This window comes from Cyprinodon variegatus, unplaced genomic scaffold (genome assembly GCF_000732505.1).
Source record: "Cyprinodon variegatus isolate N-32 unplaced genomic scaffold, C_variegatus-1.0 Scaffold778, whole genome shotgun sequence".
NCBI lineage: Eukaryota > Metazoa > Chordata > Actinopteri > Cyprinodontiformes > Cyprinodontidae > Cyprinodon > Cyprinodon variegatus.
In genome coordinates, this window is record NW_015151231.1 from 201,905 (window position 1) to 266,344 (window position 64,440).

The 64,440-nt window shown below is 37.6% G+C and overlaps 3 protein-coding genes across 8 annotated transcripts in view; all 3 read left to right on the forward strand.

Moving 5' to 3' along the window:
• The window catches only part of sdk2 (sidekick cell adhesion molecule 2), a 123,198-nt gene extending 114,364 nt beyond the window's left edge, over positions 1 to 8,834 (forward strand). For all 4 annotated transcript variants that reach the window (XM_015396146.1, XM_015396144.1, XM_015396143.1 and 1 more), the window contains exons 44-45: positions 6,095 to 6,224; positions 7,405 to 8,834. In XM_015396146.1, coding sequence (XP_015251632.1) covers positions 6,095 to 6,224; positions 7,405 to 7,821 — 547 coding nt within the window. In that variant the 3' untranslated portion in view covers positions 7,822 to 8,834. The remainder of the gene's footprint in view (positions 1 to 6,094; positions 6,225 to 7,404) is intronic.
• An 8,312-nt stretch (positions 8,835 to 17,146) lies between these two features.
• LOC107098451 (cdc42 effector protein 4-like) lies at positions 17,147 to 36,707 on the forward strand. Of its 2 annotated transcripts, XM_015396159.1 has the most exons (3): positions 17,147 to 17,400; positions 28,147 to 28,219; positions 33,973 to 36,707. In XM_015396159.1, the coding sequence occupies exon 3, from the start codon at positions 34,056 to 34,058 to the stop codon at positions 35,076 to 35,078; it is 1,023 nt and encodes a 340-aa protein (XP_015251645.1). In that variant the 5' UTR covers positions 17,147 to 17,400; positions 28,147 to 28,219; positions 33,973 to 34,055; the 3' UTR covers positions 35,079 to 36,707. The 2 variants fall into 2 exon arrangements, with proteins under 2 accessions (XP_015251645.1, XP_015251644.1); XM_015396158.1 differs by lacking the exon at positions 28,147 to 28,219 and having other exon boundaries at positions 17,148 to 17,400.
• A 24,170-nt stretch (positions 36,708 to 60,877) lies between these two features.
• Positions 60,878 to 63,368, forward strand: LOC107098442 (peripheral myelin protein 22-like). 2 transcript variants are annotated; one of them, XM_015396141.1, is made up of 5 exons: positions 60,878 to 61,106; positions 61,775 to 61,865; positions 62,020 to 62,113; positions 62,205 to 62,345; positions 62,477 to 63,127. In XM_015396141.1, exons 2-5 carry the CDS (start codon positions 61,788 to 61,790, stop codon positions 62,626 to 62,628), a joined length of 465 nt encoding a protein of 154 aa, XP_015251627.1. In that variant the 5' UTR covers positions 60,878 to 61,106; positions 61,775 to 61,787; the 3' UTR covers positions 62,629 to 63,127. The 2 variants fall into 2 exon arrangements, with proteins under 2 accessions (XP_015251627.1, XP_015251628.1); XM_015396142.1 differs by lacking the exon at positions 60,878 to 61,106 and having other exon boundaries at positions 62,477 to 63,368.
• The last annotated feature ends 1,072 nt before the right edge of the window (positions 63,369 to 64,440 follow it).

Sequence of the window (64,440 nt, forward strand, 5' to 3'; positions counted from 1 at the left end):
ATACAAGTTTAACAGGAAGGTTACTCTACTTTAAGTTAATTTAAGTGCAACTAGAGGGAGAGGGGGTATGAAAAATTAATTTTACTTCTTAATACCCCTTTTCACAAAATGTACATGAATCAATGTCAGTTTTGTTTCTGTTTATGTTCAGGTGAATTTAGTTTGTTTAGAAACTGCAGTGTGTTTTGGGTTGATGTTAACCAGTCTCTTTTTCTGTGTATTTGGTTGAGTTATTTATTGTTGTCAAAATTGTCTGAAATGGATTCCTTTTCATATTCATGTCAACTGATGGCTCTGCATAAGGAAAGCTAAACGAGTGTGATATGTGTCATAATTTTGTGTTCAACTGATCACTTTGCACCTTTTTTATTCCCATTTCTAAAATGTTTTTTTTTTCTTTTAGAGTTTGTATTATTCCCTTGCCTGTTGTCAGTCCTGACATTTTAAGCCACCAAACCAAGCCTCCTTCCTCCTAACTCATTTATATTCACTGTTTTGGGAAGCGGCAAACTATACATGAGAACAGCACAATACTAGCCGATTAGCATTCAAGAGTGTCTGCCTCTGCTCTTTGTCTGCTCATCTCTGCTTGAGACAAAGAGTGCTTTTGGGTCAGAGCTGCTTCTTTTTCTTTGGCCTTTAGCCTTTGTCGCTCTGCTGTGGGATTTATTCTAACATAAACTACTGTCAGCAGGACTTTGGTGCTCTGGTTGTTTGGTGATGTTTAGTTAAACATTTGATAAGAGGGGTTTCACAGACAGCAGCATGAGAAGTTTGTTTAGAAGCATAGGTCATGGTCAGATGAATGAGCTTTGTTACGGGCTAACAGTCTGTATCTTGTCACAGCAAATGCTCAACAGAGATGTGCTTGTGCACATTGGTGTGCACAATATTGTGGAATGTACTGGAAGGTGAATTTAAATGCAGGTTAATCTGCCATGCTCTCCTTGACCATGGAGGCACAAGAAGGGGATCAAAGGCACTCGGGATGCTCCTACTCTTTGAAGAAGTCCAATCTGCAAATGAAGGAGGTCTGGGCAGACTTCCAACAGGACATTTGTGAAAATGAAGGAAAGAAGGATAAATTAGCCTGATATGGCAATGGAGAAAAAATGCAGCACTCTTAAATAACTCAGAGCTCTTGATCAATGGCCACCTCCTCCCTCACACTCACATGGGTGCATCTTTTTTGATGTCTGACTTGCTTTATCAGTGTCGGCCCTCTCACATCAAGCCTTTTAACCTAAAGGCGATATATGTGTTTGCCGTGCCAAGGCCATTATCATGTGGGGCTTCAAAATTTGCTTTAAAAACATGCAACAATCTAGCTTCTGTTTTTGTAAATCAATGCACATACTTTTACTTCAGAAACTGTCAGATTGGGGAAGAAGAATTTTTTATGTGACTTAGTGTATTGGTCCTGAACAGACCTGTCTGAGTATTTCACAAATGAATGACCTAATTGGAATTGCTCAACCTCTCACATTTTATCTCAGATTTTTTTCCCTGCAGATCAGTCTTAAAAAGAGGAAATATTCAATGAACAGCTGTGTTGTTTATGCCATGGTTGATCAGAGGAGAAAAGAAACATTAAGCACCTTTGAAGACTCTCAGGATTGTTTTACATCAATATAAGATTAATTCAAAAGGATCTGTAAGATTACTTCAAATAACTAATATTTACAACTAAAGTATGCTGAACATCCCCTCCTGTCAGGCGAGAACTCAAATGCTTTTCACACAGTTAACCAAGATTGTAAAGTGGACTGCTAATTGGAAAAACATTGCCTGATCCAATAAGTCCTAATTTCAACAGCAACATTCAGATAGATTTGTTGAAAGCCTTAGTACTTCCTGATATATGTTAGTAATTCTGACTGCTGTTGGTACTGTAACAGCTTGAGGGATAATCTTGGTGTATTTTGGGTATTCACTGTGCTCCAGTGGCCTAAACAGTTACCAGGATCTCTGTCCAAAAGAATACTGTTGTAATGTTTGTAAGATTTGCTTGTGTGAGAGGCAGCTGACATTGCATATGATGCTATCATGTCTGTATGGACTAAAATCTCAGAGAAAAGTTTACAACCTTGTTGAATCTATGCCATGAGGAGTTAAGCCACCTCTTAATGCAAAAGAGATGCAACCTACAACAAGCATGGTATATCTTATAAAGTTGGAAGTGATAGTACTCAGTAAAGAGACCAAAGTATTCTGCTTGGCCAAAGACCACCACACCAGGATCAAATACTGTAATATCTTGTTAGACCAAATTTAGCTTTGATTTATGCATGCATTTGCTGGGCTATTGTTTCAATAAGCTTCTGCAATGTCACAAGATTGATTTCTGCCCAGTTTTGCATATTTTTTTATCAAGATCTTGCACTGATGATGCACACACCCGAAACAAATGAATGGTTAATGGACAGGCCACTGCTAAACTCAGCAACATTCCAAGGAGGTGATTCAGCCTTTTGTTTCAGGTGTGTTGAAGCACGGATACATGCAAAAGCTGCAGGACAGTGGCGCTACAGGGGAGATGATGCATACCCCTGGTACAGCACACCTAAATACAAATCCAATTCAAAGTGGTTAGACTTCGACAACATTAATTGCTATATTGTATACAAAGAGTGTATACAGAGCGAAATTTAGTTTTGTACAGCTCTCATGACATTTCCATTTCTTAAAGTGCAGTAGTGATGATGAAATGAAATGAAATAGTACAATATAAGCAAAGTAATCGCAGGATAAAAGTAAGTAAAGATAAAACATGATAAAAAAAAACAGGCAAATAGAACTGTTAGACCACAGGCTTAAACTGATGATACCTCAGCTAACAGTTTATCCTCAAAAGTCAAAGGCGGTTCTAAAGTACTGGTAATGGGTTTTTTATAAATAAAAGAACTGAGACCTGCAGCACTTTTAGAGTCTTCTGAGAGTTTGTTCCAGATAACAGGGAGCATAGGAACTAAAAGCTAATTCTCAGTGTTTAGTTCTGGTTCTGGGTGCTCAGAGAAGGAATGAACTAAAAGACTTTAATAATCTGGGAGGCTGTTACACTGACAACATATCTGTTATGTATTGAAGAGCTAATCCATTTTAAAGTCTATTCTCTGAGCTACAGGGAGCTGTTTTGAAGGTTTCTGAACGTATAGTAGACCTGATCAACTGCAGCAACCCAAGATCATAGAGCTGCCCCCATAGGCTTATATAGTGAATACTAGGCATGATGGGTCAATCACTTCACCTTCTTCTTTTCTTACCCTAATGCGCCCATCACTCTGGAACAGAGTAAATCCGGAGTCATCAGACCATATGACCTTCTTCAATTGCTTCAGAGTCCAATTTTTATGCTTCCTAGCTTCCTTTCCTGTTAGCCTCACTGATTAGTGGTTTTCTTAAGGCTGCACAGCTGTTCAGTCCCAGTCTTATGAGTTCTCTTTGCAATGCGCATTTCTAAATGCTCTCACTATTAGACATAACCTGGAGATCTACTGTTGTTTATGCTTCATTTTGATTTCAAAGAACATTTCAGGATTTTTTTTTCCAGCCTCATTTTTTCCTCAAAGACAATGGATCCTCACTGTCTCTCCGGTTTTTAATAGTTCTTAACCCAATGTTGGTAGTTTTTGCAATCTTGTTAAATGTGTTCTCTGCTTGATGCTTGCAAATGATTTGACTCTCTTAAACAGACTGACATCTTCATCCACAACCATGGGGTGTGTCATATAACATAACAACAAGAAATGAGAAGCAACTAATTTCACCAATTGGGGTTAAATAACTTGTTGCCAGCGGAAACATAATCGTCAGTGCAGTAATTATCCAATAGTAGGCTTGTACCTACTTGCTTAATTAAATCCAGGTAACAGCTTTTTGGCCAGACGGTATATTATATAATCTTCTTTCAGTCATATCAACCATTTAATATTCATTTAACCCTAGTGCTACATTCAAATAACCAAACATACAGTACTCACATTCATTCAACAACACATGCAGGGTACATTTTTGTTTTATTATTAAGCTATATTTAACCAGGGGGAAAAAAATCTCATTTAGATTAAAAACCTCTTTTTAAGGGAGTCCTGGCCAGGAAGCAGCAATGTTACATATTGAACAGAAATCCATCAAATTAAATGACATCTACATGAAAAGACATATCAAGTAAAAAAATGACAGATAATTGAAGCAGTTTAAAATTCTTGCATTTTCAACTTAAAAGCATTTAGAAATAGAAACTCAGTAAAGTTCCAGTGTCCTCGTAAAAAATTCCACGCACAAGGATCTGTGTAGACAATGTCCTTCTTCGCTAAATCTGTGCGGGCAAAAGTAACCGTGAGCAACAGCTGATCATTGGATCTCAGGGCATAAGAGGCCAATGCTTTTCTGTATAAATAAGGTACAAATGGAATAGGGCAGTAATCCAAGAAGGGCCTGGTAAATAAAAGTTAACCAATGACTCTGCCTTCTCGTAGAGAGGGATGGCCATCCCATCCAAGAGTAAAGGTCACAGATATGTGCCATGGTTCTACAGTTCGTTATTAATTAGGCATTAAGAAATAATTTAAGATTAATAAATGAATACTGTACAGCAACAAAGGCTTTCTGTAAGGAATTAACAGCCTGTTAAGAAGATGACCCAAATCAATAAATAATTGTATCATCAGCATACAAATGCATATTAGCATCAGATAAACTTAGTTTCATTGTTGATGTACAGCAGAGGTGGGCAATTCCAGTTCCTGTGGGCCGGTATCCTGCAACCTTTACATGTGCCTTTGGTTCAACACACCTGAATCAAGTTATTAGATGATTGGGAGGACTCTGGAGAAACTGACTGCATACTAAGGAGATAATTGAGCCATTTGATTTAGGAGTGTTGGACCAAGGATGGATGTAAAAGTTGCAGGATACTGGCCCCCAGGAACTGGAATTGCCCACCCCTGATGTACAGGATAAATAAGAGGGGGCCCAAAACAGATCATTGTGGCACACCCTTCTGAACAGTAAAAAATTCAAAACAAAGGCCCCCACATTTTATACACTGCAACCTGTTTTCTAAATAGTTAAAAAACCAAGCATCTGTATGCTCTGACAGTCCATCAAGATGGAAAATTATCCAACTAAATTATATGGTTTTGTTCATGCAGTTGTATACATTTGTGTTAGTAAAACTTGCACTTCCATGCATTTTTACCATGGATTTTCTGTCCTCTTCAGGCTTCCTACATCTAAAACAAAGCAATGTTGTGGTTTTTAAGTTGACAGGGACTCCAAAAAACCAAGCGTAGCTATCAAGCAAAGAAAAGGTTAATTTTTCATTAGATTTCTGTATGCTTTATTGGCATTATTCCCATATAAGCCCACTGATGCAGCTCAGTCAAGAATCGGTAGCTGCCCAGTTGAACTTTGTTACGGTCCACTTAAGCAGACCTTACAGTCATTACTTTAGAAGAAATAAAAAATGATTGCATACAAGGATGCTTCTCTTGCTTCACTTTATGGGCATAAAGACATCAGATAGATGTAAGGGGTCTTGTCCAGCTTGACTCGGAGCTTAGTTACAGAGCTCTTCTGCAGTAACCGTAAATCTTTGTCTCATTTTTTAAATCATCCAGGTTGAATCATGACAAAGTGGATTTTCAAGAGCAAATTAATAATGTTTTGTGCAGGATTTTGTTTTTGCATCTCATGAAGGTTGAAATGAGCTTAACCTGCTGCTTATTTATAACTGACCTTTATCAAGGATTTAAAGAAGGGTAGCAATTATTTTGGTCTTCCTCATATATTTAAGGGCTCCCAGGAATATGCATTAGTCAGTTGTGTGGTTCCCTGAAATAATTTAGCATTTTCATTTTTATTGTCAGTGAATCTGTGGTAATTTTTCCTTTTCTAAAAACCTTGGAGGGATTAAACGTTATTTTATATCTATGAGTTGTAAACTTTTAATGATCTCCACAGCAGTTTTGTCAAGGGGATGGCTTGTTTTATATATTGTTTGCTCGCGATTGTTTAAAATTAGTCTACTTTTTTAAATTTCAGATCATACTAACTGTTATATCTCTCCCCCCACCCCCACCTATCTCTTTAGGTCTCCTCCAAGACCCAGTCCTGGAAGTCTGCACTATTCAGATGAGGATGTCAGCACTAAGTATAATGACCTGATCCCTGCAGAAAGCAGCAGTTTGACTGAAAAACCCTCTGAGGTTTCTGACTCTCAGGTAGCGACTTTGGCTTAAATTCTGTAATAAGCAGTGAACAGGAATAAAAAGTACAATTCAGCTCGATCATTTTCTCAAAGTGACAAATTTCTCCAGGGAAAAGTTGTAACCCTTTCACAAAAAGATTATTTTACTTCACTTTGCTATTGCTAAAAACTAGACAGTTTTATGACTGTGGGGCAGTGTTTCCTGCAATAAATTAAAACAGTTTTGCATTACAATCTCCCTCAAGTGGATCATCTGGAAATTAAGTATTCCCTATTAGCATATGCAAGTCGCTGCTGACATCTCTGAATCTTTTATTACCAACTTTTTATGGAGGGAAATGGTACGCAGCTACTTGCCGTTCCCCCCTGTGTGCTAAAATGTCTTTGAAACTTATTAATGTTTTTCTAGCAGACGTTTATTTATTATTTTAGGTATTCCCAGCACATTACAAGGTGTGTGTAATGAATAAACAATAAAAAGGTTTAAGGCGATAAGAGTAACCAAAAGCTGAGAAAGTCAAAAGAGTTTTCTTTTGCAAATTCTGATCAAGTCATCTGTAGTCCTGCTCATTTATCTGCAAAACATCATTCGATCCGAACAAACAGTGCTCTCCCCTGTGACACAACCTGGTGTTATCCTTTTTCCTCTGCATAGCCTCCCACTGTTTACCTGCCACTTGTTCAAACAAATGGTCCTTCGACATCTGCTAGGCCGTAGTATCTCAACACACTAGTGTGTGAGTAAGCGTTTGTCATGCAAGCAGAGTCTAATGTTCTCTTCAGGAGTAATTTGCTTTCCCTTTTTTCTTGCAGTTTTTGTTTCTGAGCAAGCATGATAAAGGGTTCATCCACACAATCATTCATAACTTATGAGCTCAATAATAGAAGAAGCAAAAAAATAATTCTGTAAACACTATCTCTATCCAATTCTAGGACGCTCTTGTGTACACTTATCACGTCTGTGCTCTACAGAGCAATTGGTGAGCTCCTGCAGTGTATCTGACACATTCCCCATAGAAATTATGTTCTGCCCCTGTAATATTTACAGTGCATTAATAGATTTACAGTTGTGAATAGAGGGTTCCTGCTGTGCCGTAAATCAGAGTTGTGTCTTTGTCAGTAACCAGCTCCGTAATAGAAATAGAATGACATTTTGTTATATCTCTTTTGACTCTTCTCTTGCAACCTTGCAGGGCAGCGACAGCGAGTACGAGATGGATCAGAGCCGACAAAAGACCCACTCCTTTGTCAACCACTACATCAGCGACCCTACCTACTATAATTCCTGGCGGCGGCAGCAAAAAGGCGTCTCTCGTCCGCCTGCGTATGGCTACTCCCAGCCCGAGCCCCTTGTGGAAAAGGAGTCCCGCCCGCACCCACCACCCGTACCCCCTCTTCCCCCCCTCCTTCCACAGAGCGCCCCATCTCCACAGCCCCAGTGCCAGGGCCCAGGCCAGGGCACTTTGTTCAGGCCTAAGGGAAGCCGGACTCCCACCCCCTCACTGCTGTCCTCCGACCCCCCCAGCCAGCACAGCACCCTCTACCGCCCCCCCAGCAGCCTGGGCTGTGCCGCTCCGGCTCCTACCGCAGGCTTCTCCTCCTTTGTTTGACACACAGCTCTCCCTCTAACAATCACCCTGAGGACAAACCTTTGATTTTCCTTGTTGGTTGAATTACTGTATATTTTGCTTATTCTTTTTTTTGTATATTTTGTTCTGTCAGAATGACAGAGTTTTTTTTGCTCAATATTAAGCATTGCAGGCATTTTAAATAGTGCTTTCTCCTCTGTGAAGAGTGTGTATGACTGTGTTTAGCTCGTTTTTTTTTGTTGTTTTTTTTGGTTAATCTATGTATTCCGTATTTTATGAAAAGACAATCATTTCAAAGATTTTCTGCCTCCATTAGGGTATATTTGATTTATCAACAATGTTAACATGGGAAAACAGAACTGAGAGTTCTGAAAAAAAGAGACCCTTGTTTTAATCTATTGTATATTTGTTTTTCATGAGAGCTTTATGAAGAAAAGGACCATAGATCCATATAGAGATTGGACCTCTTGGCTTATTGAAAATGGGCGAACGAGCTCAGAAGGGAAAAAGTACTGTCTTACTAAGGACGAAACAAGACGGAGGAATGGACTCTGATCTGGAACGAGAGGCACTTGTGCTCTTTGTTGCCCTCGGCTGCCTTTTGGTTTCTTACTCCGTCTAGTCACTGCTGGAGTTGCAGTTTATTGTTTACTGTATGTACTTGTCTCATATCGTTTACCAGATATTTATATCAATCAGCTTCAAGCTCAGAAGTTTCCGAACATCACTAGTGACAAATGCTATGAATCACATTAAACCATTGTGGCACCTTTCTAGTCGTCTGAGGATACTGATTGTGGGCTGGGGTTCTCTCCATTCATATGAACAAATGCTTGTCTGATATGAAGGGGTATCATTAAATTACAGTATATGTTGCAACTGGACAGATAAAAGCCTTTAGCTTAAAAAACATGGAGTGTCTTGAAAATAAAACAATACATATTTCAAGAAATGTACTCTTTTTTTGAATATTTTTAATTTAAACAAAGTTGCTATTTTGGAATTGTTATCCACAGCAGCCTAAACAGTATTCTATAGTATGAACATTTTGGCTGCACCTTTCAAAGAATGAACTTCCTCTTTAAAATTGCTTAAAATATGTGTTTTGTTCTAATAATCTGAAAGGGTCTGCATGCATTAGTACAATAGTAGTTGTTAGGCAACATCTAAGTGTCAAATTGATACTTAAGTGTGGCGTTACAGCCAAAGGTCTTTTAGGATGTGTTTATATCAGCTTTGCAGATCTAGACACAGGCATTTTCTTCGTAAGTTTGAAAGAATTGAGCAGGTCACCAATGCAGTGCCAGTGGGAAGCAAAGGGGCCCTCAAGAACCACATAGGGTGCCGTCCGCGTCTTCTGGATACAACACAATTCACTAGTGGGTTAAGTTTCAATCTGTCTTATTTTGTTGGTCTTCTTTTTTTAGTCACACTTGAATTTACAGACATTTAAGCAGGATTATTTTAAAATAAAAGAAACATTTAAATATGTTTATTGTGCATGTTTAGATGAAGGCCACCTGCACCAGTTTATTGATCAGTATTGATGCTTTTGCTATGATTCAGTACCTGTAAACTCGCTCTAAGCCTGGAATAGTCTTTTAACAGTACATAATAGGTCTTTATATTGTCAACTCTCAAGCCTCCTATAGCTTTTTTTTTGCAACATTCACTTCTATTAGTCCCTATGATCTCCACCTCAGCTCTGTTCAGCTTCTGCGATGCTGCTACCATGTCATATCTGCACAGATTACATTATTTCCCCTTTTCCTAAATCCCCAACCCGGCCTTTAAGAGATAGAACAATTGCTTCCTTATTGGTATTCTTTCATAAAGAATAATTTACCCATATTTGCATATGAGTTGCTGAGACAATAGGTGCTGCTTCTCCCTCGTTACCCTGTTTGTTGATCAAAATAGAAACCATGTATTTCCATTTAGAAATGAAGGACGGATCAGTGCTTTTTTTTTAGATGTTTACAGCTTGGAAAAACATTTAATAGATTATTCTTGTTTGAAACTACTCCATAAATCTATTCAAGCTTGAGCTGTCTTTATTGGTCTCCATTTGTGTTTGTTATTATTCTTTATTAACAAACCACTGGCCCTTCGTAAAACTGCAACAATTGTACTGAAATTAAAACACATTTGGATGCTCTGGATTTGACCTATAGGTGTCAGAGTAAAGAGGGCTGAATGCACCTTTACGTTTTTATTCGTAAAACATTTTCATTATCATTCATTTTACATAGATTTTTTTAATATTTGGTTTTCTAATTTTGGTTTTCTGGTTGATTTACTCCATAAAACCCTGCTAAGATACATTAAAGATTGTACCCTCCGCAAAATTTCATTAATTGTCTTAAAGCAGTCCTGTTTTTTTATTTTGAAGTATTTTTAATGAAAAAATCCGTGAACACACAATTCTTTTGGATGAATTGGGATTTGATGTGTGAAAGAAGCCATTCGTTTGATTTCTAAATAGGTAATTTTACTCAAGGAAGTATTAACTCGGTTTGTCACTTTTTTATAATACTTTTGAAGAGGTCAGATCTTCAATGCCGTTTCATGAGCCATTCCTATGCTAGAAAAGAACCTGAATAACATATCTTCACAATGTGGAAAAAAAGCCTAAAAATACTTTGCACAAACACAAATCCAACACAGCAAAGAAGGGAACAGTAGGGTCACTTTCCGAAATATTCTCAGTTTTATATTTTTTTCTTCATGACTCATCAGAACATTGTAAAATGTGATGGAATATTAATAGAGAATAATACATTTGTGGGTAAATTAGTCAGGGGATTTACACTGTTGACATATGAGAGGATTAGTAGAGCTTCAATGCTGTTGTATAAACAATGGTTTTAAAGAAAATAGAAACCATATCAGACTTTCCAGACAGGCATTTTACAGGGTCAGCCCTCAGTGGACCCTTTTTGCTCAGTCTGGGAATATAAAGAGATTACTGACACTTGATCCCAGAGTGTAGAAGTGACCTGATTTTCTTAGCAACAGCAGAGAAATGATTCAGATGCATGAGGAGCACGAGTTCCAGACGAATAATTTGAAGAAGAGCCGGATCTGGTGCAAGCATGCTGAAAATTGGGACAGGTGGTGGAATAATCTCCTTATTTCAGGCCAAAACACATTGCTTTTAAACATAAGGGGAAAATCATGGAGAACTAATAGGCATGAGTTTGTTCTAGAGAAATAATCATGCTGTTAAAATGTTTTTTTTTTTTCTTTTTACCATTTGATACAGTAAAAGGAGAAAGACAAAATAATAATTTTTTGCTATATACTGTACACAATAGACAGTAGGAAATCTTTTTGGTTTTTCTTCATAATTGTATAATTTTAGTTGGGCTAAATCTGTAGGGAAAAAAAAGATTTTACAAGCATCACACTTAGCAACACTGAAGCTTAATTTTAAGAACGAAATACTCTATTTCTGAAATTTCTGTTCTAAAAGTAAAAACAATCTTGATTATTTAAACAACACTCTTTCAATTGTGGTTCATCTTTTGAGAGACAGAAATCTATCACTGACTCACATTCACTCAGACAGAGATGGAAGATGGTTCACATCAACAAATCTTTAACATATTTTTTACATTTCAGTTCAGTATCTCCTCATGGGATCTACTAAATGTGTCCTGATTCTGACTGTGGTGGAATGAATCAGAGTACATCCGATGAGCAGCTTGACGGGTGACTCTAAAATGGGGGCATATCAGTGATAGAGCACCACAGAAGTTATCTTGAAAATTATTCTTTTCCGAATAACAATGTGTAAGAAGAATACTTATCCTCTTACGGGGTTTGTTTTATTTTCCACCTTTGCTTTTTGTAATTGGATAAAGATAACTTAACTAAATGCAAAATGTCCTTGTGAAATGCTGAATTTATTTACGGTAGTAATATGAGAAGCCACGCTAACTTATGTGGAAAAGGTAAATGCACTATAAAACTAATAGCTAATCAGATCACCAGGATATTGTCAAAGATGGACAGTGTTTTACATCAAAGTGGAAACATTTCGACAAAACTTCTTTCAGAACAATTGTTGTTAACTTTATGCAGATTCCCTCATGCTTTGTGAGACATACACCAAATGAAGTGGAACGTTTTCCCTATAAAAATATATAGAAAATATTCAGGGGATTGGTGAGGAAAAGGCAGCAAATCATCAAGATTTCATTTTACGAGTTTAAATGGGGTGGTGTGTGTGTTTTTTTATTTTTATATTTTTTTATTATAAACAGTAGTTTTGCACTTACATGACATTTTAACCTAATTTTTCTTCTTCATGGTAGATCTTGAACACTAACTTAAACTGATGCAAGTGAGACCTTAATTTGATTTTGTTCTGCGTTTATTGTATTATTTAATTTGTTTTATTTTATTTTTTTTTGGCAATTGCATGCATGACTACTTGAAGTGCAACAGTCAACAACCACTGGGTATGTTTGGCCAGTTTTCCTGTGTTATTCATCAAAAAGGAATTTCAGAGACATTTGCAGGAGTCCCAAGTCCTTACTCTGCAAAATATAATATGTTAAACTTCCAGAGTCAGTGTTGAAAAGCGTATGTTGTATGTTAATTCAACTCTGCAAGAGTTAGTTCCTCTGAAGAGTTTGTGATAATCTGCAGAGCAACTCTGTTATGTATGGATTTTAAAATAAACTATATTAGAAGAGGTTCTGCAGAAGCTCTTCCTGCAACTGGAAGGTCACTGGTTCAAATCCCAGCTCAGTAATTGTGTCCTTATGTAAAACACCTGACTGACACTAGTAAAGTGTTGACGGGGTTCAGAGGACCTGGTATTTATTTCAACCTTGCTTCAGTAGGTGTGCTACTACTATCAAACAGTATAGGATTAGTTACCAATAATTGATAATGTTCAGAAATCTGACCAATTTTCAGAAATCCTGATCGTTTAAACACTAGTGTGTGGTGTTAAGTTTTGACACTGAGCACCACTGTTAGATAAATTCAATCCTAATATGTTTAATTTCAATTATCAATAGGGATTTTTCAAATAATTGATAGTTAGTGTTCTTTTAATTCAATCTAGTGTTGATCAATACCGGCACTTAAAAATGTTTAACTCCCAGCAGCTAACTTATAACTAGCTTTATAACTCTTTCCAGGCTGATAAAGTTATTGGACTTTGTTTCTCATTTGTTTGTACATATATTTTGATTTGGAGCTAATTCGATACATTTTGAGATGTTCAAATGTGTACCATTTTGTCAGACAGCATATTTGGGTGATTTCTTGATTCTACAGGTCTGAAAATAATTAAGTTTGGAGACAAGTGCAACTGAAGCAAAAATATGGTTACTGCTCATATGGTTAATTCAAATATTAATTAAATATTAATAAAAGAATGGAAACTTTTCACATCAAGCCAAACTTATTTAGACTGTTGTCTTATCCCCCCAGCCCCCTTGTGAATTTAATTACTTCAAAAAGCATTTTTATTTGCTCTGGCTCTCTCTGTCTGGTATTTGAATTATTTTGAGGATGACCAAATTTAAGTGAGGAAAAACACTTGTAAACAGAAATGTCTCTAAGGGAGCACATTTATATGTTATATGCACTGATACTAATAGGAGCTACATTGGATTACAAATATTTAGAAAACTGCTGTCAGATCTAGGCATCTTTTGACGGGTTGTGTTCCAAGTACTTTGCAACATTAAACTCTATTTTAATGCCAAATTTGGTAACATTGCAGAGAAATTGAATGGTTAGCTTTAAATAGTTATTAGAGTTGCCTGTATCTAACATACATTGACACTGATGACATTCACTGAATAAATAATAAGGTTGAATATATGTCCAGCAGTATGGATTTATGAGGTTTGCATTCCCGTAAGATTTTCATGAATTTCTATTTCCTTCCAAACCTATTTAGTTTGCACTTTAAAAAGCATTGGGGGTTCAAAGGCAGAAGGCACGTTTGAAACATTTATTTACCAGTTAGCAAAAATCAAGACACTAATTATTTCCCTGAAGTTCAATTGCCAGATCTAAGAAATATGTATGAACATCAAACAGCAAAGATGAATTAAACTCACACTGAGAAAACATTGATAGCATTCTTTTCATAGCCTTCACAACATTTTCTTCTTATGTTTGACTAAAAGGAGCAGTCAAAGCTGTTAGAACCAAGATCAAGATGGATGGTTTTCATTCCATGAGGATTATATTACTAACTTGGAATTCATTTGACCTTTTATTTTGTTGAAGAAAGCTTTTTTATTTTTTCATTTTTAATCCACTAAAGAATTCCCATTTATTCTTAGTAGTTTCTATATGGAGCAAATACAGTCTGTGACATACAGTATATTTAGAAAATATTGTTACTGATCATATTTCCCTGAATACATTTGATTTTCTTTCAGTAAATGTTAGCCACATAGTAATGCTAATGCATTTGGGACATCATTATGTCAAAAAATATCTCAGCCCTAAACGGAAGGCCACTGAACTCAAATTCTTAACATAAAGAGTCACATAGTCTCCCATCCACTGGTAAAACAGAGTGTTCTGGGAAAAAAAAAAGAAAAAGTTATAAGCAGAAAACTTCTGTTTGAAGAACATTTTTTTTACTGATAGCTACATGACTGTGGCAGACAAAAGTGTAGATTCTGTCTAGGTAGACTGACATTTGACCTTTTTGAGCCATTCACACATTCCTTTCTCCTGATTTTAGTGTGAGTATGGAGGGTCTGGAATGCACTTCCTGCTAATTTGCATTGTAAACAGCACTAATGGATGGCTATCAACTGCTTATCAACCTGAAATACACAAGATCAAATAAATGTGTTCACTCAGTGTGAAATCTTTCCAGTGAGGAATTTAAATCGTAAAGAAGATACATTGTTCTAACCACATAACAAATAAAAATGCATCGGAGCATAAAAATAAATCAAAACGTATTTGAAATGATGATTTTTGGATAACACCAAGTTTGTAAAAAGATAAAAATGAAAAATCGCATCTTAAACAGCCATTGAAAACAGTCCCCTTTACCATATATGGGCAGGTGACCTAATGGATAAATATAGCAAGCACAAGTTGTGGAGGATTACTGAAGTAGCAACTGACTTTATTTCGATAAACAATATTTATATTTAGAGATCTCAGCTCCAGAGTCATTAATGATCTGATCTTATTTCCACCTTTAGCTCAAATAGATTTTTAACAAACATCAACCATGCTTTCCTTAGATCTTTTAAGAACTTGTATTACTGTCTTGATTTTGCATAACTTATCCTTTTTTTATTGGAATAAATGCTGTTTAAACTAATTTATTCCATCCTTTCAAGCCTCTGATCTCTTAACTCCAGAGATTATGGATTTCCCACAGTAAAACCAGCTGTATCCTTCATCCACGTATGTCACCATTCTTTGGCTAATTTCATTTTTTTTAACAAATCCATTGTTGTAGAGTATCATTTGAACAGTGGGAAGATCCCAAAATTAACTTTTAATCAAACAGGATAAAAGTCTTTGTTGTTGCATAATTTTGACTTCTTGCGGCTCCGTTCTTTCCTTAAGTTTTAAAAGTCTATCAAATAATTGTGAAAAAGTACTAAATCTAAAAAGATGAGCATTTAATGGGATGCCTGACCAAAACTAGCAGATATATATTAAAATGTAAACATCGCTTGAATTTCTAAATGTTATATTGTATCATAGCTGAAATATTATAAGGCTTTTGCTGCAACTCAATGCACATTCAGAGCACTTTGTATTTTTATAGAAAACAAAAATTACTTTAAACAAAACAGAACTTTGTGGAAAAAAGGGGAAAAAAACATAAAAATTTAAAACCTAAATGTAACTATTTTTATGGATACAAGATGTTGCAAAATACAGTCGGTTGCAGATGAAGCAGCAGTTTTTTTCTTTTTACAGACATGTCCCCTTCTTTACATCGGTCTCCGCCAGTCACATGACATTTGTTGCTAAGATGCCATTTTTGGTGGAAAAGGCGTAGTGTAAACAACCGCAGCATAGCTAAACGAAGGACTAAAGGATTGAGTTTGTTTCTCTGACTATATGGAAAAAAGTAAGCAGAATGGGAAATTACCACAGGCAGCCTCTCACACAACACGATCGTGTCATTTCTGGTAAATAATTGTGCCGAAAGAACAGCCGCGTGTGGGTTATCTCGACTTTCCACCTAATATGATGGTTTTCCCACGATGCACCGCACCCGAGGTAAACATTGACGTCACCTGGCGTAGACCGATTGATATCAGGGGCAGAGCTAGATGGGGAGCCAGGGGTGGCCATGGCCACCCTTACCCAATCATTGGCCACCTTTGTGGTCACCCCTACCACATTTTAATTTTATATATATTAACAGTTACTTGACAACAAAAACACTCTGGTTAATTATGCACATCAATATACCAACATTAGAGATGATTATTACAGAATTCATGTTCTTTCAGAACTAGATTTTGTGTTATATGGCGTAAAGAGAAAATGTTCTTATTCTTAAGTGAAATCATAGATACTGTAAATAACTTTTTTTAATAAAAACCTATAGAATGGTTAATTTATGTAGATATTAGTACTTGTAAATATAAATTTAATGGAGAATGACATTGATAAAAGTAGGTACACTGCAAAAAACATCTAGAAATAAGTAAAAAATGTCTTAAATTAAGTGTATTTACCCTTAATTTGAGCAGGTAAATAAGATGATCTGCCAATGGAATTGGTATCTTTACTCCTAAAATAAGATAATTAGATAATATACACTTGAAATAAGACAAAGCGATTGTTTTTTTCTTATTTTAAATGTAAATTGTCTTGTTCCATTGGCTAAATGTCGCACTTACCTCCTCAATTCAAGAAAAAATGCACTTAATTTGAGCAAAAATGACTTATTTAGATTTCCTTTTTTTGCAGTGTGAGTAATGACGATGGACAAGATGTTCGCTCCAGAACTCAAACCTGAAAGAACTTTATCCAATATATCTTTTATCTAGACAGATGTTTAAATATATGCATCTATTTGTTAGCAAAGGCTGTAGGGAACTATAGTTAGTGTTTTTTTAGAAATACGGACATTGTGGTTGTTGCTGTTGGAAAAGTGTAGATTGACCCTGAGGTTCTCGTGCCTATCAACTTTTGGCCACCCCTCAGTATACATTGGTTAGTGCCTGACCACCCTTATAAAAACTTTCTGGCTACGCCTCTGATTGATAGACTGTAGGTTCTAGTTGACAGAGCGCGCGCGCCTCCAGCTGATTCCAGCCAGCAGAGGGGCGCTCTGCGTCTTTAAGGGGACGCAGAAAAAAGAGGGCGTGTTCATTCACGCACGCTACAGCAGGAGGTATTGTAGTGACTTCCTGAGCCTCAGAGCAGATGCATCGTTTGTGAGGATGCGGGGACGGCCTCTCTACAATCTCTGTTGTATCATTTAAACCGAAACGAGCGTCCTATGCTTGGAGTACAAAGCGCACATCTGAGCGCCTCACGTTTCAATGAGAGGAGCGTCCCCCCCCCACACACATGCAGGGTGGGCCTAGGAGTGAAAGACCAGCTGTTTTATGAATGGGATGCTCGGTAAGCCTGCATGCTTTTGTTGCAATTTCACCTCAATCCTCATAAGGTGAAATATATTTTTTAAATGTGTGCAGATAAATCTGATCCTGGTCCTTCCTACTGATTAGCTGCTGATGGTCAGCTGTTATTGTTCCGCCTGTGACCCACCCAGAATCAGCAGCGCTTTATTGTAACATGATCAGGCCTTTAACCAGTCAGTGGTTACCTTTTCAATGCTCTGAGACATAGGTTTAGTTTAGTTTTATGGATCTTGGAGGAGGGAGCAGATCTGGCTGTAATCAAACATGTTTAAAATAAAATAAAATTAAAAAATCATGCTTTTATTATTTGATTTACCTTCTGTTTATTACTTTAAAAATGTTTCTTTATAAACCGACTTCCTGTGAAATGGCTGTGCTCTGAAACACAAGGGTAAACTTTAGGAAGTGGAGGAACAACAGCTTTGCATTCAGTGATGAAGGAGCATTTTTTTTATTAAAGAAAGAGAAAAATCATATTCTGCTTCCTCTTGATCTTTTCAGTTTGTACAGTTTATTTCTATCTTCCCAGATCAATGTTACTTAATGATTCTTAATGCATAATCACCTTCAGTAAAAGTATCACAGCTGTACATTATTTGCACTAAAAAACAAACAAGTTTTAAACAGGAAAGTATAAATGACTCCTGCAAAAATAAAATTCTTCCAAAATAGCTTTGTTATAACACTATCCATAAAGTTTATTTGTTTTATCAGCTTTAATTCACCTATAATGTTTGCTTAATTTTGGATGTTTATTTTTTAACCATTCTGGGTTTATGCTTTGATGTAGTCACACCTGCTTAAAGTTGCTTCAGACGTAATAGAAACCACTTATCATGCTGTTGTGATTCCAATTGCAACCATTAGACTTTGGGTTAGTCACCCACACACTGCAATTTGATCTTTCTTACATTTTGTACCTGTAAGCGGAACATTTCTTACCCTACTTTGGCTGTGGTGTCATGTTGTTTAATATGGGCCAAATAAGTCTGGTAATATTTCCAAACACCTATGTGGGGGCATTTCTTCAGCCTGCTGACCAATGTTATATGATTTACTGTTAACCACTGGGGAAAATTACATTGCAAGTAACTGGCTCTTGCCTACTGTGACAAATTATAAGCTCATTGAATGGTGTAAAAAGACCAGGCTCAAGTTTTTAGGTCGTTACTTATTCATTGCCATCTCAACAAGACCTCACTTGTTCGAGGACATGAGGTTAACGGTCGTCTCTGTTTATGTGACAAATTGGGTGGTTCATCTTTGTTTTTACTGCTCTAAATGTGACATTCGACCTGCTTCAACCAGAACAGGCCGAGGCCTGCTGAGATGTCACATCGAGTGGGTCACTTTAATGGATCTAGGCAAACAAGCCCACATTATCCCTGAGATTTATGTGGCTTAGTCTGGCTGTTTGCTCTTCTCAGAAGTGTCCTTAGAATGCCTTTAGAAACAAATGAAACCTTTTTATATCCAGCTTTCTTAGTTTCAGCTCTCTGTGTTTCATAATTTACACAGCATCCAATTGCAAACAGGAAGCCTGGTGCCAGAATGTAGCGGCTATTATACTTCTGGTAAAATAGGACATGGCGCCAACTACTCAGGTCTTTTGGCTCAGGCAACACAACTCAGACAGCCTTCTGTTGTCTCATTTCTCTGGAAAAAAACAAAACAAAAAACAAACTAACTGTAATTGTGTTTACAAACATGAGCAAATTTGTTCTGTTTACCGTTTTAATCAGCACATAGTCGGTATATCAGAAATGCTGCTGGGTGCAGCCTTATTGTTTGCAGTCATTTTCAGAAAATAGCCTTGCACTGATGGCTGAACTTGTGTGCAGCTTGTGCACTCATTTTAATTAATGTGTGTCCTGTTCAGCAGCCCCTTCGCATTCCAGGAAATACCAATGTAAACTGTTGTTTTTCTTTTTTTTTTTTTTTTAAATCTTGGATTTGTGGATAGTGATTAATTTCCTGTGGGGATCATTATACTGACTAGCTATGCTTATAGCCATTCTTAAAGTCCTTCATAGACTTAGTTTTTACCAATTCTCTAAAAAAAAAAGCATTTACAGATCTTTCAGACATGGAGTTAGTTTGTTTATTGATCCAAGACATTCCTCAACTTTTGACAATAATGCTATCAAATATCCTCTGTGATTTTTTTCCTGCATCTTTTGTTTGACTGCATTATTTGTCTTGGTTGATCCAGCATGACCCTTTGTGCTTGAGTTTGTTGGCTGCAGGAAATGTTTCTTCTCTGATGCTGTCCCATTTCCTTGTTAACTTGATGTGCTTTCTGCTTGGACTTCAGATTACTGAAGGGATAGACAAATGCAAAAAGGCCATTGTCCTTTACTGATTTACTTGACAAACTCTTTAACTTGATTATTTTAGCTTTTTAACAGATCTGCACTGTACTAAGAAGACATGTTATTTCTCAATAATGTGGTAACATTGAGTGATTCTGTTTCCCTGCTCTCTATTTTTCAAGAGTTTTAACAATTTAGTCATAAAACCTATGTCCTGTTTTGACATCAAGGGGAGTCCAACTTACCAAATTCATAATGTTGACACAGGGTGTAATTTACTCTTACATTCAGCGTTTGATTCAATAATAATTTGGTTTATTTTACAGAAAAAATTACCTGAACAACTATTCATCATATGTTAAACTGATAGCATGATAGGGACTTCTTAAAATGCTTAAAGGTATAGTGGAGTATTTTCACACATCTTTGGAAATACCCGCCCTCTCCACTATAAAATAAATTATGCACATTCACAATCCTGCACCTACTCCCGAGAGAGAACGCCTATTATACACGCGTGCGAGAGTATGCATGAATCCATTTCTCCTCGTGCACGCTCTGTTTAAAAGTTGCCGTTTGCATCGCTCATACAAGCTTACCAAAAAAAAATTTCCATTATGTCAGACTCACCACTGGTAAGTGAAAATGGGGGCGAGCACATAGGATGGTCCTACGTTAACATACTAGTAGAATGATTGACAGTTAGTAGGACCACTTATTTTGATGATCCAACCGGAAAAAGAACATCCTCCACCATACCTTAAAGCTAAAAAAATTTTGGGTTTGATATATAAGAAAATGTTGTTGGTTGTCCATGGGAAGATCTGTTGAGCATGCAGCGGGCTCTCATACCAATTTGGTATGATTAAATGTATATGGATGGATGGATGGAATATATAGAAAAATTTGGTAAGCTTACTGGATCAAAATAGGCACATGTTTATTTGGTGTTTAGAAACCTTTTTGAGATTTGAAAAATGTATTGTTTGTGTTCCAGTAACCTTTGAAGTTGAGAACTGCAATATTCCCAAGTTAACAGCGTTGTAGTTAAGTCGTCACTATTCCAATATGGCAACGCCAAGAGAACTTTGGCAGTGCCTCTCACAAAAGTTGTTTTAGGCTGTACTTTCCAGGGTTGTCCCTATACAACTTTTTCATTTCCAATACAATACCGATATTGCAATTTTTTAATTAGCCTGTATCGATATTGACCTGATATTATTACAAATCACATTGACTTTTCTTATTAATTTTATACTTCAGAAAGTTAGAAAAGACTTAATCAAGTATTGCCACTAAAAGTAACTAAAAGGTATGAAAACAAGTGATCCATGTAACATTAACCAGTGAGTTACAAAAACTTGAAAGTATCGCCCGTTAAAATTTGATATTAGTTTTTTTTTTTCTGATATTGGACTGATATCCGATATTATCAGATCGAGACATCACTAGTTTTTTCAACATGAGACGCCACTTCAAATTCATTCAGTCTAGAAATTTGTTCAGTTGCACCGTCTGCATGTGACTTTGATTTTAGACACACTCTAACAAGTGTAACAAGTGTTTGTGCATGCACTGTTTTATGGAAATTTAAAAATATCCCTGTTTTCAAGAGATGCTGAGAATAGAATAGCTCTGCATTTCTAGTTTGGTAAACTAATACACACAAAAAAACAAAAAAATGTTGGTGGTTCAAGTAAACTATGTGTAATTGATGATTTCTGTTATTGTTTTCACTGCTCTACTTTTCTTTTAGGCGGTAATTTAACCAGAAATGTTCTATTCTCAGTACCTTTCATAGAGAACAGATAACAGTGGAGGGCTGTATCTTACACAAGTTTCCTTTGTAAATAATAATTATCTGCTGCATAAGTAATCACCAAATAGAAGCATGTTATTGCTCTAAAAATGGATGTGTTTACCTATACTATTTTACTGATCTGGTATTCTGGGAAGTATTAATTTGTTAAAACCTTTTACTTAAAAAACAAAAAAACAAAATTTTAGATCCCGTACATATATCTAGTTATTTACTAGTACATTCTATCTAGTAAACAACCATGTTCAAATTTGAATGTGGCTTGATTTAGAGTTACAAATAATAATAATGTTTATAACCCTGCAGTCTTCCCTAGTGACTTCCATCTTGGGAAAAAAATAGAATAAAAAATAGTAGCCTTAGAGACTGAAAACACTAAGAGACACCAATTCTGAGACACCAAATGGTGCCTTGGTGTGATTCAAATAGTTTGATTTGATTTGATTTAGTTTGAAATTCCAACTTATAAGAGAAATTGCTGCTGTGAACACTAAAATACAACAGGTATACAAAATGAAAACATAGTGGAAAGCAAGCACATATTTTTCTTTCTAGCTGCAAAATGACTACTATTTCAGAAACAGTTGGATGGTTTGAAGCAGTGGTGTCGTGTTTTTGTAAGATCTCCATCCTTATGGCGGTTCAAGATAATATTTTCCAGACCTAGAATAAAAGTCACACAGGAATCAAATTTAATTTCATTTCATCCTAATTGGATCATTTTTGAAATGTTTTTTCTCCTTTTTTGCCCTCTATAGCTGTTTTTGTGGATGCATTTTCATCGGTCTGTGGTGTCTTTTCTGAATTTGTATTTTGTTTTCATTACACTCATTAACACTCACACACATTAAAAGCTTTTGAAGTCTCATGGGTTTTCCCTCTGCATCATTTGTATCATTGAGCTTAGGCTTCTTGAAACCTCACTTTTTCTCAGCAGCATTTTATAGAGCCCACAAATTAAATCTTTCATCAGGTGGGGGTACTTGGCTAACAAAGAGGATCCGGATATGTTTCTCTTCAAAAAAAAAAAAAAAACATTATATGAAATTGAACCAAGGAGGCTCTGTACCCTGTTGATGACTGCGCATCAGTCTCTCATCCCTGCAGCTTATTAAAAAGTGAGTGTTGACGGAGATATGGGCTGTTTGTTTGGTCAGCCCTACTGTAGTGTACAATGATGGAGCAAATTCTTGTTTACACTGGGCACGGTCAGGAAGGGCAGGCTGATTTCCGGAGAGATGGAAGGGTTTGTAGCTTCGTTTTCTCCCAGCCCTTCCTGTGGAGATTGCACGCTAACATTTTTTACTTTTCAAAGTGGACATTTATATTTTTGCAAACCTTATGGGAGGCTGTTATATTTCTTTTCCTGCTTTGACATTGTCTGTGCCCCAATGTTAATTGGCAATATTTTTATCATTCTGTGGGCATTGTCAGTTGCTTGTTTGATCGCCTGGCTGTGTTTTTGCAGAAAAGTAGATCGATGACCTCATTGTGGTTTTTGACCTTCCAGATCTGGAGGGGTTTTGCTGTTCTTTATTATTTAAAACAGTCCAGATAACTTTAATTGGTTGTTTCTGGCATGCTCTTTTATTGATGCTGCCAGTGTGAACTTTTTAATCCCTCTCACTATATTGAGGCAATCAACACTATAGAGTGCTGCCAATAATTTCTACTGACTCCAACTGCTACTCATTTTCAGAGAACATGCCATTTTAACAGATGACGCAAATGTTCAACAATAATGGCTGTAATTTCAGTAGCCTGACCCTGACACCAAATTCTGATCAGAGATAATAGCAGAGCTGGAATGTAAAGCTTTGTTTGTGAGTACAAAGCCATTGTAGGGCCATAAAGGTGATGCCCATCAGTCTGGTTTAACATGCAGAGTGCATTTTGTTGTTTAGTGCGACAAGCAGGAATAGAAAATCCTCATCCACTGTCAGATTTTCATGTCTGTAGTGGAAGAAGTTGTCAGTTTCGTTGCGGCCGAGGATGACGGAGAGGGAGATGGAAGGAGGAGGCAGAGAGAGAGATGGAGTGTCATGTCTCAAGGCTTTGTTGGCTGCAAACCGAACAGAGACAAGTCATCTCCACTCAGGTCTTAGAGGTCAGTTGATACACGTCTAACTGGCTAGCTTTAGGCCTGTTTGCTACAGAGTAACAGTTTATCCAGTCAGAGCTGCTTGCTGGGGTTGTCATGATACACTTAGATTGCAAGACATCACCGTTACTACTAAAAAAAAAAAAATTATTCTGCCACAACAGTATCTGACTGCAGGGATATGCACTTTGCATATATGCGTTTCCATTTTTGGATATCAATTGATCTTTTCACAGCTTATGACATTGGAATTCTAAAGATCCTTTTTCTTAACCACATTCTGCAGTTTCTCTGCAGGAAACCGATGTAAGAATACGCAGAGATTTTCCCTTTGATGGAAATCTTCAGTCAGAATACCACAGCATTGGGAGTGTAATTTAAAAATCCCTGTAACCTTTGTAGGATTATAGTCAGTGTCAGACAAGTCAAATAATGGGTAACCCAAAAACAACTTCCCTTTCATGCCTCAAAATAAGAGTTTATATTGCCTGTGTAAGTTCTCAGTCATCCAGGTCATGGCAACCACAAAGCAGGCTAAAATTGGCAGGCAACCGGACTTTAGGTCAGTTTTTTTGAAGACATTTCGACACCTCACTTTGGTCAGAGCAAACAAAATTGACAAAAGACTGCTGGATAGGTAAAGAAAAGTCTTTAAAAAACTGAGCAAAAGTCTTGTTGCCTTCAAATATCAGCTTGTTTTGTTGTAAGAGTCTACATTGTGACATTTTAATGTGTGGACATCACATGCAGCAAAATCTCCTTCCAGCCCTAGTGCTGACATCAAATATTCTCCTCACTAACCTTAGGATGGAGTCAGATTTGGAAATCTCCAACATGAATGTCAATGTAGTTACATGTATATCACTATCCCTGGCAGAATGCTGTTATTACCGAGAGTCTGGCAAACATTAGCATAAAACCCTGCCTTACTTCAGCTTCCTCGGTGTACATGAGCGGTGAAAGAAAATACACACGTTTGATTTTAAATGGCATATATATATATATTTTTTTTGTCTCAGTTAGGAGAACAGGTATTTCCTCTTACCGTAGACGGAGGGAAATGCTTTTCGGGGGGGGTTTGTGAGGCACTGACTTGGTCGAGTGCAGGTGTTTTGTCTGTGCGGCTTGCACGTTTTGGCTATATTTGCTTTTGTGGGTTTTCTGTTGGTAGCTGGGTTTGCTCACAGTCTTGCGAACAATCCTTGGACCTAAGATCATTGATTAAAAAGTGGGCAAAAGGGGTGCCTGAATCCTTGCAGGTCTATCTGTTTCTCAGCAGTATTAATGAGCTGTTCCAACTGTTCAGTTGGTAGTGTGTCTCTGTGCCACTGTCATCCAGTTCAAAGTCGCAGATGGCTCAAAGCGTTTTTAGTGTCCTGGACAGTTTTTTTCCCCCCCCTTTTTTTGTCTAAGAAAAGTTTTCTGCAGCTCCAGCATTTCTTGATTTCAACTGTTAATTTTTTCATAGCTAATTAGCTTATAAGATATCATAGTTTGCTGCCTGCTGCTGGATATTTTACTATCAAGAGGTATATGTCCCAGATAAATTAAGAGTTCATTAGGGCTTGAGGAAGGTAACTAAATATACAGAGGATTGTCTTGTCGTCTGAGCTCCATGAACAGACATGAGCTGATATGGTGGGAGAAAAGAAAATGCTCAGAGATGAGATGCTTTTCTTTCATTCCTAAAATGATGCATAATCACTAAATTTAAACTTGTCTTTCATTGGAGAGGGAGGGCTTGATTTGTCAACTCTCAATAGACCACCATTGCGCCGCTGTATTCATCTCAAGGGTATCATTTGCTTAATGTCTGTTGTTCCCATTTAGTGTGATTGAGAGATAATGGGATTTCCATTGGTTGTCCTATGGCCGCTCCTTCCTAAATGAGATATTCAGGGCTGCTAAATGAGTTGCAGGAAGATGCCATCTACAGAAGCCATTTGTCTGCTTAATTACTGGTTCGTGTTTTTGCTAGCATTTTTCTAAACATTGCTGTAGCTCTCAACAGTTTTCTACATTCACAATCACTAAAAAACAAGATTCAGGCAGGCATGCAGGCTCAGGAATTATCAGCAATCTTCATACAGGCCAACCCCCCTGAATGTCATTTGAGCTTGAGATCATGCTATTGTGCATTCAGGTCAGTGATTTTAGATGATGTACTAATGTGGCATTTCTCTTGCCCCCAGCAGAAAAATATACACAGGATAAATTAAAGTGCACAGGCAAGGCATCAGTATTTCATTCTGGAAATGGACAATAAGTCATTTTTAAGAGTTAAAGCGTTCATCTGGGAGTGATATCATGTGTATTAGTATTGAGCAGTCTGTCTGAGAGTATTGATTAGAAGTTATAAGTTGTGATGTCTTTTAAAAAAATGCCATAGTGGTAAAATCATTTTCAATTAGGGGGGTAGTAATATTCCTGTAAACTCCCAGTCCACTAAAAAAAAAATAATTTTATTAGTAATTTTACTTGTTAGTTCCTGCAGTACTTTTTTTTTTTTTTTTTTTTTTTTTTTTTTTATATAGTCTGTAATATTTTTTAATGCAGGTTACAGTTCAGGGGAAATGAGGATAATGAAGTTATTCATCTGGAGTAAAGGAATACATATCCATTAGCTGCATTTACAATGACAGTTGTGTCTATGCCAGGTTAAGCATGAGCTGGTACGAGATTATTTGGTGTATAACCTTGAGGTTCCTGCAGTCCTTAAAAGTTTGTTAAGTATGGGACGTACTGTATTTATCATCAGCATTGACATTTGCCTTTAAGATGCATAGCCAAGAATGTAGTGATTGTCAGCAATTAAAATTTTTATAGCAGCTGCAAGGAATAGTAGGGGCTCAGTGATTTTTGTGTCTACAGAGCTGCCTTACAAAATTGTGTTGGGTTATTATTTTATACATACATGCATGCATACGTGTGTGTTGAGGAGACTCTGGCCAATCTGTGTCTTTCCATTTCTGACAGTGAAGCTTCTCAGAAACAAAAAACAGAATCGAGCCTCTGAATAATTACTACAGATTACGAGGTTGACTAAACTGCCTTGATGTGGATGTGGTACTTCTCAGATGCTGAGTGAGAAAGCAGCAGCGCAAGCATAAACAGAGACCGTGCTAAACATGAGAACACTAGGAATGACTCCAAAAAGGTTTCTGTGTCGCTTCAATTCACATCTCTTTGCAAAAATGTTATTTAAGTCTGCTTCGCTAAGATGTTTTCATGCAATTAGATTTTTTTCACGATGTGGTTACGTTTCTCACATCTAAGTTTGCTTTAAAAAAAATATATATATACTATTAGATACCAAGATAAATTGTAGGTCTATTGAAAGGGAATTAAAGCAAAATTCAGCGCTGTGTACTTAAAGAAGGCTGTTAAGAACAGTGAATCTTGGTTTGATAACAAATTTTATATAGCAGTGTATTAAAAATAGAAAATAGAACTTGCAAATGCAAATGGGGATATATATATATATATATATATATAGCAACTAGCTATTATTTTGTAAATAGATTGATCTGTCAATTAGTTTTTCGATTAATAATGATAGCCAAAGATTCTTTAAAGAAAACTTTTTACAATATTAAACCAGGGATTCTGAGGGTTTCTGGATAGAGAATGTTTTTTTTTTTTTGTTCTCTTAAATGCAAAATGTTAACATGTTTTTTTACAATCTTGGCATTGTTGCTGTTCTAAGTGGGTGACTCTTGTCACCTAAAGACATGTTTACAGTGTCTATTCTCAGTTAACTATTAATCGATTATTAAATTAGTTGAAGATTTTTTTTTCCCAGCTTTTTATTGTCATTGCACTATCACTAGTGCAGAGCAATGAAATGAACTCTGTATTTAACCAATCCCTTTGGGGAGCAGTGGGCTGCCATTGTGTGGCGCCCAGGGAGCAGTGTTGGGTTAAGTGACTTGCTCATGGACCCAGAGTGGCAGTCCGTGGTAGTGGGAGTTGAACTCAGAATCTCTTGAATCCAAGCTCAGTGCTCTAACCACTAGGCCACACTCCCCTATATTCCTATATTCAAATAGTCAATTAATCACTATTAATGCAATAAATTGTATGTTTAAATATATGTGTATGTATATACTCTATATATATACACATGTATGTGTATATATGTAGTTATGTATGTATATATGCATATGTGTGTGTGTGAGTTTGTTTACTCACACATTCTTCTGCAGTTGGACCATGAGTCTGTTTATAAAGTCAAGCCCCCAGTTAAACTCCCAAGGCTTTTACCCAGAGGTTCCCACGCTTACTGCTGTCTTCTCCAGCCTCACTGTTTTAACTTTTTTTTTTTTTTTCCCATACTCACGTGTTTAGCTGTAGATGCCCGTTTTACTTCAAAAATATTATAGCTACAACAGGTCTGACAATGTGGTGCTGCATAGCCTCCGGAGGGGGTTTAGATTTAACTGGCAAAACAGCTTCCTTGGTGGTATGAGTTTACTTTTTTTTTTTTTTTGCCAGAATGTTCCTTCAATAGGCTTCATTGAGCGTTCCAACTTGATCTTGGCCTGCGGCTGAGGAGGAAGAGTGGGAGGCAAGTTTTCCCCTTGTACCCGCTCATTTACTCAGCTTTTTGTTTTTTCCCTTTTATGCCACCCAAGAGAAACTACCTAAAAAAGAAAAAACAGCTTTTGTTGCTGGGTGTGAAAAAATAACCCCTCCATTATTTTTCCCATAACAACACCAGAATGAGCTGATTTAATAATAAACATGTCTGTAATATAAATAATGATGTTTGTGTTTCTCAGTGAAGTCATCACAGGTTAGGGAAAATTTGTCATATCGTGATTCAGGCTCAGTCAAAAATTGTTTTAATTTGTCATTTTAATTAATTCCGCGAGGGCAAACATAGATGGAGACAATGCCGTTCTAAAAGAAGGTATGTTGCGTTTGCTTTACTGAGGATGAGGCCTGAAGCCTCTGCAACCTCTGACAGGAAATGCTGCCGCTTGCTTGCTTGCAGCAGATTGTTTCTATGGGAACTGAAGCAGGTGTCTGCCTTAACAGGAAGAGAAAAAGAGGCTCAGCTGGTAGCAGCGAGGGGGTGGGGACAAAAGAAAGAGGTCATTGCACTAAAATGTTTGCTGCCACATTACAGTTTCTTGATGGTAATTACTCAAAAAAACAAATCCATGTTTTGTTTTTCTTGGAAATCTTATTAATATCCAGAATGAGTACTGATTAATTACTTTTTTTATTATGATTGCTTTAGGATAAAAATGCTGTCACTAAAAGCTGAAATTTTAGCTCAGATTTCCCATTTACATGATAAACATGCAATTTAGTTTTTAGTTTTTTTGAAGGGATATACTTGCATTTGATCTTCCACCTTAGTTTGACTTTTCACTGTAGGATAATTAATGAAAAACCCTGCCCTTGTCCTCTGTTTCACCATCTGAAGAGGTGAAGGGGGAGGAAGTACGCGTGTCTGGCTGGCTGCCTGTGGTGACGATTCCTCTGTCAGGGCCATTAATAATGCATAAGCACTTTCCTTAAGCTGTCGCTCAAACCTCAAGGGGTTTACACATTTGTTTAAGAAGAGGATTGGTACAAGAACATGTAGGCTATGTCTTTTGATTTAAGTCACCATATTCTGTCATATTTCACATCGTAATATCCTTCTAAAAAGAATTGCCATACTTTTTTTTTTACTTTTTTTCTCATTTTGCCAAATTACAGTCAGAAACCTCATTTCATTGAGATTGCATTTGATTATCAACACTGAGTTGTGCTTCTTAGTGGAGTTCAAAATACATTGTGAGCTCTTCTCTTTCAATTACTGTTGTCAGTGAGCTGTTCAAAGCTTGGGATGTTGTTTATTCATTGGGACATTATAAAGTAAGCCGTTTAAACTTCTTCTCTGACTTGTCTGATATATTCATTGGTCTTAGGGGATTCTCTTTGTTCTCTAATATTTTCTGCAAAACCTCCTATGCCTTCGAGGTACAATTGCATTTATACAGTTTTAGAGAGCAGAGACGTGGAAAACAGACGCATGCAAAACTTTTCAGACAGTTTCATCATTTAAAACAATCTATGGTTTCCATTCCATACTCTTATCCATGTTTGTCGGTGTAACATGATGCAGTGTGAAAAGTTGAAGTTGTAATAATGCATTTGCAAGGCCTGTACATTTGGATGCTTTACTGGAATCTGCACATAATGCAAAGTTATTCATAAGGAGCATGATCAAAAATTTATCTTTAATATTCAACGTTTGTTATTTCAAATTTTCTTCATTTTCTTTGTAGCACTGTAGTCAGGCTGTAGTCAATAACTACTATATTCCTAGTTATAAAATCTAATTAGTGTTGACATCTAATTTTTATTGCAGCAACTCATCTCTGCCATGTGTTGCAAACACCATCTATTCAAACTGCTAATGTGCCACTCGGGTCATATTTGCTTTTTCTTTACCAAATATCCCTCTGGTCATCTGAATTTTTAGCGAATAATTGACTTTTATTTACGTATTATAAGCTAATTTGGTGGGAGGGTGTGTGTTTCTGGCAGTGTGTATGCGCCTGCTGTTTGTTTACTTGTTTATATTACCTATTTAGGACCTTTTTTGGCATATTTACTAATTTTCTGAGGACCAAAGGCTTTTCCTAATGTACTTGGACACATTTTTTCTGTTAGAGAGTCCATTTTGATATATGGTGTAGGTTAACTGTAGGTTAAGTTCTGGGTTTGGAGTATACTGTTTATAATAAGGGTTATGGTAAATGTAAGGGTTAGACCTAAATAGTAATTAACTACAATGAATTTAAGTCAATGTAAAGTCCTTATATGAATAGTAATGAAAACTTGTGTGTGGATTGCAGTCAAAGTTCATCTTGCAAATGTGTAATTCCTGGTAGCCCTCAGCTATCCTTTTCTGATTCCTTTAGGTCTGTGGTTGGTGTTTTTCTCTCACTTCTAATGCTGTTTTCACATAAAATCCTGTGGTGCTCTCCCATGTCTTTACTGCCTTTTAGTGGCCATTTCTAAGCAATGAGTGGGGAGCCCTACTAGTGATTATTCGGCTGTTTTTTTAGCTCCAATTCTTGCAGTTGGGGGGAGCTTTTTTGTTGTTGAAGATCCTGGCTGAATATGTAAGTTTGTTTTTCAGCAGTTTAGAAATGCATCAGTCCAGTACTTTGGGGTTTTGATTTGATCCAGTTCAAAAATTCAAATATTTCCTTAGAACATCAGGTTCTTCTCTTGAGCACTTTCATTTAAAAGTATTTTTATTTTGTTTGTTCATTTTAAGTACATGTAAGACAAATCAGGCACTACCAGCTACACTGAAGCATTTTGGTCCACAACTTCAGTCGTATAATTTTTTTAAAAAGATATCTACAAAGTATGCATCGGAACCCATAATCCGTTATTGTAAACATTGAAATAAGCAAATAAAGTAGAAAGAAAAGGCTACTGACTTTTTCAGTTTTATTACGTTGTGAATGTTGGTAATGGACAGTTCCCACATGATGTGAATGTCCTTCCATGCTACAAATATTTTATTATATACCTGGAAACAGATTTTAACTTAATAAAGGGACGACAGTGACGTCGGGTGTAGGAGTTTGCCCTGAAATCAAAGGTTTGGCGGTTAAGCCCCGGCTCCGGCTATCAGTGTCATTGTGTCCTTGGGCAAGACACTTCACCTGCATTGTCTACTGATGGCAGTCAGAGGGCGCCAGTGTACGGCAGCTGTGGCTACAATGTAGCTCGCCACCATCAGTGTGTGAGTGTGTGCGTGAATGGTCGAAAAACTGAATGTAGTGTAAAGCGCTTTGGTCAAGTTTCCTGATCTGAAAAAGCACTATATAAGTACAGGCCATTTACCATTTAATAGTTTCCACATATAAGAACGATGATTGATATGCGTTTCTGCTTTTTTCATGAAAGCTACTTTCCCCTAAAGGCGCTTATGCCACTGAGCTTGTACCAAGTTCATTTGCCTTGATGAGACTATTCTTTAAACCAGGCTTTAAATAACACTTCTTTGCATAGTAAATATCTCTTAAAAAGGTCTTAAATTTAATCAGGCAGGGAAAATGATATACAAGTTTATATTTGTGTTGCAAAACCAATCAAAGACTTGTTATGGTTGTGATGTAGGATGAAGGAGCACAGCAGAGACAATTTTTATTAATCATAATGGAAGATAAAGAATAAATTGTTGACAAAGAATTGAGTCGGAAATGTACTTAAGAGGTGTCAGTGCCTTTTTGAAAGTGCAGTTTTAATTTAGCCCTAGAAAGACTAGTTATGATGTAGCTCCAAAATAGAAAACAGCAACCGCCTGCTCTGGAGCTCTCTGCTTGCAGACTTCTCTAATGTTCCGCTGTCCTCCTTTGATGTCTCATTGTTCTCTTCCAGAGCCACCCCGAATAGCCGGTTAATGTTCTGATTTCACTGGTGTTATTGTCTGAGTTTCAGATGGCCCTAATCCAGTCATAGCTCCTGGACTTTCTGAACTAAAAGCATCTATGTAGGATCTCCTGGGCACCGCTGGCAGCTTTGTTGAGGACAGCACTACGTCTCACTCTGTAGATTCCATCTCTGCCATGTTGAGTTAATACCAACAACCAGCAGACTTGATGACGTATTGGATCTTTTGCCCAGTGTGCGAATTTGCCTGCCTTGCAAATTACTTTTGCTCACCAGAAAGCTTTCTAGCGAAACGTCAGCCATGCCAAAACAAACCAAACTGGCATATTTTTTTTACAGGTTCTGGGCTTGGTGTGAGAGTACCATTACAATTCAGCATTTGATAAATCCATCATTCATGAAAATGATTAATAATAATAATACATTTTATTTAAAAAGGCGCCTTTCTGGACAATCAAGGTCACTGTACAAAAGCATAAAAACACAGTGTCAGAAAAAATAAAAACATTTGAAAAACATTTAAAACATTTTTAATAAAACCATGTAATGTCTCTCATAATGCGGTTTCTAACACAATCTATTGGTGTAATATCAATATGGGGAAATCACTAACACACAATTGCACATTTAGAATTATTGACATGGAAGTCTTTCTGCCTCTCTAATTGTTAGCTTTTAAATATTCCTTTGTTGCGTCAAAGATTCCAAACAGACTTCCAAAATTTCCATAGCTTGTATGCTTTTTAAAAGATAATTGTTAGACTATAACAGCTTTTTAAAAATACTCTTAGCTTTCCTATTCTTGCTTACATTACTTGTTGTTTTTGTACATTGCAAGTTATTATTGTTGATACTTGACAAAAATTTCAGAAGAAAATAATTCTGAGCAGACTGCATCTCTCCGTCTCCTGACTGCATCTCTGTAACATCCCTTAGAATGTATAAACTTAAAGCGTATCCCCAAATCAACTTATTTTTATTAAGTTTAAAGTGTACTTTAGAAACCTGACCTATGGGATGACTGTTAATGCTACTGTAAATTTAGTTACAATTCCGTGAGTCCTTGTTTGTTTTTTTTTATATTAGTTTTTAAAACATCTTGTTGCTTAGGGCCGAATGGTGGCTATTGCAGTTGAAATTTTCAGTTGCTTCAAATTGTATTTTTTTTGTTCACACTTTTGTCACCTCTACAAGCTTTTATCATTGAAGCCCCATGTTGAGGTATAAACGTATGTCACTCAGACGCACCTCCAAAGCAAATCATTCTGGCTTACTCTGCTCTGACACCGGCTTCAGGCATTGCTAACTCAGTGCCTTGAAGCAAGTAGCTCAAACCAATGAGGCTCCGGCCAAATGGATCCTAAAGGCCTCTCCAGTTTTGAGACGTTGAAAACTACTCTACCTCAAAAGATCAATTGAAGGCTTACCAGCATCACTCTGCTCATCCTCCATTCTTCAACATGTCTAAGTTACCTCGTCCTGACCATACCACCACTAACCTCTATTGTTCATCCCAACACTTATCCCTATCCCCCAGGGTCTCTTGGCGCCAATAGCTTTGTTTGCATTTTTTTCAAATACAATCTTGGGGCGGGGTTATATTTTTACATTGGGTGAGTTACACTTCAGGTAACTTGATATATCTAAGCTCTTATAACCATTTATTAACTGAAACTCTTTGTTATCCAGTTTTTTAATTTTAGTCTACATTGGATCAGTAAACATCAGTATTCAAAATTTAATGGACTGGTGAACAGATCTCAGGCTCAACATCCAATAAAATATCTGGATAGAATCCAGTACTGATATTGTATTGGTTCTACCTCTACTCCCATTGATTGGAGCAGCAATCTCTCTCTCTCTGTTTCCTTTTTTTAATTTTGTTTTGTCTTTTTTTTTTTTTTTTAGATTTGAACCCTGACGGAAGTTAAGGAGCACCGTTGTTTCATAAAAAGCTTGAAGATCTGAGCTACTTCTACCTACAGGACACCATGCCGATCTTAAAGCAACTAGTCTCCACCTCCTCCCAGACAAAGCGTCGCTCACGTATGGACTTGACCAGGGAGATGATCAGCGCACCCCTTGGAGATTTCCGTCACACTATGCATGTAGGTCGCAGTGGTGACGCTTTTGGAGATACGTCGTTTCTGAGCACACGCTCTGGGGAACCTTCTCCTGACACGGCTTCCTTTCCCCGCTCTCCTCGGCCAGGCCTTTTGGCCCGCACCTTTAGGAGCAGCAAGCGCTCTCAGTCTGTGACCAGAGTGGACCAACAGAACGATAATCGCCTCATGATTCCTGGAGGGTCCCCAACCTTTGTTAAAAATGCCATGTCCCTGCCTTTTCTCAATGATGAAAACAGAGGGGACAGCCTTGTGTCAAAGAGCTTGTCCTCTAGCCCGTTTAAGCAGCATGGAGAGCCGGACAATGAGGGTGCTGCGGCAGCAGCGAACTTACTCGAGCTGCAAGAAAAGAGCTTTGGTGAATTGACGGAGTTGCCGGAAAGTTCCGTTCACTACGGCGGTGGAATGAAGCACGCTGAGTCAGTCATGTCTTTCCACGTTGACTTGGGACCGTCTATGCTTAATGATATCTTGGATGTGATGGAAAAGGAGGAAGATGATCTTGGCTATGAGGAGGGCAAGAGCAGTGAGGGCCATTGCTCGCCAATGCTGATCAACCATTGTGAAGAAGAGGACGAGAAAGAGAGGGAAGAGGATGAGGGGGAAAACCATCAGGTGGAGACAGAAAAAGATGCATCGGAACATCCGCCACACTCTATTGATCTCAGAGCCGAAGATGAAGGTCCTTACACTCCTGAGATTCTTCCCAAACACCTGCAGCACCTGGACAGCTGTTCTATGTCGAGCTCTGGTTCCAATGCAACAGATGAGAAGCCAAACTACCGGAATTATACAGGAGACACAGACAGCGCCACATTCAGCGCGCCCCCTGAGGAGGAGAGCAACTTCTCCTCTTTCTTGGAGGATGAAGACGATGAAATCCACGTATAAGAGTACAGACTCAAAATGACCAACCTTTGGGAGGTGGGACAAGAAACATTCAGTAAAGAAAGTGTGATTATTCCTTTTAGGTTGTGCCCAACTCCATTCACCAGAGCGCCTTAACCTTTTGAACACTGACATAACTGAAATGGATTGGGAACACTTTCTAAATAGCTACCTTTCCAGAACTCAACAGTGACTTCTGGTTAACGAAAATAAACTAATTGAAGGGGAAAAAACTTAACCCAGCCTTTCATTTTCTCACTATCACCCCCCTCTTTTTTCTGTTTGATTGTGCTTTTGCTGCCTGGCTGTGGGATATCATGCGGCCTGAGCTGAACAGAAGGCCTCTGTCACAAGCGGACTACTGGTGGGTGTTCTGTCCCAATAAAGGGAGCTGTGTTTGTGACTGGAGTGCAAGGCCCAGCATCAAGCCCCTTTCATCAGAAAATATTATGGCAGAGCCACAGATCTGTCAGGCTTTTAACCCTTATTCTCAGTTATGTAACTCAGGGTCCCTGCAATGCTGCCTGAAGGCAACTGTCTCCGACTTTATTGCAGGACCATAAAGCCTAAACCGAAATTCTTCTCTGTTAGTCTAGTGGATGCCATGCAGAGCACAACCCGGTCAGGGGGGAAGCTTTAAAGTGATGCTTTGGGCTCACTACAAAGAACCTTGTTATCACAGGAAACCAGGGGGGGTGAAGAGTAGCGTTTGCCACATTCTTGGTTGTCTTTTTATCTCTATTTCCATTGAACATGTGGAGTTTTCTTTCAAAATGATTTCCATCAACACAAACCTGCTGCATTCCCTCTACGTTGTGGGGCTTTTCAACTTGTCTGAAGAGTAGATAAAAACCACTTCCTTCCTTCCTTTTTTTTTTTTTTTTGTTTAGCATCCGACTGACTGCAGTGCTACTGACTTGTTACAAAGCAATGCTCATTAATTAACAGATGAGTACAGCTTCATGGTTAAAACAAAATAGTGCTGGAACGTGAAAGAAAACCATACACTACCAGTATCTGTAGTTGTTTTTTTGTTTAGAAAAAGTCTCCCTCCCTCCCCTTTTCTGTCACCGTTTGAACGAAGGATAAAAAAGAACCCTCAGCCAGCGAATAGATGCAAGAGCATTAAGGAGAAGATTGCCGGTTTTATGTAAGTTGCACAGTCATTGCAGCTCAACTCTACTTCTTGCATCATTAGATCCAAAAGGCTCAGGCTGACTTGCGCAGATTGATTTCTCTGCCTTAACTAAAACTGACAGATGTGCCAAATAATGATAATCAAGGCCAAAAAAAAAAAAATTCCCTTTTGGGAGACTGTTTAATGTCAATCCCTGCCTGTTTTGTATGATCTTAATTAAGGCTTTCACAGTGAAAAGATTTAAGAAATAAAATAAATGACAGTTAAATGGCAAATATCTTGCAGGAAAAAAGGTTCAACATAACTTGTATTACTGATATTTATCAGTTAAACACTACACAATGTAATGTGGTCTTTTTCATTTTGTTCAAATGAGCCACTGTGTTTTAATTATCTAAATAAGCCTTACTGTTGTTGTCTGTGCTGTATATCAACCTTTTTCCCTGTATTACCCAAATTAACCTATATTTTTCAATTAAAGATAGACAAAGGTATCATTGCTGTTGTGTTTTTTGTTATATGTGAAACTACTGTACCTTGCAGACACTCTTTTCACATTGTCTTAATTTGTGTTAGAAATCTTGAAGGTGTTTTGCAGCATTTTTTTGATGTCCTTATACCTCGTCTGTACCAGCTCTGGACAATTAGAGCCTGGAGGATTGCCAGTCAGATTAAATGGAGAGCTATGAATCTCTACTTTTTGTTTAGATTAAGGTAAAGACTTTAACAGACCATTATAACACACGAAAATGCAATGATCTAGACATTTTTACTGCAGTTCTGCCTATACAGGGTTCCCCTCATCAAGCCTTTTGCTGCTTTGAAAAGTTTTCTCCCTGGGTTGACCTTAGCTTCATCCGTCTTCCCATAAAGAGCATTTTTTTTTGTCCATGATAGAAAAAGGAAAAACATCCCCGCAGCTTGATGCTACCTACAGAATGCATTTAAGATGAGTTTTAGTTTTAGTTCTGACTATCCACAGCATTTTTGCTTGCAGACAAGAAAGCTCAAGGATGTTTTCATCCGACCAGAGCATCATCTTCTTGATGTTTGTTGGTTCCACAATGTGGCTTGTAGCAATTTTTTTTTTTTTTTTTTTTAGCAATGGTTATGTTCCTTCTGTCCAAAAATAAATAAATATTGTTGTTTTTTTGTTTTTTTAAAGTGGATGACTAACTTTACAGATTCTGCAACCTTTGCAGCGGATCTTCCAGAGATGATGTGAAGCCCTTGCCACCATCTAACTAATGCCTCTCCTAAATATTTATAAGTAATCAGGGGAAAAGGAAGATTGGAAATATATGGCACTCCTTTAAGCTTGATAGGCATCATGAAGCAAAACAAATAAACCTTTGGGAGCCTTTTCTTTTTATTTTACTACTATAATACTTTGTCACATAAAATTCCAGAGAGACTGATTAGAGTTTGTGGTTTTAGGTGATCTAATATAGAATAGTTCAGGGAAAAGAAGTACTTTTTGTGAGTACTGCACTACATCAAGAGATTATGAAGTGCTACTCGGTCAGCAGTTTAACAAAGAAATTCCTTGAGTGCCGCTTCTGTTTCCTGTCTCCATTCTTTGGCTCCCCCAGCAGAGGGAGGGAGGAAGGAAGCAATATAGGCCTTATTGGGCTTTATCTCTTAAGACTGCAATCTTAAAATAATATGATGATTTATGACTAAACACATGTGAGGAAAAATGGGTTATGTTTAAGAGGAGAGGAGGGGGAAAGAGCAATGCTTTATAGCTGAAGAAGCTTCACTGACTGACATGTATAACAGGGTAATATCTCTTACACAGCTGATTGGAAGATGGATGACAGACCCCAGTTTTTAGCTTGTACCAGCTTCCAGCTCATCATCAAATCAAAACTGCTTTGTCACTTTTGATTTTCTTTCCCATCCTTTGACTTTTTCACACACACACGTGAGCCTCTGGTGGCTGGACTAACGTTCAATGCTGCATGTTTAAACAGATCCAAGTATTTCATATAAGAGTTATTTACTAAAAACAGATTTTTCAATTTTAGGTGGATTGATGATTCATTCTCTTATCCTCACTTCAGTGGTATTTTAATCTCTTTTTAAGTTTTAATTTATGATTTTATTTTTTTTTTAAACTCAGGATATTTTACTGTCCAACCTGCCAGAGGGCTGAAAAAAATATTTTTTACTCTTGAGGTGAAACAAGCAATTTATATTGATTGATAGAATCAATACAAACTATTGGAGGTGTTGATTTGTATGTCATTTTTGTAAAGAAGCTTGATAAGCATTTTTGCATTCATCCTTTTTTTAAGCTGTTTTTTATATTTAATTTCTATGTTCTTACTTTTAATAATTAATTTTACTGCCTGTTCTGCTTTTTGCCACCGACTTGTGCCCAATCAACTACTTAAATCCTAGTCATCTACTGCCATCTAGTGGCTATTTACATTTTGGAAATGTTGATGGGCGTGTCAGTTTAACACTGACTTAGGGGTCTAAATTTACCTATTTAAATCTTCTTTGTAATCTTGTTTCTTTGAAAAATAAGATATATCCTTAATTTTTTTTATAATGTCAGAGTATTTACTCGTTTTATTTGTGTTGAAATAATTCCCTTGACATCATTCATGGCTGCCATCAGGGTTTATTTAGATGAATGGAGAAGCTGGGAACACATTTACTCTAGTTGTCCCACACATTTTTACAAGACACTAGAGAAGCCCGATTTGTTCAGGTGGCTAAACCCGCTTCCCTCCCCCATGCAAACCTCTTTTGTAACTCGAGTCTTGCCTTGCAGCTGTTTACCCTCATCCTGCTTCTGAGGCTGTGAAGTCACAGCCTCTTAGTTCCTTGCTTAAAAAAGATAAAGACACATTAACAGCACAATATAACTAGAATTTATCAAATTCTCTATGAAATCAAACTGTCCACTTAGAAAGCAACACTGATTGACAATTAATTCCACATGCTGTTGTGCCAAACGAATAGACAAGTGAAGATAATGGGCAATTAGAAAGACACACTCTTTTGATTCATCTAGGATGGCACATCAATGCGAGCTGTGGTAAGAAAGTTTGCCATCTCTTTCAGCATAGTGTCCAGAGGCTGGATGCAATACCAGGAGACAAGCCAATACAGGAGATGTGGAGGAGGTAGGAGAGCAACAACCCAGCAGCAGGACAGCTACCTTCTCCTTTTTGCTAGGAGGAACAGTAGAACTGCCAGAGCCCTGCTAAATGATCTCCATTAGGCCACAAATGTGCATGTCTGCACAAATGGTTAGAAAACGACTCTGAGGCTAGTATAAGGGCCCAACGTCCAAAGAGGGGAAGTTGTGCTCATAGCCCAACACTGTGCAGGATGCTCGTCTTTTGCAAGAGAACACCAGGATTGGTAAATTTGCCATTGGCGCCCTGTATACTGCACAGATAAAAGCAGGCTTACAGTAAGGATGTTATAGATGTGACTGAGTCTAGAGACACAGTGGATGGTGATCTGCTGCCAGCAACATCCTTCAGCATGACCTTTTTGGCAGTGGGTCAGTAATAGTGTGGGGCGGCATTTATTTGGGGGGGCGCACAGTCCTCCATGCACTCGCAAGAGGTAGCATAACTGCCATTAGATACTGAGATGCAATCCTCATATCCCTTGTGAGACCATGTAAAGGTGAGATTGGCCCTGGCTTCTTCCTAATGCTGGACAACGTTAAACCTCATGTGGCTGGAGTGTGTCAACAGTTCCTGCAAGATTGGCATTGAAGCTATGGACTTATATCTATATCTATATATGTTTATGTATATATGTATTTGTGCGTGAGTGATTTTTTGTTGTTGTTGTTGTTATTCTTTTTTCCTTTTTGAGGGAGCTGCCGATGGGAGGCGCTCAGCTTCTTTTGCTTTTGCAGTGTCAGGAGCCCCTGTCTGGACCCACAACCCTTTTTCCGCCAAATTCCATCAGCAGACTTGCAACTCTTCCAGGAGGCTGAAGGCATGCCGAAATCTGGAAAGTATTAAACAACCTGCTGGTGGAGGGGGACTGAGGAAGAGAAGGGGGGAGATGGTTAAAACAGAGTAGGGGAGAGAGTGCGTGAAAAAAATGGGGGGATGGGGAAGGAAAGCAACAGAATCCAAAATTGTTCATAAACCGCCCTTTGGCTTTGCCCCTTTTCCCTTCCCACACACACATACACAGATTAGTGCAAGAGCCCCTCAAAAAAATATATACAGGCCACTCCCTGAGCAGCTACAGTAATTTCTTTTATTTTTTGCAGCCACATTTCGCAACTGGGTTTTATGGGTCATGAACAAACAGCCATTTCTCTTTTGCAGTTGTGCACAGAGGGGAGAGATGGCGGGTGGGGGTGGGTGTGGCATGTCTACAGTTTGGGGAGCTGTTTGCTGCCATGCAACTGGAGGCTGAATGCCATGGTTTCAAACTACCGACTGTTTGATTGGGACGGTGGGAATGATTAAACTGGATACTGTCCAGACATCCCTTCTCATGATTAAATAAAGCTTATGCCAGATACATGCTTATTTACAGATTCTATGTTTATCTGAGGAGACCCACTTTTAAAGAATGTTTAAACTCTTAAACAAACCAAGGTGCAGTGTTTGATGGAACCTATTCATTTTTAGCCACTGAATACCTTTAATTTGTCATAGTTCATTGCAAGTATAATGGTGTTAAACCATAGGATTGCAAATTGATACCGTGAGTATTTTTATTTAAGTTTTACTTTTATTTTTAGGAGAAAAAAAACAGCACTATGGGTTCTGCTGTGAAAAGGGGAAGCAAAAACATAAACATTCCAGTACGTAGCCTTGACCTATTGACCTTTAAACCAGGGTCTGCAGAACCAGCAGCAGGAGACCACACACACTTATTTGCCATGGGGGGAGGAGAATCCAGGAGGATGCAAAACTTCTCCAACGTCCTTGCCCTAAACTGCTTTGGATCCCTGAGGTGAGAGCTGTGACGAATTAGCCTGCATGGTCTTTGCGCTTTGAGCTTTTTTTTCCTCCATAAGAAATGTCAGAATATGGGTTATGGCTTTGTCATATGGAAAAGTCATTTAAAAGGAAGCAGCTTGTGTCTCGCTTCTTTTCCCTCTCAGTCACTGTGCAACAAAAAGTTTCCTTCATAAATGTTAAGACGGCATAATAACCCCCTGAGAGTAGTCTCATTTCTTCAGTATAAAATATGTTTTTCCAACTAGTACTGGAAGAATAGCTAAAACAGCAACTGAAAATGGGAATTCTGTACATCTCTATTATTCTTTCATATGGATAAAACTTATCCAGAGTAACATGTAAATACCATCCTCTATTGATTTTGAAACCCTTAGAGATGCTTGTAAAAACCTTTAAAGCAAATTCAGCCTTTAAAGAAGAAGTTTGGTCATATTTGGAATTCAAACTTATAAAAGTACTTTCAATATGAAATAATTATAACTGTTTAATAAATGATAAGTGTTTTTAATTAAGAGTAATTTTATTTGAACGTGCTTTACTGGAGAGATCCATGTTTGTCAAAGAACACTACCTACCTGTTTGTGACGTCACGGTGCGGTATTGGCTGTTGATCAAGTCCCAATGCTGCATTTGGTGCTATTATCCAAGTCATCTTGAAAACATTCTTCTTCTAAACCTTGGCTACATATTACATGTTGTTGGCAAATTCTCCCTCTTCAAGTTGGGAATCCAACAATGAACCCGTCCGTGGTGGACCATGAATACGAAAGGTGAAACAACCAAATTTTTTTTTAAATACTTTTGCCTGATGTTTTGCAACATCCAACTCCCATGCACATGGGGATTATCAATTTAGCTATAGCTCTTGCAAATTCCAATGGTGCAGTGTTGTAAAGTGGGGAAAATGCCGCTAGGCCTACAGTACCACACCGTGACCTCACTGCCGGAAGATGTCAGGAGGGAGGTGTTACTATATTTGTGCAAATAATGGCCGGTCCTGGGCTCAGTTATTGCCACGAAAATTCGTGTTTTTATTATTTTTACAAATTAACGCTAATTTAATTACATTTCTGCGGATGTATTAGTTTTAGGTATCGATAATAATTAATTGATCATTCACGATCCCACTGCTGTCTTATTTTCGGCCCCAATGTGTTGATCTTAAGAAAGACAAAGGAGAATATTACTAATCTAAACCATCTTTAGAGAAACAATTTAAAAAGTAGAGACCAGACGAAAGTAACATAAAAGACAGGAAATGACTCCTTCCTGTTTCCTAATCACTATCAAACATTGGGCATAAAAGAAAGGACTGAGTGGTCAGGAGCAAACAATAACTGTCAAAAATCCCTGTTTATTTATGCCATAAATATTTTAAAATGGGTGGAAAAATGCTATATTGCCAAATTTTATGTTAAGAACATATTTAGCTTGACATGTTTTCTCAAGTGTATATTTGCCTAAATTAATGGATGGATTTTCCCAAATTTTTCAAAGTAAGATTAACCTGCTCATACTTCCGCTTCATCTGGGACCGCGTCGTGGGGGTAGCAGTCTTAGCAGTGACTCCCAGACTTTCGTCTCCCCAGACACCAGCAGAGCTGGAGGAAGCCCAATGTGTTCCCAGGTCAGCTGAGTGATATAGTCCCTTCATCAAGTCCTGGGTCGTCCCCTGGGCCTCCTCCTAGCAGAGTCTGGAGCACCTCCAGAGGACAGCATCTAGAGGGAATCTGGAAAATATGTCCGAGCCTCCTCAGCTGACTCCCCTCGATGCAGAGAAGTGGCTCTACTTCGAGCCTCTCCTGAATGACATATTAAGCTACTTAGATAAGAATCCATTTATTAATTACCTCTTTTAATTGACAAGTTCCATAAGGCATAAAGAGCCTTTAGTATGTATTTTTTTTTCTATTTTACATGTTTTTGCAACACTAGTGGTGCAATTTCCTTCCTGTCAGAGAATTGACTGTAACCATGTTATAACAGCCTTTTTATTCCTTCAAGGAAAACGAGTATTCCTCCTCCTATTTTCTGTTCTTTAATGCCGGGGCAGGATGATGTAAACTCAAGTCTCATTCAGCCGATGGCCCTGCAGCTATTTGGGATCCCAGGAGGTACAGCCTGGCCTGCACTCAGGCATGACCACAGTGGATGGAGCAGGGGGCTCTGCTGCTCTCTTCCCACTCATTTCTGCCAGATGCTACTTCCTTTCCAAGGCCAGTCCATCGCTGCTTCATGGAGAAATATCCTCACATTGCATAGCAACATTTCCAAGAGCTAGCCCTATACGCATACACTGTGAAACAATATTAATGTTTCAACATTGATTGCTGAACTTGTGAGTTTCCACACCTGAAACAACAACTTATCCACTGAACTGTGAATATAGTTTACTGTTTTGAACGCTCCATTTATCCTTCAGGCCATGACTGATAAAATGGGCTTCAGATGTTGATCTCACAGTGAGAGCCAGTCCCTGCCAACATAGACACAGAGTCGCCGTCACAAAGGATGTTCGACTATACAATGCAGTCCTTGTTCCAGCAGACACTGCATGCCCACAGAGTGATAAATATGGTTGTAAAAGATCAGAAAGGGTCACTTCCCATATGCCAGCTTTGAACTTTGACCCTTAAGCTCCCCATTTACTTTTATCTCTGTTCTTATTTGGCTGAAAAGATAAGTAATACCAGTGATCCAAATTTCCTGCAAGGAAAAATGAACAGACTTTTAGATCAGTATCTGATTATTTGGCTCCTTTTGTGAAGCACATTTATTCCATTCTCCAGTTTTTCTCTATAAAAGCTTTTTCTTTTTTGCATATTCTTGCATTTTTGATATCATTTTCTCATTACCTCTGTGATCGAACTTTAAGCTTTAAGCCTCCCATTCTTAAAAATAACAAAAAATGTTTTTTTGTCCTTTTTATGCAGCTTTTGAGTTCCCAGATATATATAAAGACATTTACTATTTCAATCTAAGGTTTTTCTTTTTATGTGGACATATTAACATTCACGTTTATAAAGCACCATTCAATAGTTTGCATGAATTAAACCCAGTGATTTCATAGCTGTTGATATCAGCCCTGGCGCAGCTGCTGAGACTGACTTTCCATTACAGATCGTCACCTTCCTGTTTTTATGTGAACTGATGCACAAGCTCTATGTCACCAGTGGAAATACTGCAACAGCTTAAAGGCTTATTTCACTCTCCCCTGAATCTCAAGTGCATCATAAATCAGGGTGTGTTCAGAGACAGACAAAAAAAAAACACAACAGGATGAAGAATCCCAGAGATCTGGGGGAAAAATGACTTTAAAATATGAGGTTCTGGGTGTTGCTCCTCAATTTAACAACTGCATCATCCAGTTTGTGCTTTACTCCCTCTGGTCAGTCTTCCCTCTGGACTCAGCTGGAAAGGAAAGTGGGAAAAGTCCGTCTAGAGCTGGCTTTAATTATTGTCTCGCTGGCCAAGCTTTGACTCTCCTCCTTTAAAACTATAAAGCCAATCCCATTTCAGAGAGAATGATACATATGCGCTGTGTATCTGTGTATTTCATAATTTAATATAGCTAAATTCACACATTTTTACACATGTATAAAACTTATGCATAACTTGGATTGACATTTTTTTAAAGAAAACTATAATGAAGTGCCATTCTGGTTACTATATAATTGTTTTGTTCCCTCTCATCCAGTAAGGGTCATAATTCAAGGTTCAAAACTCTATCAAATCAAACTCCTCATCGTAGTATCAATATGTCAGCAAATCTGAATTTGGATTTCTCGGATCAGCAAATTAAAATATCTACTATTGATTTAAATGCCATGTTTTCCAGTTATGCAAACCAAATTTATACTTGATCAGTTAGATGGTCGTTGACTGTCTTTGGTACCAACACCAGATGTATATTTACTGGCTGAGATGCTAAAGCTTTAATATATCATAAAATCTTAGTAGAAAAGTGAAATTTCTACTACCTGGCAAAAACTGCTAGCATAAAATTAAAAGGAAATTGGGCTGTTCAGGAGCAACATGGGTACCACCACAGCTCACGTCTGTCATAAAATGGAAGCAGCTGAAACGAGAGGCCCTGCCCTTAAATCAACACTCAAGCATGACTGAAATGTTCAGCTGTCCAGAGGTAGATTCAAACAGGTTTCCTGAAGAAAAGTTGTATGCTAATCAGAAAAAAGCTAAATGGTACAACGTCTGTCATGTTTTCCCTGTGTAGAAGGCTATGATGCATTATTGGTGCCAGAATTATAGCTACTTATCTGATTAGTGATAGGTGGGCTCTGGTTACTGAGCAGCAGGCTCCGTCAAATAAGTTTAAGGTTCAACAACTCCTAAACTGGGTTTAATAAATTTTCCCTTTAGTCTTCAATAATATAATCCAGGTTTGAAGAGTCTAAGTACTGTAATGTTTTAACAATATGTTAGATTAAAGACATCTGAGGTAGTTAGAAAAGTGATGGAATAGCCCTTTAGACATTTCCTAAAAGTGAAAGCTACAATCATAAGCCAACTTAAGCTTAATGCATCTATTATAATGGTTGACAAGCTGCAGCATGCTGTCCAGTGCTAAAGCCACGCTATCCAAGCTTAATGCCAGCCTTTCTCTGCTAATGGACAGGAGAGAAAACAGGCTGGGCATGATAGTCACCAACCTCTTTAATGTAGGTGAGCACTCTCCTCAGTTTGGCTCCTCATTTGCCAGTGCCAGCCGCTAAGTTACGCAGATCAGTAGCTGGAATGGATATAGCTTCATGTGCAAAAGATGTGGACACTGCTGGGTGTGTGGTAGTTTTAAATTTGCATGGCACCAGTACCATGTCATACACTTTCAGTATGACATCAATATTCTTGTAATCTTTACTGGTTTGCAAGTTTGAGTCCACACAAAAAAACAAGACACTTTTAAACAATATTGGGATTTAATTTGAATTGAAGACCAACACACATATTTTAACATGAAAAAGTCCGATTTCTGAGTGATGACCCTTTTAGGCTCCTAGAGCCTTCTCTGATCTGCACGCTAGCCGACTTAGCAGTTAGAATTGGTCCATCAGTGCTGCAAAAATGAACAGTCAGAAATTGAGTTAGAATTAAGTCTGAAGCTCAATGGCTAGTTCTCACAACTTGCAAAGAGTCATCAGTGAGGGTAAATGTATACATTTGAATCTATAATTTCCTTTTGTTTGGATTGGAAAATTATCTAAAATGTGTACACAAAAAGCTTCAGATCATAGTCTATTCATACCAACCTTAAAACAGTTTAAATAAAAGAGTTCATCTGTTTGATCAGTATATTTAAACCTGTAAATATGCCTATTCATTTTGTATTTAAAATTCCACCGTAATGCCTCTATGCTGTCGTGGTACAGATACCCTGCTGCAGGCAAAAAAAAGCTAAAAAGATAATTGCTTATGTATGTATTACAAAGGCAAAGCAAAACCGTTTGATTCTTTAAAAAAAGCTTTAAGAAATACACATGTGCCATCAGTTCCTGATCTTTTTTTCTGACTCGGTTTAGACACAAGATTTAATCCTGCACTGTTTGAGTTGAAAAAAACCCCCCAAAACACACACAAATGCTTTGCATGTGATGTAGAGGCGTGCCGGCTCAGAAGATGCAGCTGAGCATGAGAACATCTCCTGGGTTTCTTGTTGCCAGAGCTCCGCTTCCAGCAGAATACCTCATGTAGAAAAGCCTTGGAAGCCTCCTCCCTCCCTCCCTCCCAACTTCTCCACCCTCTCCATCTGTAGCTGTTTTCAGTGACTGACAGACAGCTCACTGACATGTTCAAAGAGAGTTCTTTGAGATTCAGTTTCAGGCAAAGAGCAGCTTCATCCATACTTTCAAAAAATGTCATGTTGACAGCAAAAAATAACTTAGATTTCATAGGAGTTAAACTCATGTTCGACTGAGAAACGTTAACATGGGTGCCTGGCTGACTTGCTGAGCAAATGCAAAGTTGGACAGCATAAATCAGAGCGGAATGAAGCAAAAATATGGAAGGAGTGGCTAAAGAATCATCCAAATGCCTCTATTTACTATTCCTCTGCTTCAAGCTCCAGCTGTGTTGTAGTTTTGGGGGCCAGGAAGGAAGTGTAGGAGGAGGAGTGCATGGGGTGGAAGTAGAGGGAGGTCACAGTGCTTCTGGCCCCATGAGTTTGGGAGAGTATAGCTGTAAGGAGAGAGAAGACACTTGGTCCACTGTTAAAGCTCCATCAATCTGACCATTGACTGATTTCTTCTTTTGCAACATATGGCAGTTCCAAAGTGTTGGAGCTCTCCACTCCATCAAACACTGACCTTTTCTTATGCATATGCATATGCACCAACAGACAGATTGAGAGTGAGTCACCAGCAGAGTCTTAGTGATATTTGGAGACCAGTTTGAGTGCTTGGCTTGCATGCTTGGGATGCCTGCAGTGTGACCAGCGGCTGTGTGTGTTCCAGCTGCCTGTGGTCTGCAGGCTGTCCTATCAGTTTTCTCTTTAAAAGGACAGCAAGTGTATTTACTACAAATTCATGGAAAAATAGGCAAACATATTAGGGATTCCCTTGGGGTTTACTTTTTATTTTTGCTTTGTAAGGAATCATTTCTTGCCTTTTAACAGGAAAGTTAAAGCTAATATTTCAGCAATGAAACTGAAAGAAGCTAATATTTACAGTTTTGGATGGAGAGGTGAGACAGCACTGCCGTCATCACAGAGTTTCCATTCTTCCATGAACTTTCCACTCATCCATTGTGCAACATCTCACCACAGTTACTCGGCCGATTCTCAGGACTTTACAAAAAAAAAAAACACGGGCTCCTCCTTTCTTCTTCCTCTTCCAAAACCACGTGTGCTGTTTTTACTGCCTGGAGATCTACAAACCCAACCGTGACCTCAGAGAATTAAATACTCTCTTTGGAAAACCCCAGCATACCCTAAGTGGCATTTAAGCCGGTCAGCGGCATTGTAGTTTTGTGTGTATAGAACAGAGAAAGTGAGAGGATCGATGATGTTGCTTGCCAATTTTTTTCAGAAATCTGCAGCTCCCAGCAGTTATGTTGAGAGGTAGAACGTGTGTTGGTCCCAGATCTATTTACTAGACTCTTAAGTTGTTAAAAAGACATACATGTTTTTTTTTTTTAACAGCTTTTACAAAACTGAAGCTGAGCTCAAGTCTCTGTGAAAGAGCAGGTCATTGTTTTGAAAGGGTAACTTTATAATGGAAAAAAATATATAAAAACACCCCATGTTTTCAATTAAGGCTCCCCATCCCCCCCAAAGCATAAGAAACTGGAGAGTCCAGACTAAGCTGCATGGTAAATTTTCCTCTCTTGCCTGTTCCATATGGCAAGCTTTGCATTCTTAAACTTTAGAAAAAAAGACAGGGTGGACTTTTTTCAAAGATTTGATCAGATGATAAATCTGAGTTCCGTAAAAATGAAACTCCAGAAAAACTCAAGACTCTTGGTTTGCTTGCTGTTCCTGACAACACCCTTCCTTTTTTGATTAATGAAATGGTCAAATCCATCACTTAGGGAGACTAAGCAGAACACATGTTTTAAAACTCTTATATGGGTGTGTGTAAAGTATCATCTGGAATGCGTAAAGCATTACACTATATCCCTTTGACTCATCACTTTGGATCAAGAAGGGAGTGGGTGGGTTCCTGACAGAAGTAAAGAGAGCGCATGGAGTGATAAGGATCGAGCTGTTCTCTCTGTGCATGCCTTTCCATACATAAAAACTATAAGCAGCTATGGGAGGGAATTTATTTTGGTTTCCCTATAGCTATGTTGAAAATGTTAATCTGCGACGTCTGTGCTTCATGGAGCATTTGGATACATGTTTAATGATAAGCTGAGACTGCTGAGATGTTTATGCTCCATATTTTACAGAGATTTCCCCACAATCAAACCACATGGACCGTGGTGGGATACATTCCCAAGATTTCCCATTGCTTTTTTTTTGCTTTGTTTTAAACCCACTGGGAAATTCCTTTTGTTGATTTTTGTTTTTAACGCACTGCCTTCTATTGACAACACATGGTCCATCATTTACAAACTAGGCAGAATTATCAATTTATTTGCAGCTTCTGGGGAACACTGTCCTTACAAACCTAACTATGTGTTACCAATATACAACTATGTAAAAAATATTTGCACTCTAAAATAAACATTTTCCTTTACTACTTTTTAAGCAGAGTTAAACTTTTTTGAAATGTGTTTGATATCTGGGCTGCCTTGCTGGTCCAGAATTATAATGCTATAATTAATGGAATGATGTTTGCTGTTGTTATGGACATTTTAACAACATCCTCAGGCCTTCTAAGGTTCTGGATATAAAGCTGATCAGGATGCTGCAATATCAGCCTTCATTAACATCATATACAAACCATATTACTATTTTCTGTGCCAGTGTTAAAAACAGTGTTTGCAGCTGCTCTCTCTTTCCCTTTCAGCATAAGACAAATGTACTTGGGGAGATAAAAAATCTAATCAAAAGCCTGTAACATAATCTTATCAAGACCCTCTGCCTGTAAATATAGCTCTTTTCTATCAAACATTTTGCATGGTGTTAAAATATGCTCCCTGATAAAAAGAAAATCTGATAAGTGAAAATGTTTATAATACTAACAGTTTTTTTTTTAAAGGGAATCAAAGTTGTGTTTGCAGAGATTTTTTAGCAATATTCAAAAGACATTTGGAAGCTATTGAGTCTGAACCACTTAAATGAACCTCAGTGTTGCAGAGTAGTTGATCAGGGGGTTTCTAATGTCATCAGTATTAATTGTCTGTGGATTTCTGACTGTTTACTTACAGATTTGAATCATATTATTTGTCCTTATGAATACTCCTGATTTATGGTTAACTTTTTATCCTCACAGCCTGCATGGCTATTAAATGTAAACATAAGTAATTGAATTTCTTTAATGTGTTTAAAGTGGAACATAGGGGTTTATATTGCAGTGAGGGGAGGGGAATGTCAGAGACGTAATAATATTTTTTTTGGCACAAAATCAGTCAGTTCCTTCAAGCCAAATTACTGCCACAGCTTTTCTGTGTCTATGTCAAGAGTTTATCGGCCCATCTTCAGTTCCTCCTTACCGCCTCCACAGAAAGGAGCTGTCAGAAGGTTTGGCTCAGATCTCATGTCGCTGGATGATCTAGGCTAGAGTCCAAAGCGATGCAGAGAGACAAAAACATGCATTTTTGCTTCAGGCCAAAACTAGAAGGCCACAGTTTTCTTTACCCAGGAAAAAGTAAACTCACCAGACTAGTCATTAGATATGTATGTGTATCGGGGAAATTTCCCAGCATAGGAGCTGACTTATTCTTCCTGAAAAAAAATCTGAATGGCAACCAATATCCTGGGGGCATTATGGATCCCAGCACACATAAAAATCCCAGATGACTTTAGCAGTAAGTCTGATCTGAGCAGCATTAAAACGAAAGTTTGCTTGGCAGCATACTGAGGCAGGATTGCGTTCCTGATTCTATCTCTTTGCTATTCAAGTGAAGTTTTACAATCAGTCCAGCTTTTACACGCATGAATTAGGTCAGCAAAATGCGACTGTGGAAATCTTCCGCGTTATTCAGCGTTATCAGCCATTCCCTAAAACACTAAAGCTGCTGAACACACCCTGAACCTGAAAGTAAATGAGCTCCTGTGTTTAAACTTCCTTATCATAACATTTAAGCGAAGAAGCTTTCAAAAGCACACAATAGTTATATTTGAGGTTAGTAAGTATTTGCTGGAAGACACCTTTCTGGCATATTTCTAAAAGAGATATTCAAAGGAAAACCATCAGGATGGCAGATACGTTAGTTGGAAAAAGTTTTGATAAGACATACAAAGAGTTATTATTTTCGTTTTTGGGAGGAGGTTTTTTTTTTGCTGCTTTTGTCCAATGATTTAACTCAAAAGTTACACCTACTAAAGAAATTGGCTCAAGTTACAAGCAGCTTTAATAGAGCATCACCGATTCAGCTTGTTTAATTTTCCCTTTATGTGAGAACTATAAGGAAACAAATGTGATTTCAAACTAAACAATCTCACGGTTTTTATCTGGAGAAGTGTCTCTCAGATTCCAAGCAACTGTCCGTGTACTGTATTCCTGCCAGTTGGGGTGTGACATCAGTTTCAACAGGAAGCTAGGGACTAATGATTAGCATATGTTTGGGATCAGGGGAGAAGCACAATCTAGACATTTTTTCTTTCTCACAACGTTTGGTTCTGATTTATTTTCATTTTTTTATAGGGAAGGGTCAGGCTTATCTCAGAAGAGCGAGAAAGCTTACCTTGGTCTGCTTTATCTGATTAGATCCTACCCAATAGAGCTCCTCCTTTCAGTCATGGTTCATTCTACTCTTTAGTGTTTTTAAGTAAGAGCTGTGTACCACAAAACCTTCACCTTTTTTTGCAAAGTTTAAAAAATGCAGCATCTCACTTGTAGAAAACAACATTTCTGACACGGGTTGGTCCCTCTTGGAACATAGAAATCCAGATATATAATATCCTCATCCAAGTTTATCTCTTGTGTCAGTATGTATTTCACTCCCACAGTATAATGTTTGCAATCCTTCAGCATAGCTCTGGGTTGTAGGGGATTCCTTCGTAGCTCCTCCTGTGAGCTCTGTGCAATGTTATCTGATAGTCGCTAAGTGGCAAAACACAAACACCAGCTCAGCTCTGAGCTGGTGTCTGAGAAGATTCACATCGAAATCAACTCTTTCACTCAGGAACTAACAGAAAGCATTTGGCAGGGGAATGTGACCGCCTGTTGTTTGTACTGTAAACGGACTGAGTCATGCATGTGTGACGCAAACCAGGCTACAGTTCAAAAATGCAGAAGTTTCACATTCTAAATACAGTTGTACACTTTAAAAAGAGAAGTTACTTCGCATACGTTTCTAACCTTCATTTGAATAATAGTTTCTAATGAAAAATCTGGCCATACTAATACGCAGGTTCTGATTCTCTAGTTCAAGGATAATTCCTTCATGCGATCCAGAATAAAAAACAGATATTTAGACACACTGTTGAAAAATGGAAATAACTTATTCTTAACACCTTTCATTGAATTAGACCAAAAAAAAAGCTTGATGATAATGCTGTGGCATTTTTAACTTACAATACAGCTGAGTTATCTAGAAACTTACACCAACTACTTCCTTTAGTGACAGACAAAATAAATAATCAAAACAAAAGCCTAGATATCAGGAAGAGAACCGTGAGTCAGCACAAGTTTATTTCACTTCTGGTTACAATTTTAAGTTATCCAAAGGTCCAAAGTCAATCCAATCAGTTATATGAACGTATTATGAGTTTGGTAATGTTCAACCATAATATTCATCGGAAAGGAGTTTTATCACCTAGAGATGAACGAGGCAGATTTCCTTGTGAATATACTTGCTGTATTTACAGTTGAAAGTTAGTTCAATTATTCGGAGTGAAACAATCAGAGAGGAAAATCCATTACTCCAGAGGTAATATAGAATATATAGAATAACATAAAGGAAATTACTGTTTGCAAATTCAACAAGGAAAATTACTTTTGCGAGATGTTCTGGTGTCTGATATAACGAGGCCTTTAAAATAATTAAATAAGTGTGCATAAAAGGACATGGAAACACACTTTTTGAAAAGGTTCCAATGTTGTGAATATTTACCTCGCATGACTGATCTCTATTTCTGCTGCCATTTATTTTCTCTCAACGTCTCCAAATGACATCTGACATCACTATTTTAGCTGACATGATAAAGTAAGAACAACTTGCCTGATTGCAACTCATTCATTAAAACCTCTCTGGATAACTGATCTTTGGTTCACGCCACTATGCTACCTCTATTCCGCGTTAATTACAGTCAAGCATAAACATTGTGACATTACACTTTGCACCACCTGGTTAATTTGCTCCAGTGGAAACACGTCTAATTCTCTTATTGTTTCTTATCGTTTTTAGGTATTATAAAGTCTTGTTCATAATGTTCATGAACTTTGGATATAAACATGGCTACTGTGTTTTTGCACAGAAATCTGTTGCAGTTAACAGCATAGTTGACATTATGAAACAAATCCAGAGAGTCTTTGTTTTTAGCCCCTAAAGGATACCCAACATATTTAAAAGGAGGCATACAATGTCAAGGCTCCGAACAAAAGACTCAGTGTTCAAGTCAAGACAGACAGTAAGATTACTCAAAAAGCATTTATTTAAAAACGATGGATTGGCAATGGCAGCTAGGCCATCTAAGGCAGGAACCTCTGTCGGAGGGAAACACAGGTTAGTGACTTTGTTAATCTGACAGAGGATGATTACGAACATATGAGTCACTAACCTGGTCTTATAGTTCAGTCCGTGATCAGAGGAAGAGGTGGATTTGGGTCAGACGGCTGGAAACACAATGCAACAAATGCTGCCCAGATAGTCCCAGATANACACAATGCAACAAATGCTGCCCAGATAGTCCCAGATACTGAAGTCTTGAAAACAGCAGAACTGACAGGAGATTAGATCCAAGCAGATGAAGGAGGACAGGATAACCCAGAGGGCAAAGCCAAAGCTGATATCGAAGAGGTTCACAGGAGTCTGAGCCAGAAGACCAGAGATCCGTAAAGGTACCAAAGGAAAATCTGTGTCAGAGTTAGGAAATAGATCCAGGGTCATCAACAGGCAGAATCCAGCAGGAGTCCGAAGACAGATCAGGCAAACAGATCAGAACAAGAACGGGCAGGCTCGAATAATCAGGCACTAATGACTGGAAGCAGGCAGGTTAAATAGAGACTGGAGCAAGTGACAAAAATGAATAATTATGAGAAACTGTGTGGAGCTAGGCAGGTGAATGGGATAAACAATCAAGCCAGGCATCAGCACCAAGATCATGACATACAATTTAAAAAGCAAATTCACCAAATATCAAATTAGTAGATTTCAAAAGCTTGAAGTGTATAAAAAAAAAAGCATTCCCAGCACCACTTCACATTAAGGAACACAAAATTTAATAACTGGAGAATACCTAGGGAACTAATCAGGAACTTATGGGTAGTTAACAAGTACTTAGAGAGAAAAACGCAGTCTAGCCTTATGGGACTACTGCTTAGTTACCTTGGAGACAAACAGAAAACAATGACAGAAAATAATGTTTAGTTACCAAGGAATCAAATAGTAATTAATCAGGAACTAATGAGTAGTTTCACTTTAAGAGTTGACAAAAGAAAACATTAGATAATAGTCAGGCAGTGAATAGGTAAGGAATAAATTGCTCAAAAAGTACTTGATATGAGGTACTGAGGTACCAGGAGGTATTGGTTTGGTAATGATTAGCTTATTGGTAAATATCTGGTATGATTCTTGGCTCCACAACATCCATAAAATAATAGCTAGGCAATTTTGTAATTAGTATGAGATAGACATATTTAAGATGATAGCAGTGCAAAAAAAGGAAAATTATTGTCTTTCGTCAACATGTTAACAACAAAACCAGTGAACTAGCAACATAGCAGAGATTTTTCATGAACTGTGACCTCACAGGTGTAGGATTTATTTAAAACCAACTTTTGAGAATTTCTTCTCTGTTTAACTAACCAGTAGTTTCCTAATAAGTACTGGTTCCTGGTTAGTTATGTTTTGGTTCATATTTTTGTGTTTCACAGATTTCTAAGCAGCGGTCCCATACTAATACCGGGCTGGGTGTTCTCCAGTAAGTACTGCTTAACTGCTCATTAGTTCCTGATTAGTTTGATCAGTTCCCTAGACATTCTCCAGCAGTAACTCAAATTGTGTGTAACTTAATGTAAAGTGTTACCGTATTCTCCTACATTTTTTTGTATTTATTGGAATGGAGATAAAAAGGTATGCTTACTGAAGTAAAATGAGGGAAATAGCTATAGTTGATTCAATTTTAGATAGAACAAGAATACTTATTACATTATACAGTGAAGGGAAATATCTGGTTTTAGATCTAGACTTCCTTTTCAGGCTGTCCAAAAATTCACTGCATGTAGCAGAGCCATGGCTTCATTCAAAACCAAAACCTAATCCCTGATTTTCTCACCCCACACACCCCCACACTCCTGTAGTTGCTTCTGGAGAAGAGCTCATCCAAAAAGAGTCATCTGGCTGCTCTTGCAGGCAGTGCCCAAACTGAGGCTGACTCATTCAATGCTAATTCACTTTGCCTCGACCTGACTTCAACCTGGAAGTATAAACCTCAAAGTATTTGCATTAAGGCCAAAGTGAAAGTATAGACTTGGCATTAATCTACACAAGTGCTTTTTTGTACTTTGACATGGATGATCAGTTTTAGGTAGGTAAATGTTAAAGGCATAGAAAAATTGCTAATTAATTCAGCAAATTTCTGGAACAGCAAATATTTTCAAACTACAAAACATATTAAAGCAGAGCCTTAACTAACTTTACTATGAGTAAATAACAGTAGAACTATTAGGATACTTCTGTGAGTTTTGCCATCTGTCAGCAGTTAGGCTAAAGATAATGCTTAAACAAAATGCATCTTCTTTGAAACACAAATGAACTACAGACATTTCTGAGAAAAAAACAAATTTCATGAGCAAACTTTTCAAAATACTAGATTTCTTAAAGCAAAATACAACCCACCTGTGTAAAACCTTTATAAACAATCGGATTCCTGGTTTTAAATTACAGCTGCAAAGCTTTGTGTCTGTCGTTTTGTTTTGTAACCCAATATTTTGAAAGAAAAGCAAAGTGTTTTTATTGAATGGGGTTGGGGGAAGGAATTGGTGTCAGATGGCCTGAGTTGTGCAACCACTCCAAAACAAAGATCTTAGGTCATTATAGCAGCACTGAAGGCACAGAGCCATCAGTCTTAATAAAAGTTTTTAATGGCCGTAGAGAGTAAACATTCATTGGAAAATGTCTGCTTGTAGTATAAAACTTTCTTTACAAACTCAAAATGTGTAATTTTGAGATAGTTATTAAATAAAAGACTTACTACATTGAAAAAGAATTACTGCATATTGACATGTTTATCTCAGTCACACTGATGATTAAATCTATAAGTAATAAAGAAAGGGTGGAGCACTGGTGCTCTCTGCAATGAGCGATCTCTAATTTATATTCTCTGCAGATATTCTCTAATTGAATTTTGAGACACAAGGTTTAGTCTTTGCTGTTCTTCTATAGTTAACTTTGTAAGGAGAAGTTAGCTTGTGTGCAAATTGTGTTAAACCTAGAAACTTTCTAAAAGATGTGGAAAGCAATTACATTTACATCTTGTAGGACAATAACTAGAAAATAAAAGCTAATTGTTAAAAAATACTTAAAATAACTAACATTTTGGGCTACATTTGTAGTAGCTTTTTGCATCTAGAGATACATTTTTTACTTAACTTTTGGAAATATTCCACAGGTGACTTTGAAGACAAAAGTTTCCACATTTTATTTGTGAGTGTCATAGTAAAAAGGGTGGATTACACATGCACATTAGGACCCTTGTTCTAAAGGAAAGACTCAACTCTCATTTATTTCATTTCAGGGGTTTGTTCTATCGGGTTCTAATCCATAAATTCTTTACAAAGTCATAATTTCTTAATGACATATAACAACAGCATCTGAAAAATACATTGGAATGACATGCACAAAGTCTGCTCCCACCTGCATCCTGTTGATCTGCCAGGTTCATCTTTTCAACTTGCTGCAATTGGCACTGCTCCTCTACCCCTCCATCCACTGCTTGAGTTAGATATTTAGAAACTGCACCACTCATGTTGTTGATGGGCTCTCCATCGCCTCACTCTAGTGCTGCCAGGACACACAGAGCTGCTTCACCTGGCAGCCTACAGGGAGCCTGGGCAGCAGCTAACGGCTCGTTCCTTTTCGTGTTTACTAACACAGACCACAGGAATCCAAACGACTGAGCCAAAAACTTCAAGGGTTAGTGGGCAAGAGGCCCAGGCTTGGTTTCATGTCTGCAGTCGGGTTTGCACTGGGGTTGGTTTGTAAAACACCTCAGTCCAAAATGTGCACTTGTTCTTTTGTCGCTGTTGTTGTCATCCTTCTTCAGTTCACAGCCTGGCCACCATGTATGAAATGAGGGTCCTGGCGAGCTGCGGCCGGCAGTGTTTGTCAGTCATCCTTAAATCTTGTTTGTGTGGAGATTCAAGCCGTTCCATTGATGTAGCATAATCCAAACATTGCGCCACGGTAACTCTGTTTGACACCGGACAAGCACTCCCATCTCTTCACAGACACAGGAATAAACAGAGGACTCACAGACTCAAATAACCTACACTTCACTCTCACACAGGCATTCTATTCATATCACAAATACTCTAGAGGGATCGTTGGCAGGCGGCAACAGTCACACACGTGCAAACAAACGACACCTGAGCAGAACACGGAACCACTGGTATAGTTACTCAGACAAAACCGCATCAGCCTTCTGTGATCCTATGTTGAACATGAAGACCTTTGAGGATACGGACTCAGCTGAATTGCAGGTATGGCTTCATTATGAAAATACATTTTGGAAGCTTTTATTTTGTTTAAAAACTTAAAAACATTTTGATTACAATTTTACTCAAGATGGCAGTTCAGTTATCTCTTAACCTCTAGCAAAGCAAGCTTATGGTGGAAAATATGAAAGAATACCAGTGGTGGACTGCCAGAACCAATTTGATCATTTTTAAAAGGCCATAGAAGGTCTGAGAAACAAAGTAATATAATAATGATTCAGAAATTTATAAGAATATATAACAAAAAAGGCACATTCATGTTACAAATGACACAAAATGATTCATATAGATGGGAAAAAAAGGGTTTTGTTTGTTCTGTAACAGTGTAATATAAACTTAACTCTTCTCTGCCTGCAAGTGAGTTTTTATCCAGACAAATAAATAGCGCATAAGAAACTTCTTCTTTGCACTACCTCGGTAAACTTTGTTTACTATGATGGTAATCTTCACCCTTCTCTGAATAACTTTGATATTAAACTGAGAGGTAGCATTTATCCAGATGAACGTTTTTATCAGCAATCATATTTTCACTTTTCTCGATCCTAAAGTATTGTGGCAGGTTTAAAGCCTATTACTGCTGCTATTTATATACAGTATGCTCCAGAACACACAAGCATAAAACTCCATTATGTTATAAAATAGAAATGTTTATATTCTTTTTTTCCTACATTTTATTAAAACACAGATGAAAAACCAAATAGTCATTTCTGGCATCATCCAGTCTCAGCAATTCTTTGTTTTGTAAACTGATGCCTAATGCCACGTCTGCTGGTTTGTTGTAAGGGTAAACCTCATCCCTTACAAACAGGGTGTCAAACCTTCTCGGTTATTAATATCAAGGCCTAAGGAGTGGGGGGTTTTAGCTGTATAAATGTAACTTTTGATTTTATTATTTTATTTACAAAGAGCATATTGTCCTTGTGGTAAAACTTTAATCCATTTTTTTTCCTCCTTTGTAAACTTTAATATTTGCCTTTACTTTATGATATGATATGCCTGTTTTGACCCTTGAGGACCAGATAATTTGCCCTGAAGGGTTGGCTTTAATCTGTGGGCTTTACATTTGACATATATGCCTTATAATAATTTATCTGGATAGCAAACTAACTAAAGGAGAGTGATATTCTGTCGTATAAAGTTCAAGCTGCGGTGACTTATGCCCTAATGCAAATTTGTCATTAGAGTACAAGATTCTTTTTTGTTCGGGTTTATTAAACTATAATTACTACACATCAACAAGGGTTGGACTGTAACATATTTGTATTTTAGCGCTAACAGTTGTTCAAGTAACTTTTAGAAGCTTTTCCAAATATTATACAACATTTTGTCCTGTAAAATTTGAAAGCAAACATTCAAAGAGTAAATTTATTAATGTTCTTTCCTTCAGAAGGAATATTAACAAATATATTAAGAAAAATGCAACACATGAAATTTTACTTCTTGACCCTCATGCCTCATGCACAGGCAACTCAAAGTAATAACATTTATTTACACATAAATATTTTGCACAAACTAATCTTCGTAGGAAAGAAGGTCACAGAAGAAGTAGAGAATACACACCAACACACGCTTGAATCCTGACAGAATGAAAATTCAGATTTCATCATACGACTTTTTAATAAAGCAAGCTTTATTTCAATTTCAGCATTGGGTAGAAGCCCGTCAGCATCCTGCATTGTGGAATGACACCTTTCTAAACTTCTTTAAATATTTCTGATTGTGTAACTGAATTTTATCATTAGTCTTGACAACTGCAAAAAGTTTTTAGTTTCTTTCATGAAGCAATCATTTCATTTTATTTTGGTTACTTTGACTCTTTTAATGAAAGTTGTCTTCTAGCCAAGACACCCGAAGCTTTAACACTGACTGGTTTCTGAAACATTGCACAATTTCCATACTTCCTTGTGAAACAAACAGTTTATTGGAAAAAATTAAACCCCAGAGTATGATGCTGCCATTACCATGCTTTAGTATGGGTTTATGTGCAAAATGTTCCTCTGAGATTGTCCAAAAGTTCAACTTTCAATCCTAACAGGTTCTCTTAAGGGTTTTGTAGAATAAAGAACAAAGAAAAAGGCAATGTTTTGTTCAGTATAAAACCCCAGCATAAAAACTCCTAATTTGTATGACAACTTAAGAAGACAGCTGAAGAATATAAAAGACCCCCAGAAAACACACCCAGAACCAGACGGCTAACAAGTCCACGGACACAATAATATCTACCAGAACATCAACCAAAGCCTTCAACAAAGCTTAGCATAAACAAAAATCAGAGAAAAAATCAGGGACATACAGAAGCCAACCAAGAATCAAAAAATCAGCCAACAAATATCCGCTCACCATGAACGCATAAACAAGACGAAATAAACAATAACAAGGACAGGATAACACTGACTGGTTTCTGAAACTTTGCACAATTTTAATGTTTCCTTGTGAAACAAACAGTTTATTGGAAGAAATTAAACCCCAGAGTATGATGCTGCTATTACCAGGTTTTAGTATGGGTTTATGTGCAAAATGTTCCCCTGAGATTGTCCAAAAGTTCAACGTTCAATCCTAACAGGTTCTCTAAAAGGTTAGAATTAAGGGCAAGGCAATGTTTTTTGTTCAGTATAAAACCTTCTGATTTGTTTTCCTATGACTACTTTTATTCTGACATTTTAAGAATATTGCTGGTTTTTGTAAAATACCCCCAGCACTGGATTTTTATCCATTCTCCTGACACATCCAGGTGTACCATAATATCTTTTGGAGCCTTCACCAACGCTTTGCATACATTTTATTTTTAGCAAATATCAGAGACATATTTCTGGCCATTCAGAATCCAACCATGATTCAACAAATTTGCTATAAAAAAAAAAAAAAGAATTACAAAACAAAAAACCTGCTCACCATGGATGCATAAACAATAGGAAGTTTATGTTGTTAAGTTCTGTAATTAAAATGTCACACTTTTTAATTCAAACAGCAAAGATGAACACAATCTGAAAACTGCACAAACAACGTGGACAGGATCTGGGCTTTTTAAGGCGCAATAAAATGGTAAGCATGCAGCTTTAGTATGAGGTGTGTCACAATGCAAAAAAAAAAAAAAAAAGCACGCAGCTTTATAAATTACAGAGCCGGCCAACGCCTTTAGAGACTTTAACTTTTCGATTAAAAAAAGTAATAGAAGAGGACACCCTGTACAATCCTCCAAGCTGCAGCACAGCCCATATTGCGCGGGAGTAAAGAGGGATTGGAAAGTTGCAGCCTTTCAGAGAGTGACGTGCAGCAGCAGGGCCTGCAGGGCGGTGTTCTCAGACTGACCGGGCTGCTTCTCACACATCTGGAATAGTAACTGCAGAAAGAGAAAGCAGAGAGGATCAGACGCGCTCCTTACTTCTTCACCTCTTTTCAACGCGCCCTTTTCTTCACATTTACTCTGCCTTTTGTAAGTTGGACTTATATTTTAAAACTTTCTCTTTAAAGTATCCATTTATTCTGGTTAGACTACAGGTTTTTCTCTTTCTCTTGGATGCAAAATCTTGCTTTGGATTCACTTTGATGATTGAAAAATTGTTGTGTTTTCAAAGCTGTGGGGTTCTGTCGCAATTTTAAGTTTTCATTCCTGAGAAAACTAATTGAGGCGGACGTAGTTAAGGCATGACTGCTCTTACTGGAATGTTTTCCCTCGCATGTGGCTTCAGTTTAACTGCTTCTAAATCAGTCTGTAGTTGTTTTTATACGTCTATAAAACTTTAAAACCATTTTTTCTCACTCAAAGTGCTTTTTGACAGAGAGAACCATAAAAAAAATGCTGTTTATGAATGAATATGAAGTTTGTATATTTAAATAATTAGTGTCTGTGTGCCTTTAAATACAGTTGGTAGTTTATTAGGGTTAGTTTTTACTTTATTTAACATTACTTTGCATACTTTTCTAAGATTACATATCCCTCCTTTACTTTTTTTTCTCTCTTGAGTGTAATGGGACACTTTCACATTGAAGTAAACATTGCGGTTGGTGCAGAAGTGAAGAAATGCCGCCCCCTGGTGTCCAAATATTGTGCTGAACCAATCAATGTTTTTCTGACTTATATTTTTTTATACTTTTGTCTAGATCTGCACCCAAAATGCTGCTCATCCTGCTAGGAGTGCTCGTCTTTCACCTCATCGTTCTCATTCTTCTCATTGTGTCTACAGCATCCAGTGTAAGCAGCAGCATTTCACATAGATTTAGAAAGTTCTTTAAAAGTGCAGCAGTTTCATCGCTGTTGTAGTTTTGGGAAAGAGTTGTTGTTACAGTACTGTTTATATTAATTTGTTGCTGTTTGTTTTTTCTTTTCTTGCTTTATGTTCTGGTAGACATGGACTGTAGCAACAGGAGTACACACTGATCTTTGGTATAACTGCAAGTCAGATGATCAAGGCTACCACTGCTTGAACGCCAGCAATGAAGGTTTTTCCGCACAACCATAGCTAAAAAAAAATGTCCTATTTATGTTAAAGATAGCGGAGATTTAATTTCATCCTTTGTCTCTTTTTCTTAGATTGGATCCAAGCTGTGCAAGCCCTCATGATCCTGTCTGTGATCTTCTGCTTTACATCTCTGATAGCTTTCTTGTATCAGCTGTTCAGACTGGTAAAGGGTGGACGCTTCTACTTCACCTCCATCTTCCAACTCTTTGCGAGTGAGTATGACCTCCTCACTGACAGGAGCCACACCCTGAAGGGAAGCAGTGTTAGCTATGACATCATCTGCAACCCTCCTCATCCGTCTCTTTTTCTCTCTTTCCTGCTTTCATAAAAAAATCTTTCCCAGGTGTTTTTGTGATGTGCGCTGCAATCATCTACACCGTGATGAGACCGGAGAGTGACAAACAGTATGGCTACGCTTACGTGCTGGCCTGGGTGGCTTTTCCTCTGAGTCTCATCAGTGGCCTCGTTTATCTCGTATTAAGGAAGAAGGACTAAAAGCAGCAACACAGCGGGAACAAACACAACATCGTACTGTGCCCACTGCACCTACAGACAATGAACTGAAATCCAAGCTTTAAAGTTTTCTCATTACATCCAGAACATTTCACAGAAATTTGTTTTGTGGATTCCAATGCTTTTTTTTAAGTTTCGATGACATTGATTTCTCAACATCCCAAAAAAATACATTGGGTGTGAAACAATAAGCAATTCTGCCTTCCTTCAGTGTGAAGATGTAAATAGTGTCTGTGGTTTTTAGACATATTTATAACATGTTTTTTTTTTACATTTTTATGTACATAATGTTGAGTTAACATTATCATGATCATTGATAGTGTGTCTCTTCTAAATCATGCAGCTGTACCAAAGAGATGTCGCTTCAGCCTCAATTGTATCATCCTTTATTTTCTTCATTGTTTTCTCTTGACTTTATGCCAAATGCTTTTAAAATTGTGCCTTATGCCCTAATGCAAAATGTGTGTTTATATGAAAGGAAGAAAAACAAACACAAAAAGTGTTAATAAACTAAAAGTTTCTTTTTTTACTTCAAATTGTACTTGATATTGTTTTTTTTTATAACATCAAAAGAGGTGCTTTTTTACCTACTATCTCTGAACCATGTACTCCTATTTGTGCCGCAAGTGTCGATGCTTGTAATGTGTTTGCTTTGTAAAATTCTTAACTTTTTTTATGTATTTTGAATAACCTGTTTGAAATAAATTTTGCTCATCAGCAAATACTTTAGTGATTTGTTTAGGTATGCTCAGAGGTGTACATCAAATTATTGTGGACTTCAATGTAATTATTTCAGTGCATTTAAGGAATTTTCTTTTGCTACAGCAATGTTTTTTCCAACAAAAGTAGAAAAAAATTCAAAAGCTCAATTTATGTAAGAGCAACCACCAGCTATTACTTTGACTTCCCCAGCATACAAATGTTTTTATCTTAATTGAATTATACTTAGAAAAAGTGAATGTCCAAGAGGTCATGGAAGATCTAAGAGTAAGAATTGATCCACAGAAGCTTCAGTTACTTCAGGATTGATTTAGTTTCAAGTATCCCAAAGCAATTATAACAAAACTATATCACTGTGGGCTGCAGAAGTGCTCAGTTAACAGAAGTGTCTGCTCCAGCAAGGATACTGTCACTCAAATTTAAGCTGCCCACATAGATAAGAGGCTTTCTGGAGAAAAGTTTAAAAGTCAGACTCAACACAGACAGCTCCACAGCCACAAAGACAACCAGCATGTTTATAACAGTGAAGGTGAGGCTTTCAAAAGATTTTACAAAAGGGCAAGTAAAGACACAATGCTGCATGGCTGCTTCAACTGTGGAGATACTGGTGAGCAGCATCATTAATATGACGAAACAGGAGTGAACCCATAACATTAGTTAACTTCACCTGAAATCACTAAATACATGTTTCGTTGGTGTTCCTGCTTATCCCTGAATTCACATAGAAATAACATTAGGGATGATTACAACAGGTGGCCTTAGGATAATCAATGACTCCAAATTATTTCAAAAACTTTGGCAAAGAACGGCAAGATCTACAGCAGAGGTTATGTCAGAAAATTGTTGATAGCAGGAAATAGGTCCTCATGGTCGTACAGGTTCTTTATGCATAGCAATAAATGCAATTGAATCTAAATTTGTAATTGTGAACCTGCTTGAATGAGACAAAATTCACAACAAATGCATGAAATTTAACTGTAAAATAAGAGTAAAATCTATCTATCTATCTATCTATCTATCTATCTATCTATCTATCTATCTATCTATCTATCTATCTATCTATCTATCTATCTA

Bases quoted from the DNA above. Each gene is read 5' to 3' on its own strand.
- LOC107098451 (XM_015396159.1), top strand. From the start codon at position 34,056: ATGCCGATCTTAAAGCAACTAGTCTCCACCTCCTCCCAGACAAAGCGT.
- LOC107098442 (XM_015396141.1), top strand. From the start codon at position 61,788: ATGCTGCTCATCCTGCTAGGAGTGCTCGTCTTTCACCTCATCGTTCTC. The intron at 61,866-62,019 runs GTAAGCAGCAGC...ATGTTCTGGTAG, and splicing joins TTGTGTCTACAGCATCCAGT to ACATGGACTGTAGCAACAGG. The intron at 62,114-62,204 runs GTTTTTCCGCAC...TCTTTTTCTTAG, and splicing joins CTTGAACGCCAGCAATGAAG to ATTGGATCCAAGCTGTGCAA.